At 48.3% G+C, this 72,089-nt stretch overlaps 1 protein-coding gene across 1 annotated transcript; it reads left to right on the top strand.

The window, feature by feature from the left end:
* The first annotated feature begins 40,165 nt into the window (after window positions 1-40,165).
* Window positions 40,166-56,575, top strand: RDH10 (retinol dehydrogenase 10). The gene is made up of 6 exons (XM_073583832.1): window positions 40,166-40,729; window positions 41,621-41,859; window positions 53,272-53,370; window positions 53,818-53,963; window positions 54,112-54,243; window positions 55,579-56,575. The coding sequence occupies exons 1-6, from the start codon at window positions 40,447-40,449 to the stop codon at window positions 55,700-55,702; spliced, it is 1,023 nt and encodes a 340-aa protein (XP_073439933.1). The 5' UTR covers window positions 40,166-40,446; the 3' UTR covers window positions 55,703-56,575.
* Window positions 56,576-72,089: the final 15,514 nt, after the last annotated feature.

The following is a 72,089-nucleotide window of genomic DNA, read 5'->3' as shown; positions in this document are numbered from 1 at the left end:
CTAGCTTCATCACATGACGCATGCCCCTGAGAGAGAATGTGCGCCAAAGTGGATTTAGAAGCCCAGTGAGCCAAACTGGCTCTTAAAGGGCCGACGCACCAAAATGAGTCTTAAAGGGCCGGCACGCCAAATCGAAAGCTGAGTGACCCCAGGCTCCAAATCGGAGGTTGATTGACCCCGGCCTACAAATCGGACCTAGAGTAGCCCCGCCCGCCAAATTGGACCCAGAGGGGCTCCGCCCACAAAATCGGACCCTGAGGGATCCCGTCCACCAATTCAAGCCCTGAGGAGCCCAGGCCACCGAATCGGATCCTGAGGGGCCCCACCCACCAAATCAGACCCTGAGGGGCCCCACAGGCCAAAGTGGCCCCTGAGAGGCAACCACAGTTAAAACGGATTCTGAGTTGAATGTCTTGCAGGGGCAGCAGGCAAGTCTCTCTTAAAGGGGCAGCCCGGGCTCCATTTCACAGCACTAACTGTACTTCCTTCAGGAAATACACATCTAATTATTATTATTCAGTTGATTTTACGCAATTAATGCGGCCCGAACCGCTACACGCACAGACTCCGTTGAGGTGTCGTTTCGAAGCCAGCGTCCACGAGTGGTGTGCTAAGTAATTTTCGTGTTGATCGGATTTGTAGTTTTTGTGCAATTTGCGTTTGAAAAACATTTTCCTCAATGCATTTCAATGGGAAAATGTTGCCACAGAGAAAACATGCCGTGAGGCGATTCAAATGGCAGTTAAGCTCATTGATATGCGCAGGCACACCCAGTTACTATGCCAACGCCTACGAACTATACATGACCCCTCCAGGACAGAGTTTCTGGCAGATAATAGCTCTTAAAGCGAAACCCACAGCACAAATGCAAATCTAGCTTCATCACATGACGCATGCCCCTGAGAGAGAATGTGTGCCAAAGTGCATTTAGAAGCCCAGTGAGCCAAACTGGCTCTTAAAGGGCCAACGCGTCAAAGTGATTCTTAAAGGGCCGGCGCACCGAAATGAGTCTTAAGGGGCCAGCACGCCAAATCGAAAGCTGAGTGACCCCAGGCTCCAAATCGGAGGCTGAGCCACCCCGGCCTCCAAATCGGAGGCTGATCGACCCTGGCCTACAAATCGGAGGCTGAGCCACCCTGGCCTCTAAATCGGACCCAGAGTGGGCCCGCTCACCAAATCGGACCCATAGTGGCCCCACCCACCAAATCGGACCCAGAGTGGCCCTGCCCACCAAATCAGACCCAGAGTGGCCCCGCCCACCAAATCGGACCCTGAGGGGCCCCGCCCACCAAATCAGACCCTGAGAGACCACGCCCACCAAATCTGACCCTGAGGGGCCCCGCCCACCAAATTTGACCCTGAGGGGCCCCACCCACCAAATCGGACCCTGAGGGGCCCAGCCCACTAAATCGGACCCAGAGTGTCCCCACCCACCAAATCGGACCCTGAGGGGCCCCGCCCACTAAATCTGACCCTGAGGGGCCCCACCCACCAAATCGGACCCTGAGGGGCCCCACCCACCAAATCGGACCCTGAGGGGCCCCGCCCACTAAATTGGACCCTGAGGGGCCCAGCCCACTAAATCGGACCCAGAGTGGCCCCACCCACTAAATCGGACCCAGAGTGGCCCCACCCACCAAATCGGACCCTGAGGGGCCCCGCCCACTAAATCTGACCCTAAGGGGCCCCACCCACCAAGTCGGACCCTGAGGGGCCCCGCCCACCAAATCTGACCCTGAGGGGCCCCGCCCACTAAATCGGACCCTGAGAGGCCCAGCCCACCAAATCGGACCCTGAGGGGCCCAGCCCACCAAATCAGACCCTGAGAGACCCTGCCCACCAAATCTGACCCTGAGGGGCCCCGCCCACTAAATTGGACCCTGAGGGGCCCAGCCCACTAAATCGGACCCAGAGTGGCCCCACCCACTAAATCGGACCCAGAGTGGCCCCACCCACCAAATCGGACCCTGAGGGGCCCCGCCCACTAAATCTGACCCTAAGGGGCCCCACCCACCAAATCGGACCCTGAGGGGCCCCACCCACCAAATCTGACCCTGAGGGGCCCCGCCCACTAAATCGGACCCTGAGGGGCCCAGCCCACCAAATCGGACCCTGAGGGGCCCAGCCCACCAAATCAGACCCTGAGAGACCCTGCCCACCAAATCTGACCCAGAGGGGCTCCGCCCACCAAATCTGACCCTGAGGGGCCCCGCCCACTAAATCGGACCCTGAGGGGCCCCGCCCACCAAATCAGACCCTGAGAGACCCCGCCCACCAAATCTGACCCTGAGGGGCCCCGCCCACCAAATCAGACCCTGAGGGGCCCTGCCCACTAAATCGGACCCTGAGGGGGCCAGCCCACTAAATCGGACCCAGAGTTGCCCCACCCACCAAATCGGACCCTGAGTGGCCCCGCCCACTAAATCTGACCCTGAGGGGCCCCACCCACCAAATCGGACCCTGAGGGGCCCCGCCCACTAAATCGGACCCTGAGGGGCCCAGCCCACTAAATCGGACCCAGAGTGGCCCCACCCACCAAATTGGACCCTGAGGGGCCCCGCCCACTAAATCTGACCCTGAGGGGCCCCACCCACCAAATCGGACCCTGAGGGGCCCCGCCCACCAAATCTGACCCTGAGGGGCCCCGCCCACTAAATCGGACCCTGAGGGGCCCCTCCCCCAAAATCGGACCCAGCGTGGCCCCACCCACCAAATCGGACCCTGAGGGGCCCCGCCCACCAAATCGGACCCTGAGGGGCCCCGCCAAAAAAATCGGTACCAGAGGGGCTTCGCCCACCAAATCGGACCTAGAGTGGCCCCGCTCACCAAATCGGAGCCTGAGGGGCCCCGCTCACCAAATCGGACCCTGAGGAGCCTCGCCCACCAAATCGGATCCTAAGGGGCCCCGCTCACCAAATCGGACCCTGAGGGGCCCCAGCCACAAAATCACCCACAAAATCGGACTCTGAAGGGCCCCACCCACAAAATCGGATCCTGAGGGGCCCCTGCCACAAAATCTGACCCTGAGGGGACCCGCCCACCAAATTGGACCCAGAGGGGCTCCGCCCACCAATTCGGACCCTGAGGGGCCCCGCCCACCAATTCGGACCCTGAGGGGCCCCACCCACCAAATCGGAGCCTGAGAGGCCCAACCCACCAACTCGGACCCTGAGGGGCCCCGCCCACCAAATCGGACCCTGAGGGGCCCCGCCAAAAAAATCTGTACCAGAGGGGCTTCGCCCACTAAATCTGACCTAGAGTGGCCCCGCTCACCAAATCGGACCCTGAGGAGCCTCGCCCACCAAATCTGACCCTGAGGGGCCCCGCTCACCAAATCGGACCCTGAGGGGCCCCGGCCACCAATTCAAGCCCCGAAGAGCCCAGGCCACCAAATTGGATCCTGAGGGGACCCAAAAGCCAAAGTGGCCCCTGAAGGGCCCCGCTCACCAAATCAGACCCTGAGGAGCCCCGCTCACCAAATCGGACCCTGAAAGGCCCTGCCCACCAAATCGGACCCTGAGAGGCCCCGCCCACCAAATCGGACCCTGAGGGGCCCCATCCACCAAATCAGACCGAGAGTGGCCCCGCCCACCAAATCGGACCCTGAGGGGCCCCGCCCACCAAGTCGGACCCTGAGGGGCCCCGCCCACCAAGTCGGACCCTGAGGGGCCCCGCCCACCAAGTCGGACCCTGAGGGGCCCTGGCCACAAAATCGGACTCTGAGGGGCCCCGGCCACAAAATCGGACCGAGGGGCCCCGGCCACAAAATCACCCACAAAATCGGACTCTGAAGGGCCCCACCCACAAAATCGGACCCTGAGGGGCCCCGCCCACCAAATCGGACCCTGAGGGGACCCGCCCACCAAATTGGACCCAGAGGGGCTCCGCCCACCAATTCGGACCCTGAGTGGGCACCCACCAATTCGGACCCTGAGGGGCCCCGCCCACCAAATCGGACCCTGAGGGGCCCCGCCAAAAAAATCGGTACCAGAGGGGCTTCGCCCACCAAATCGGACCTAAAGTGGCCCCGCTCACCAAATCGGAGCCTGAGGGGCCCCGCTCACCAAATCGGACCCTGAGGAGCCTCGCCCACCAAATCGGATCCTAAGGGGCCCCGCTCACCAAATCGGACCCTGAGGGGCCCCGGCCACCAATTCAAGCCCCGAAGAGCCCAGGCCACCAAATTGGATCCTGAGGGGCCCCACAGGCCAAAGTGGCCCCTGAAGGGCCCCGCTCACCAAATCAGACCCTGAGGGGCCCCGCTCACCAAATCGGACCCTGAGGGGCCCCGCCCACCAAATCGGACATTGAGGGGCCCCATCCACCAAATTGGACCCTGAGGGGTCCCGGCCACCAATTCGGACCCTGAGGGGCCCCGCCCACCAAATCAGACCCAGAGTGGCCCCGCCCACCAAATCGGACCCTGAGGGGCCCCGCCCACCAAGTCAGACCCTGAAAGGCCCTGCTCACCAAAGCGGACCCTGAGGGGCCCCAGCCACAAAATCGGACCCTGAGGGGCCCAAGCCACAAAATCGGACCCTGTGGGGCTCCACCCACCAAATTGGACCGAGAGTGGCCCCGCCCACCAAATCGAACCCTGAGGGGCTCCACCCACAAAATCGGACCCTGAGGGGCCCCGGCCACAAAATCGGACCCTGAGTGGCCCCACCCACAAAAACGGACCCTGAGGTCAAAGTGGTCCCTAAGAGGCACCCACAGTTAAAACGGATCCTGAGTTGAAAGTCTTGCAGGGGCAGCAGGCAAGTCTTTCTTAAAGGGGCAGCCCTGGCACCATTTCAAACCACTATCTGTACTTCCTTCAGGAAATACACATCTAGTTATTCAGTTGATTTCCGCAATTAATGCGGCCCGAACCGCTACACGCACAGACTCCGTTGAGGTGTCGTTTCGAAGCCAGCGTCCACGAGAGGTGTGCTAAGTATTTTTCGTGTCGCTCGGATTTGAAGTTTTTGCGCAATTTGCATTTGAAAAAACATTTTCCCGTCATTGGAATGCATTGTCTCAATGCTTTTCAATGGGGAAATGTTGCCACAGAGAAAACATGCCCTGAGGCGATTCAAATGGCAGTTAAGCTCATTGATATGCGCAGGCAGACCCAGTTACTATGCCAACGCCTACGACCTTCACATGACCCCCCCAGGACAGAGTTTCTGCCAGATAATTTCAGCTCTTAAAGCGAAACCCAAAGCACAAATGCAAATCTAGCTTCATCACATGACGCATGCCCCTGAGAGAGAATGTGCGCCAAAGTGGATTTAGAAGCCCAGTGAGCCAAACTGGCTCTTAAAGGGCCGACGCACCAAAATGAGTCTTAAAGGGCCGGCACGCCAAATCGAAAGCTGAGTGACCCCAGGCTCCAAATCGGAGGTTGATTGACCCTGGCCTACAAATCGGACCTAGAGTAGCTCCGCCCGCCAAATTGGACCCAGAGGGGCTCCGCCCACAAAATCGGACCCTGAGGGATCCCGTCCACCAATTCAAGCCCTGAGGAGCCCAGGCCACCGAATCGGATCCTGAGGGGCCCCACCCACCAAATCAGACCCTGAGGGGCCTCACAGGCCAAAGTGGCCCCTGAGAGGCAACCACAGTTAAAACGGATTCTGAGTTGAATGTCTTGCAGGGGCAGCAGGCAAGTCTCTCTTAAAGGGGCAGCCCGGGCTCCATTTCACAGCACTAACTGTACTTCCTTCAGGAAATACACATCTAATTATTATTATTCAGTTGATTTTACGCAATTAATGCGGCCCGAACCGCTACACGCACAGACTCCGTTGAGGTGTCGTTTCGAAGCCAGCGTCCACGAGTGGTGTGCTAAGTAATTTTCGTGTTGATCGGATTTGTAGTTTTTGTGCAATTTGCGTTTGAAAAACATTTTCCTCAATGCATTTCAATGGGAAAATGTTGCCACAGAGAAAACATGCCGTGAGGCGATTCAAATGGCAGTTAAGCTCATTGATATGCGCAGGCACACCCAGTTACTATGCCAACGCCTACGAACTATACATGACCCCTCCAGGACAGAGTTTCTGGCAGATAATAGCTCTTAAAGCGAAACCCACAGCACAAATGCAAATCTAGCTTCATCACATGACGCATGCCCCTGAGAGAGAATGTGTGCCAAAGTGCATTTAGAAGCCCAGTGAGCCAAACTGGCTCTTAAAGGGCCAACGCGTCAAAGTGATTCTTAAAGGGCCGGCGCACCGAAATGAGTCTTAAGGGGCCAGCACGCCAAATCGAAAGCTGAGTGACCCCAGGCTCCAAATCGGAGGCTGAGCCACCCCGGCCTCCAAATCGGAGGCTGATCGACCCTGGCCTACAAATCGGAGGCTGAGCCACCCTGGCCTCTAAATCGGACCCAGAGTGGGCCCGCTCACCAAATCGGACCCATAGTGGCCCCGCCCACCAAATCGGACCCAGAGTGGCCCTGCCCACCAAATCAGACCCAGAGTGGCCCCGCCCACCAAATCGGACCCTGAGGGGCCCCGCCCACCAAATCAGACCCTGAGAGACCACGCCCACCAAATCTGACCCTGAGGGGCCCCGCCCACCAAATTTGACCCTGAGGGGCCCCACCCACCAAATCGGACCCTGAGGGGCCCAGCCCACTAAATCGGACCCAGAGTGTCCCCACCCACCAAATCGGACCCTGAGGGGCCCCGCCCACTAAATCTGACCCTGAGGGGCCCCACCCACCAAATCGGACCCTGAGGGGCCCCACCCACCAAATCGGACCCTGAGGGGCCCCGCCCACTAAATTGGACCCTGAGGGGCCCAGCCCACTAAATCGGACCCAGAGTGGCCCCACCCACTAAATCGGACCCAGAGTGGCCCCACCCACCAAATCGGACCCTGAGGGGCCCCGCCCACTAAATCTGACCCTAAGGGGCCCCACCCACCAAATTGGACCCTGAGGGGCCCCGCCCACCAAATCTGACCCTGAGGGGCCCCGCCCACTAAATCGGACCCTGAGGGGCCCAGCCCACCAAATCGGACCCTGAGGGGCCCAGCCCACCAAATCAGACCCTGAGAGACCCCGCCCACCAAATCTGACCCAGAGGGGCTCCGCCCACCAAATCTGACCCTGAGGGGCCCCGCCCACTAAATCGGACCCTGAGGGGCCCCGCCCACCAAATCAGACCCTGAGAGACCCCGCCCACCAAATCTGACCCTGAGGGGCCCCGCCCACCAAATCAGACCCTGAGGGGCCCCGCCCACTAAATCGGACCCTGAGGGGCCCAGCCCACTAAATCGGACCCAGAGTTGCCCCACCCACCAAATCGGACCCTGAGTGGCCCCGCCCACTAAATCTGACCCTGAGGGGCCCCACCCACCAAATCGGACCCTGAGGGGCCCCGCCCACTAAATCGGACCCTGAGGGGCCCAGCCCACTAAATCGGACCCAGAGTGGCCCCACCCACCAAATTGGACCCTGAGGGGCCCCGCCCACTAAATCTCACCCTGAGGGGCCCCACCCACCAAATCGGACCCTGAGGGGCCCCGCCCACCAAATCTGACCCTGAGGGGCCCCGCCCACTAAATCGGACCCTGAGGGGCCCCTCCCCCAAAATCGGACCCAGCGTGGCCCCACCCACCAAATCGGACCCTGAGGGGCCCCGCCCACCAAATCGGACCTGAGGAGCCCCGCCCACCAAATCGGACCCAGAGTGGCCCCGCCCACCAAATCGGACCCTGAGGAGCCCCACCCACCAAATCGGACCCTGAGGGGCCCCGCCCACCAAATCGGACCCTGAGGGATTCCGGCCACCAATTCGATCCCTGAGGAGCCCAGGCCACCGAATTGGATCCTGAGGGGCCCCACCCACCAAATCAGACCCTGAGGCCAAAGTGACCCCTGAGAGTCACCCACAGTTAAAACGGATCCTGAGTTGAAAGTCTTGCAGGGGCAGCAGTCAGGTCTCTCTTAAAGGGGCAGCCCGGGCACCATTTCAAAGCACTATCTGTACTTCCTTCAGGAAATACGCATCTAGTTACAATTGAAGATTTTCTATCTGAAAGAGCGCTTCAAAACACAACCTGCAACCGAAGACGTCTGCCGATCAGCTTCACCTTTGCCGTTCGGTAGTCGTTTAATAGCAGTTTAGAGAGGCTGAACACACTTCTAATGCAAACAGAATGACCAGTAATAGATGGTGTTGGGTGCATTGTCTGTCATCGTCCTCGGCAGCACATATTTTGTGCACATGTGCTGCTGGGTAAAATGTTTTATGTTTTCAGCAAGCTTAAAAATGATCTGTCCTGACAAACCAACGGTTTGGTCATTGGTTGTGTAACTGTTCACCTGTTCATACTGGCCGATATCAGGAAACAGGCGTCCCCAAGAACGCTCATTCACAGCGATCAGATAGTGTCAACGCACCTATGGTTGAGAGGGTAGCACAGTAGATTTTTGTAGATTGAGGGGGTGAATCCTTGGTCTTATGTAATGGGTTCCTCAGAATCATATTTTTGAAAATATGTTGTATAGTGGCACTGTAAATGAAAATAAGAGCTAAACCTAATTGCTACGTATGCTGAGCTTCACCTAGAAAGGTTTGGAATTTTATCAACCAAACTTTACCAGAATTACTTGCAGAAAACACCAAAATGTCATATGTAGAAAGCTGCAATAGACAAATCCAGAGGGATGAATGTTATCTTAGAAGTCAGGAGTGGTATTTTCTCGCACGCTAGACTTAAGGCCCCGTCACGCATAAAGATGCACCAGTGATCCCAACAATGATACGACCTTGTCAGGATCGCTGGTGCATCACTACATGATCGCTGGTGAGCTGCCAAACAGGCAGCTTCACCAGCGATCTGCACCAGCGAGGACGCTGGTCTCTAAGGTAAATATCTGGTTACTAAGCGGCGCGTGTCACTTAGTTACCCGATGTGTACCTTAGAAACCTGCGTGCTCGCGCCGGGAGCTGCCAGCACGCAGGTTTCTAAGGTACACATCGGATAACTAAGTGACGCGCGCCGGTTAGTAACCCGATATTTACCTTAGAGACCAGGTCCCAGCGCCTGCTTAGAGCGCTGGGAGCCTCGCTGATCGTTGGCTCCCGCTGCCACACACAGCGATGCGTGCTGTCCAGCGGGAGAGCGACGATGAAAAAACGGCCAAGAACGATAGTGCACGATCAGCGATACCCGGCGGGGGGGGGGGGGGGGGGCGGTCGCTGATCCCCGTCACACACAGCGATCTCGCTGTGGCATCATAAAATCAGCGATCTTGTTAGCGAGATCGCTGTGTGTGACGGAGCCTTTACAGTTGGTAGGAGATCCTAGCAGTATGCCCACCAAAGTAGAAAATAACCTCGGCATTTCCTATGACTCACCTTAGATGTGCTTCTCAAACCATCATTTGTTCTACTTGGCGATAAGGAGATGCCAGAAATGTCTCACTCTGACCATTGTAATCAGTATGTATGCTCAGCCAAACTGAGCATCCATTATAGGTCGATTCAGGAAATACCTGACAGTATATATAAATATATGGCCAGCATTTAAAGGTGTTGTAACAAGAATACAAGCTATTATCAGTCCACTGGATAGGTGTTAACTTCACTTTTTCCGACCATCCTTTACACAATAAATGTTGTGTTGGTGCACATACGAGACCACCTCTCAATTCAAATTGACACCCTAAAGCCCCATTTATAGGATCAGTGAGGATCCCAGCAATCAGCAAGCTATCACCCTTGGTGTAGATGATTAACACTTTGAATCCTTATTGTATGCAGCCCTAAACTCTTCCGAAAAGTGCTAAAAAAGTAAAAGGAACACAGAAAAGAAGGATTAATAATGGAAGTGAAAAGAAAAATATATTATTTTATGGATAGCTTTCAGTTCAGAGCTACTATTAGAGTGTTGTACGGTGTTACACGGCTAATAACCATAGAATGCCTTTGCTGAAACCTCCTAGACGCCACTGCTTCCAAGAGGTTCCTTGTGTTGGACGCACATTTGGAGGTGGGAAATGGCTGTAAAGTGGTGGGATAGCTATGGGTAAAAGTTCTAAATGTAAGAAAATCGCAGCACTCGGCAGGTTGATAAAATGAGTCTACTAATTTATTAATCATCAGACAGGTAAGAGATATTACAAGTATTTAATCCAAAAGTGCACATTCTGTAAGATCCAATACTGATAGCCACATATTGAAGTAACCAGTATTTAAGATGTATCTTTCTTAAGTCGTACCTGAAATGAGGTCTTCCAAAATGTCCTCATTCCAGATATGAATAAAGTATGGGTCGCCCTCCCAGGGCTGTGGGGTACTCGGTACCGGTCCGGTCCTTCAGAGGGGAATGTCATAGCAGCGGTGACCCGGTCCGTGGCCCTGGGCGCCCATGTAAAAGGGGTTGAGTTGGGATGATGGAATAAAGTTTATAAAGGATTCGTGACGCCACCTGTGGTGTTCGGCAAGGGAGATGTTAAGCCGACGCTGCATGCAGATCCTCTGGGACTGATGGTATGGCGCAGCAAAGATGTTATAGCTCCCCACAGGTGAATCTGTAATCCCAGGGCAGTGTAGATAAGCGTTGCAGGAATGGTACAGTGTAGGCACAGGGATGTAGCGGTGCCAGGTGTGTGGCGCAGGAATGAGTGGAGGACACCAGGGCATGTAGTTCCAAAGCTTTACTCACAGTCTGTTGCACAAACAGGTGCCTGCCTCCATGCCGTGTCCTCCGGGTCAGGGACTCAGTCAACCTCCAGGCAAGATGGAATACTCCTTTCCAACACTCCGCCAAAATGTGCCTTTCTGAACGTCTCCTCTTATAGTGCCTTTATATGAAGTACTCCTAGTACTGAGTTACACTGGAGTGCCTACTGTCTGATGTTCTTATGAACTCTACTTGTACGGCAGACAGCTGTAGCCTGCTTCGGGGACTCCTTGCTACTAAGTCCCGGCTCACTATCCAGTTGCTGTTGTGCCCCCAAGTCTTGTGTGGGAATAAAGCGGTCACTACTTCTATTCCTACCGTGTCTGCTGCAGGACCATTAGTATAAATACAATATCGGGGACCGGGCCCCAGGCTTGCGCTTAGAACTTCTAGGAAGGGTTCTCTTCTAACCCACATCCTCTGTTCTCTTTTACTCCTCACGTTCCTTACTAATCTTTCTTTCTATGGAGAATCAGGCTTTCAGTCTATGTCGCTCTCTCTCTCTTCCTTTCCTGTGACAGCAGACCCAGGTCACTGGGATCTGCTGCAGCACTTCCATCCATCTATCCCTCTCTCTGAGGAACTTCTTCTCTCACTGCTTACTGACCAACAACTCAACTCAACCCAACTAGAAATCCTAAACTCTTCCCGCTGTCTTGAATGTAAACTAAACTCCACCCACCACCCAGCACGTTTCGTGTTCCAAGCAGGGAGCCACCAATAGGTGCTTTGCTACACTACTTTGTGGTGTGGAGTGCAGGTGTTGGAGTGTGGTCAGGTGTCTCCACCTTACCTGGATGGTGGGGTACCACAACTCAGGAGGAGGTGCAGTACCTCTGTGGCGACTGAGCCTCAGGGGCGCCACAAGTACATGTGTACAAATTAATTGTTATGAGGCTCTACCTACTCTCTCGCCACATCACCTACATTTCAGCACCTGATTCTGTTCTCCTGGGCTGCTACTAAGGGGGTCTTGGCAGGGTCTTACACCTTACTCCTAATGGAAATATATTATGCTCTGCCCAGCCCAGCGACATGGACTGCATATAGGGGATCCCCAACAGTTATCTAAAAATAAAAATCTGTAAAGCACCTGTTAAGGCTGTGCGCACACGCAATTCTTTCTGCGGATTTGAAACCGCAGCAAAATCCGTGCGGAAAATTCCGCAGCGTCTACACAGCGGTTTTTAATTCCCATAGGGAATAATGGTACTGTACACCGCAGCAGAAACTGCTGCGGATCCGCAGGGCCAAATCCGATGCGGATCCGGAACAGAATCTGCAGCGTGTGCACACAGCCTCAGAAGGAGAGGCCATTGTGTCTATGGAATAAGATCCTGACCTGCAGTACAGAATGTGGGTATGTCGGGTAGATAGACATGCTAATTTCTAGGTTATACACAATAGATGGTGTTTGTTCAGCCTTCAGTCAGTCCTCCTGGCCCCCATACACATGCTAAGTAAGGGCTCCGAGTCCTACCCATATGTAAGAAAAAAAACGTTCCAATATCAGGACTGAAAAACCGGATGAGTGTCATGCGAGTACAATGCGAGTGGCATGCGATTTTTTAAACAGAACCTGCGTATGCAATCCGTATGCAGTGCGATTTTTTTTCTCTGGAACTATTATTGTACAATCATTTTCAGGACCATTTACCGTGTTCTATGCCACAGAATGGTAAGGTATCTGTAAAAAACGGATGGCATACGCATGGTGCGAGTGCTGTGCGATTTTTTTCTCGCATCCATTGACTTGCATTAGCGAGTCTCGTCTGAGCTACACAGCAATACGCAGTATGCTGCGATTTTTTTTCTCAGTCCGATGTCAGCTGAGAAAAAAATTGCAGATGAGCTGTAACACATTGAATAACATTGGTCCGAGTGCAATCCGATTTTTTATCAGATTGCACTCGTCCGTTTTTCTCGCAAATGAGTATGAGCCCTTAGAATAATTGTACTCTCAATGGGAGGACTGATATAAATCACATCAGACAGCTTAGCAGAGGTTCATCTTCCCTGTGAAAAAGAGGACTGGACATGTTGAATTCCAAGTACCTGATCCTCCGACTCTGCCCCCCTCGATGTCTTCAATTAGGGTGGAGTCTGAAGGCCTCCTCACACACTGTCGGATGGGCAGTAGTAACTTACTTACCCATTAAAAAACACACATATTTGGTGAGCAAGCATATATAAAGTGGAGTTAGGTGCATTTGTCTGACAACTATCACAAATTACAGCCAGCTTAAAGGGAATCTGTCACCCCTTTTTTGAGATATCATATAATGATATCATTCAATTGTGTGTCACATAAGGATTCTCTTAGTACTTTTGCTTCCCCCTGACCCCGCACCTTTCATGCATGTGTAGGGAAGGTGACCTGACGGACAGATGGACTTGTCAGAATAGAGAAAGGGAGGTTTGCACAGTTTAGACAGGTGTCAGTTACTACAGTGGGGAAACAGCTGAGAAAGTGTAGTGGACGTGCAGTACCTTGGGTTGACCATTAGAGGGCAGGGAGGAGTGTGAGCAAAGGACTTGACATCAGCTTAGGGCTTAGGAAACCGTTGTCATGGGGGCGGAGTTACAGAGAATCGGGAATGATATAAATTTGACAGGAGGGTTCCAGAACGTTCCAGTCCCCAGAGGGAGCTCCAGTGACAGGAGGACTACGACAGTTTGTGCACTGTGAGGAAAACCAAACCAGGGGGACTGAGGAGAGAGAAAGTCAGGGGGGTGGTCCTGATACAAAAGTACTGCAGCATAGACGAGGCACCGAGGTAAAGCATACCGTATTGAGAGACGACTGATCAGTAAAAGTACTGTTGGTTTACGGGTCTAAGGCGGCCACAGTGACGGATCTGACAGGAGCGTCAAAGAGTGAACGGTGCGTAAATGTACGTCCCCGATGTAAAGTACGGTCTGCGGGAAGCGGCCCTGGAAACGGGGGGTCGATAAGTGAAGTGAAGCAAAGTGAATTGAAGTGCGGTGTACTCCGGAGGCCGTCAGGTGGATGGCAAGAGAATAAACTTGGCCCTGTTGTACCCGAAACTTGCCTCATCGTGTGTCTGTACGTCACTGCGCAGTATATCGAGGGACCACCCCCCAGCTCGGCCCACCAACCCTACACATAAATACCTTTTTTATATCGGTTCAGATGTATGTAAACTGCCGCTGTCCGGTCCGGGGCTTATTCACCTACTCCCCCCTCCCTGTCTTGCTCTAGGCAAGAAGAAATGCGTAGAGCAAGACAGGGAGGAGGCGGAGCAGGTGAATAAGCCCCGGACCGGACAGCGGCAGTTTACATACATCTGAACCGATATAAAAAAGGTATTTATGCATGAAAGGTGCGGGGTCAGGGGGAAGCAAAAGTACTAAGAGAATCCTTATGTGACACACAATTGAATGATATCATTACATGATATCTCTAAAAAGGGGTGACAGATTCCCTTTAAGGGTTTGTTCACATAATCCATTTTAGCTGGATTTTTTCCATGAGTTTTTCAAGGGTAAAAAAAACTCTGCACTTTACTGCTCCAGGAAAGTAAATCCGATTTCTGAAATGTCGTGCACACATTGCTTATTTTCTCCATGCAAATTTGAACCATCAAATCTGCAGCGTGTCAATTCTTTCTGTGTTTTTGAAACATTTTTCACCAATTCCAATAAATGGGGGTAAAGACAGGTAAAACCGTGTGTAAAAAAAAAAAAAAAAAAGCATTCAAAATGAGTTAAAAATGTGCCTATTATGTGTGGTATTTCCTGTGGGTCACTTACTATCTCTCTCTTATACAATAGGACTCAATGTATTAAAGAATTTTTCTCAGTGCAAAAATGTTACATTTTTCTCAAGAATATATTTTTTTTTTTCCTACAGAGGAAAGGATCCATCACACATAAATATAGTAGGTATGAATAATCTCCAAAAATGTCAAAAACAAACAATATCATATGGAAATAAATGGTAAATATCTACGCCATAAAGATGTCTTTCCACATCAGGAATTGATATGCTGCAGATGAAAAAAAAGCAACAACTACCAATTTCTTATTTTCTTTTTTTTTAAAAAATGCAGCATGAGAATAAAATGATGTTAAAACTCATCCACTTTGCTGGTTCTGTAAAATGCTGCAGGTTTTACGAGCAGAAAATATGGAAGTAAAATCTGCACCAAGGTGTGAACGTGGCCTTAGTGGTGTCTTTGTGAGATAGAGATCTTTATTTCACCTAATCTCTGGCCACCCAGCGGATTTAACCCCTTGCTTCACCGGTAATGACATCATTATATCCACAGCCAGTTCTGTCTGGTTTTGCCTTGTGGATTTGGGACAGGTGCAGTTTGTGACCGACTATGAGGACATTTAGCAGGTGGAGAAATTGCCTGAGAGGGAGGATGTGTCAGGTATCCTAACGTGATCCTAAATCTGTGGATCCTCCCAGAAAGCTGAAAGCTTTGAGCGTAAGCAGGGCAGGGACAGCTGTGTCAGGACTCGCTGTTACGCCAGCATCCATAATGTCAGTGGTAGGCAGCGACGAGGCTCATACACGCACAGATGTGTGAGATTTATGTATTTGCGGTGTGGCTATTATCTGGGTCAGTGTGTCACATACATACACGTGTGTGCAAAATACTATTTTGTTCACAAAGGCATGTAGTGACGCTAAGGCCTCTTTCACACTTCCGTTTTTTACAATCAGTCACAATCCGCCAGGTTTTGAAAAAAAAACGGATCCTCAAATTTTTTTTGAGGATCCGTTTTTTTCCCATTGACTTGCATTAATGGCGGATTGTGACGGATTGCTGTCCGTTGCATCCGTTTTTTACTGCCGGACAAAACAAAAAAAAAATTCTCTCTCTCTCTCTCTCTCTCTCTCTCCTCTTCACATCAGTTGAGAACGGATCCGCTTGTCCGCCTTTTTGGCGGATTATAACTGATGCAAAATAACTGAAGTGTGAAAGAGGCCTAAGGTGACGTTCACACCAGGAGTTTTTACTGCTGCATATTTTTGCTGCATCAATAACACAAAGTGGATGGGATTTGTAGAAATCTTGTGGCCGCTATGCTTCCATTTAAAGCAGCGTAAATTCACCTGCGGTGGTAGTTTCAAATATGCAACATGTCAATTTCTCTCGCTTGTACGCTGCGTTTTCTGTGAGGAGTTTCCTCATAAATTTGCATTAGATGTGGAAATTCTGCAAGTAAAAAATGCACATGCGTTTTAAGTGCGTCTAATGACGGAATCACATCAAAAACACATGTAATACACATAAGTATATCAATAAAGTTTTGTCAAAGCCAAATACCAGGAAGTATCAAAAGCAAAGCAGCTTTATTTAAAGCATGACACACCAACAAGAGACAAAAAACGCAGTGTCAAAAACACAATAAAAACACATGTTGAAAAATACAAGTAGCCTAATTTATATAATAGGTGCAGAAATTCTGCAACATCAAAAACGCAACAAAAGCTCTTCATGGCAACATAACCACGTTCACAGGGTCAGTATTTTTACCTCAGTGTTTGTAAAACCAGGAGTGGAACAATCAGAGGAAAAGTAGGCCATGTGCACATGGTGCGGATTCTGCTGCAGATTCGCAGCATTTCAGGCTCTGCGGGTCCGCAGCAGATTTAGCTGTGTTGTACAGTACCATTGTTTTCAATGGTAAATTGAAAAACACTGTGCTCACGCTGGGGAATTTTCAGCGCGGATTTCGTGCGGGTTCAAATCCGCAGCATGTCAATTCTTTGTGCGGAATCCGCAGCGGTTTCACACCTTCTCCATTGTAGAGGTGTGAAACCGCAGGGCTAAACCGCAGGCTAATCCGCAGGTAAACCGCAGGTCTTTTGACCTGAGAGTTTACCTGCGGATTTTTCCAAATCCACGCGGAGAAATCCACAGGACCTAAATCTACGTGTGCACATAGCCGTATAATAGAGACACATCATCACTTCTGTATTTGTCACCCTATCCTGGTATTGGCTTACAAATACTGAGGTAAAACACTGAATGTGTGAACGTGGCCTACGACGTCCAAAAGTATACGTCATATGTCCCAAAGGTTTACAGCGCTCCTAACATATTCGGGGGGAAAATCCTGCTGTCAGTTTCCCCTTAGGCTGAGTTCCCGCCATGAGATTTTGGTACGTTTTTTCCACTGCGGATGTTCATGAGCAAAAAACGCAGCGTCTTAGGCCTCATACAGAGATACGGTTTTTTTCACATATGAGGAAAATGGACTGATTATTTTGATCAGAGTGTGGTCTGAGTGTCTTCAGTTTTTCTCCTGTGGAAAAAACAATTCTATACCTTCTCCTTTTTGACAGCGTGTGAAAATTGGACTACATTTGGTTGTCATCCGAGTGCAGTCCTATTTTTTCACAGACCCATAAGACTTGCAATGTCAATTTTGAGCCAACCCTCAAGTCTAAATTGGACACGTCTACATTTTTTAAAGTGGACCACCCGTCCTGAGGAAAAAAATCGGCCTTGTGCACAGCCCCAAAGACCATCAGAGTTACGAGTGTTATCCTTAGAAAACACTGATGATACTCGTACGAGAAAAACTGATGTTTGAGTGAGCCCTCAGGCTGTGTGCACACGCTGCGGATTAGGTGCGGATTCATCCGCGCGGATTTTGTAAAATCCGCAGGTGAAACCGCAGGTCAAAATACCTGCGGTTTTACCTGCGGATTGCTCTGCGGTTTTTCAAACCACAGCAGAATCCGCACAAAGAATTGACATGTCAATTCTTTCTGCGGATTGAAAACCGCAGATAATCCGCGCGGAAAATTCTGCACCATCTGCATTGCGGTTTTTAATTCCCATAGGGAATAATGGTACTGTACACCGCAGCAGAAACTGCTCCGGGTCCGCAGCGGCCAAAACCGCTGCGGAACCGCAGCAAAATCCGCAGCGTGTGCACACAGCCTTACAGTTCCAGCAATGTGAATGGGATTGATACAAAGCTCTTGTCCACGGTGCTTTTTTTTAATGCTGCAGAAACTGTCCTGAAGCGTGCATCCGACATCCACAACATGTTCACTTCTCTTCAGGTAAATATGCGTTTTATTTGACGATTTTCCACATTAACTTGGAACCTGTAACATGAAAAAATTCTATTAACCTGAAATTGTGGGGAGATATGGGGCTAATCTACAGGTTAATAGCATTCTGAACCTGCCCGGCCCCCGCACTGAGAGCCCCGCTGCCAGGAGGAAATTAACTTTATTTCTCCCACTAACGATTGGGAGCAGCGGCTATAACCGCGCCCCCGGCACTGACTGACAGCCAGCTCGTCATTAGGTCCGGTCTTCTGTCATTGCTGGGGGCGTAGTTACAGCCACTGCTCTATGTGCACAAAAAGTGATTGAACTTACGCCGGCGCCACTCCGGTGGCCGAACGACAAATGCTGCCGAAAACATTAAAGTTAATTTTCTCTCAGCATTGGGGCTCTAAGTGCCGGCATCGGGCAGGTTCAGAATGCTATTAATCTGAAGAGTAACCCCATATCTACAGGTTATAGTAGGGGGGCGGTCCGGTCTGATGCGTGTCGCGGGTCCGGCGCCTCCCATCTTCATGTCATGGCATCATCTTCCTTGCTTCTTGTCATGGCTCCTGTGCAAGTGTACTGATCTACCCTGTTGAGACAAAGCCTGTTTTCACCTTAATGACCAGGCCAATTTTTACAATTCTGACCACTGTCACTTTATCAGGTCATAACTCTGAAACGCTGCCATGGATCCTGGTTATACTGAGAATGTTTTCTCGTGACATATTGTACTTTATGATAGTGGTAAAATTTCTACGTTATGACTTGCGTTTATTTGTGAAAAAAGGAAATTTGGCAAATATTTTGAAAATTTTGCCATTTTCAAACTTTTAGTTTTTATGCCCCTAAAATAGAGAGTCATAGCACACAAAATAGTTAATAAATAACATTTCCCACATGTCTGCTTTACATCAGCACAATTTTGGAAACATAAGTTTTTTTTGTTAGGAAGTTATGAGGGTTAAAAGTTGACCAGCAATTTCTCATTTCTAAAACAAAATTTGCAAAACCATTTTTTTAGGGACCACCCCACACTTGAAGTGACTTTGAGGAGCCTATATGATAGAAATGCCCAAAAATGACACCATTATAAAAACTGCACCCCTCAAGATATGCAAAACAACATTCAAGAAGTTTATTAACCCTTCATGTGCTTCACAGGAATTTTTGGAATGTTTAAAATAAATGAACATTTAACTTTTTTTCACAAAAAATTTACTTCATATCCAATTTGTTTTATTTTACTAAGGGTAACAGGAGAAATTGGACCCTAAAATTTTGTCAGGAACACCGCACTGCACTTGCTCACTGAGCCAGTGCGCCTGTCCTGAGTAAGACAAACTGTGCTCAGAGATACCTGTGGCGTGGGCAGCAGCAGAGAAGGTGCGTGCTTCAGACCAACAGGACCTGAAGCTCGTGACTGCTGGGGTCGTGGCCTAGACCTCAGAGAGCTAAGAGCTGCAGGAAAACTCCTAGCAGGGTAACGACGGGACAAAGTTACCAAGGGGCATAGACAGGGACGTAAACAGATCAGGCCAGGGTCAAAGCACGAGACTGCACGACAAAACCAGGGGTTTAGACAGAACGGATAGTCAGGACGTAGCCAATGAGTCATACATGGATATAGCTGCAAAGTACAAAAGGGGCGAGCAAAGAATAGTCGAGTCACAGGCACTGAGTCATACACAGAAAGGTTAGCGCAGTACAGAATCAACAGGCAAACTCAGAACGGAAGACAGAACTGGGTCAGAACCTATAGCAAGCTAGAAGACAAGGCACAGGCACACAGGGGTCGACACACTCGGCCAAAGGCAAAAGTATAACTGACGGGGATTGGAGTTTCTCAGGTCTATAAGAAGCTCTCACAGAACCAAAGAGAGGCCACAATAATTAATCCCAGGCGTGCAGGTCAAAGCCTGCACTGAGCTCAAGACATTAACCCCTGACGTGCAGGTCAAAACCTGCACTGGGATCATGACAAATTTGTTGTGCAATTTGTCCTGAGTACGCTGATACCCCATATGTGGGGGTAAACCACTGTGTGTGCGCATGGCAGAGCCCGGAAGGGAAAGTGCATCGTTTGACTTTTCAATGCAAAATTGGCTGGAATTCTGATTGGATGCCATGTCGTGTTTGGAGAGCCCCTGATGTGCCTAAACAGTGGAAACTCCTCACAAGTGACACCATTTTGGAAATTAGACCCCTTAAGGAACTTATCTAGATGTGTGGTGAGCACATTAAACCCCCAGGTGCTTCACAGAAGTATATAATGTAGAGCCGTAAAAATAAAAAATCATATTTTTTTCACAAAAATGATCTTTTCACCCCCAATTTTATATTTTTCCAAGGGTAACAGGACAAATTGGAACCCAAAAAGTTGTTGTGCAATTTGTCCTGATTATGCTGATACCCCATATGTGGGGGTAAATCACTATTTTTGGTGCATGGCAGAGTTCGGAAGGGAAGTAGCGCCATTTGACTTTTCAATGCTAAATTGGCTGGAATTGAGATCAAACGCCATGTCGCGTTTGGAGAGCACCTGATGTGCCTAAACAGTGGGAACCCCCAAATCTAACTCAAACCCTAACCCTAATCCCAACCCTAATCTTAACTCCAACCCTAACCCTAATTCCAACCCTAACCCTAATTCCAACCCTAATCCTAATCCCAACCGTAACCCTAACTTGTGTTATTCCGGTGGGAGAGCGCAGGGAACCACCTCCCTGCGCAATTCTTCTCTATGCTGCTATCAGTACTGACAGCGGCATGAGGGGTTAAATGCCCACGATTGCTGCAAGCACCGATCGTGGGCATTGCTGCAGGGTGTCAGCTGTCACATACAGCTGACACCTGCACGCGATTGCCGCGGCGCTCAGCCTGAGGCCGCGTGATTGTGCTGCCGTACTAGCACAGCGGTGTGTGGGAATGCAGTTCCCGCAGAGCAGTACTAGTATGGTGCATGTCGGGAAGGGGTTAAAAAAACACAACCCAAAAATATGCAAAAAACTTAATTTATTTAATTGGCTCAGAAATGCTGCAGAAAATCTGCAACATCAAAAACATAGAAAAATATTTGCGATGGGAACTTAGATTTTTTTATACTGTCATCCATTTGGCGTCCGTTTCTATGCATCAGCAGTTATTAAAATTTACACTACAAAACACAGTTCCCTAAACTAAAGAATCGCTCTGCATCCGTAAAAACTGGACACTATACGGTTGAATCATATGTGATCCGTGGGTTTTTTTTGTGCACCAATACATTTAAACGATGAATAACATACAAGGGCTGTTATTGTTTTTTTTTACAGAAAGGACTAAAAAATGTGGTAGTGTGTGAACGAAGCCTGACAGTAACAACAACAGTTATTAAAAAACGATTAAATACTATGGGAGAAAAACACCACAAAGTAGCCAAAAAGGGCCGTACCAGCTTTATGAAAGGCACTACAAAAACAATAAATGTAAGGAAATTGAAAAGCCAGTCATAACAGACGCAGTGGATGTCTTCTGTTTAATATTTCCATACTGACAAAAGAAAAATGCAAGAAAAAAACCATAAAAAACTCATTGAAATATTTTTTTTTTTCTTGAGGGGGTATTACACCGCCCTCATTAGGGCGGCATGGTGGCTCAGTGGTTAGCACTGCAGCCTTGCAGCGCTGGGGTCCTGGGTTCGAATCCCACCAAGGACAACATCTGCAAGGAGTTTGTATGTTCTCCCCGTGTTTGCGTGGGTTTCCTCCGGGCACTCTGGTTTCCTCCCACATCCTAAAGACATACTAATAGGGAATTTAGATTGTGAGCCCCATCGGGGACAGTGATGATGATGTGTGCAAACTGTAAAGCGCTGCGGAATATGTTAGCGCTATATAAAAATAAAGATTTATTTATTTATTTTTATAATAATAATAATAATAATAATAATAATAATAATAATAAACTGGGTAGTTTGGTTAATGAATGAGATGCTGCTTTTTCTATACAGAGTGAATCAAGTGAATTATGCTAAGTACTGCCCATACAGTGGGGTTGGGGGCCCAGATTTGCACAGGGACCCACCGGGGGGTTCCCCTGTTCCCCTATGGGCCAGTCCGAGCCTGCCGCACATGCATGGAGAGCTCAAGACACAGGCTCCCCATGCATGTGCTGTGACAGTGACACAGCCCGCTGCGGCAGCGATCAGCTGTTCAGCACGATCCAGGATCCGGGTTCCCCCTGTAGCTTATTCGACAAGCGCTATAGCTCGCCGAATAAGCGGAGAACCGAAGATATTCCCTCAACTCTAATCATAGACCCGCACCGCGGAGAGTTTATGCAGCAGTAACTAGAAGAACAGTGGGCACGAGATGTCTATAAATCCCATCCACTGTGCTGGTAATGTAGAACGCAGCGCAGGTGAGCTGTATCCAAAACGCTGCTGTTCCTGATCGTGGGCATTCATTAGTTCGGCGGTGTTCACATTTGCATTCTTCCAGATGCTGGTTCACCAATTCTCGGAATGTGCACATGGCGTTATGGCTGTCAGTATTATGGGGGCACTGTGACTGGCAGTATTATGGGGGCACTGTGTCTGGCAGTATTATGGGGGCACTGTGTCTGGCAGTATTATGGGGGCGCTGTGTTTGGCAGTAGTATGGGGGCACTGTGGTTGGCAGTAGTATGGGGGCACTGTGGTAGTAGTATGAGGGCACTATGGTAGCAGTATGGGGGCACTGAGGTAATAGTATGGGGGCACTGTGGCTGGCAGTATTATGGGGGCACTGTGTCTGGCAGTAGTATGGGGGCACTGTGGTAGTAGTATGGGGGCACTGTGGTAGCAGTATGGGGGCACTGTGGTAGTAGTATGGGGGTACTGTGGTAGTAGTATGGGGGCACTGTAGCTGACAGTATTATGGGGGGCACTGTGGCTGGCAGTAGTATGGGGGCACTATGGTAGTAGTATGGGGTACTGTGGTAGTGGAATGGGGGCACTGTAGCTGGCAGTATTATGGGGGCACTGTGGCTGGCAGTAGTATGGTGGCACTATGGTAGTAGTATGGGGGTACTGTGGTAGTAGTATGAGGGCACTGTGGTAGTAGTATGGGGGCACTGTGGTAGTAGTATGGGGGCACTGTGGTAGCAGTATTATGGGGGGCACTGTGGCTGGCAGTAGTATGGGGGCACTGTGGTAGCAGTATTATGGGGGGCACTGTGGCTGGCAGTAGTATGGGGGCACTGTGGTAGCAGTATTATGGGGGGCACTGTGGCTGGCAGTAGTATGGGGGCACTGTGGTAGCAGTATTATGGGGGGCACTGTGGCTGGCAGTAGTATGGGGGCACTGTGGTAGCAGTATGGGGGCACTGTGGTAGCAGTATGGGGGCACTGTGGTAGCAGTATGGGGGTACTGTGGTAGCAGTATGGGGGTACTGTGGTAAGCAGTATGGGGGCACTATGGTAGTAGTATGTATGGGGGCACTGTGGCATTATTATGGGGGCACAGTGGCTGGCAGTATTATGGGGGCACAGTGACTGGCTGGCAGTATTATGGGGGCACAGTGACTGGCAGTATTATGGGGGCGCTGTGTTTGGCAGTAGTATGGGGGCACTGTGGTAGTAGTATGGGGGCACTGTGGTAGTAGTATGGGGGCACTATGGTAGCAGTATGGGGGCACTGAGGTAGTAGTATGAGGGCACTGTGGCTGGCAGTATTATGGGGGCACTGTGGTAGCAGTATTATGGGGGCACTGTGGCTGGCAGTTGTATGGGGCACTGTGGTAGCAGTATGGGGGTACTGTGGTAGCAGTATGGGGGTACTGTGGTAGTAGTATGGGAGCACTGTGGTAAGCAGTATGGGGCACTATGGTAGTATGTATGGGGGCACAGTGGCTGGCAGTATTATGGGGGCACAGTGACTGGCTGGCAGTATTATGGGGGCACAGTGACTGGCAGTATTATGGGGGCGCTGTGTTTGGCAGTAGTATGGGGGCACTGTGGTAGTAGTATGGGGGCACTATGGTAGCAGTATGGGGGCACTGAGGTAGTAGTATGAGGGCACTGTGGCTGGCAGTATTATGGGGGGCACTGTGGCTGGCAGTAGTATGGGGGCACTGTGGTAGTAGTATGCGGGCACTGTAGCTGGCAGTATTATGGGGGCACTGTGGCTGGCAGTAGTATGGGGGCACTATGGTAGTAGTATGGGGGTACTGTGGTAGTATGAGGGCACTGTGGTAGTAGTATGGGGGCACTGTGGCTGGCAGTAGTATGGGGGCACTATGGTAGTAGTATGGGGGTACTGTGGTAGTATGAGGGCACTGTGGTAGTAGTATGGGGGCACTGTGGTAGTAGTATGGGGGCACTGTAGCTGGCAGTATTATGGGGGGCACTGTGGCTGGCAGTAGTATGGGAGCACTATGGTAGTAGTATGGGGTACTGTGGTAGTATGAGGGCACTGTGGTAGTAGTATGGGGGCACTGTGGCTGGCAGTAGTATGGGGGCACTATGGTAGTAGTATGGGGGTACTGTGGTAGTATGAGGGCACTGTGGTAGTAGTATGGGGGCACTGTGGCTGGCAGTAGTATGGGGGCACTATGGTAGTAGTATGGGGGTACTGTGGTAGTATGAGGGCACTGTGGTAGTAGTATGGGGGCACTGTGGTAGTAGTATGGGGGCACTGTAGCTGGCAGTATTATGGGGGGCACTGTGGCTGGCAGTAGTATGGGAGCACTATGGTAGTAGTATGGGGTACTGTGGTAGTATGAGGGCACTGTGGTAGTAGTATGGGGGCACTGTGGCTGGCAGTAGTATGGGGGCACTATGGTAGTAGTATGGGGGTACTGTGGTAGTATGAGGGCACTGTGGTAGTAGTATGGGGGCACTGTGGCTGGCAGTAGTATGGGAGCACTATGGTAGTAGTGTGGGGGCACTGTGGCAGTAGGGTGGGGGCACTGTGTCTGGCAGCATTATGGGGCACTGTGGTGGTAGTATTATGGGGGCACTGTGGCAGTAGTGTGGGGGCACTGTGTCTGGCAGTACTATGGGTGCACTGTGGCAGCATTATGGGGCACTGTGGTGGTAGCATTATGGGGGCACTGTGGTGGTGGTAGTATTATGGGGGCACTGTGGTGGTAGTAGTGTGGGGGCACTGTGGTAGTAGTGTGGGGGCACTGTAGCTGGCAGTATTATGGGGGGCACTGTGGCTGGCAGTAGTATGGGAGCACTATGGTAGTAGTGTGGGGGCACTGTGGCAGTAGGGTGGGGGCACTGTGTCTGGCAGCATTATGGGGCACTGTGGTGGTAGTATTATGGGGGCATTGTGGCAGTAGTGTGGGGGCACTGTGTCTGGCAGCATTATGGGTGCACTGTGGCAGTACTATGGGTGCACTGTGGCAGCATTATGGGGCACTGTGGTGGTAGCATTATGGGGGCACTGTGGTGGTAGCATTATGGGGGCACTGTGGTGGTAGTATTATGGGGACACTGTGGTGGTAGTATTATGGGGGCACTGTGGTAGTAGTGTGGGGGCACTGTGTCTGGCAGCATTATGGGGCACTGTGGTGGCAGTAGTATGGGGGCACTGTGGTAGTAGTGTGGGGGCACTGTGTCTGGCAGCATTATGGGGGCACTGTGGTGGCAGTAGTATGGGGGCACTGTGGTAGTAGTATGGGGGCACTGTGGTGGTAGTATTATGGGGGCACTGTGGTGGTAGTAGTGTGGGGGCACTGTGTCTGGCAGCATTATGGGGGCACTGTGGTGGCAGTAGTATGGGGGCACTGTGGTAGTAGTATGGGGGCACTGTGGTGGTAGTATTATGGGGGCACTGTGGTGGCAGCATTATGGGGGCACTGTGGTGGCAGTAGTATAGGGGCACTGTGGTAGTAGTGTGGGGGCACTGTGGTGGTAGTATTATGGGGGCACTGTGGCAGTAGTGTGGGGGCACTGTGTCTGGCAGCATTATGGGTGCACTGTGGCAGTACTATGGGTGCACTGTGGCAGCATTATGGGGCACTGTGGTGGTAGCATTATGGGGGCACTGTGGTGGTAGCATTATGGGGGCACTGTGGTGGTAGTATTATGGGGGCACTGTGGTAGTAGTGTGGGGGCACTGTGTCTGGCAGCATTATGGGTGCACTGTGGCAGTACTATGGGTGCACTGTGGCAGCATTATGGGGCACTGTGGTGGTAGCATTATGGGGGCACTGTGGTGGTAGTATTATGGGGGCACTGTGGTAGTAGTGTGGGAGCACTGTGTCTGGCAGCATTATGGGTGCACTGTGGCAGTACTATGGGTGCACTGTGGCAGCATTATGGGGCACTGTGGTGGTAGCATTATGGGGCACTGTGGTGGTAGTATTATGGGGGCACTGTGGTGGTAGTATTATGGGGGCACTGTGGTAGTAGTGTGGGAGCACTGTGTCTGGCAGCATTATGGGTGCACTGTGGCAGTACTATGGGTGCACTGTGGCAGCATTATGGGGCACTGTGGTGGTAGCATTAGGCCTCTTTCACACATCAGGTTTTCGCCGTCAGGCGCGATCCGGCGCTTTTGACAGAAACCGGATCCGGCGAAATGCAATGCCGGATCCGGTTTCCCCCCAATTGACTTGCATTTGCGCCGGATCGCGCCGGATGGCCATGCGTTTCATCCGGTTTTCGCCGGATCCGGCAATGTGTCGCGATCCGGCGTCTGGAAAAAACGGCTACTGTAACGTTTTTTGTCTCCGGCGAAAAAGCCGGACACGCCGGATCCGGCGCGTCCGGCTTTTTCACACAATGAAAGCCTATGAGCGCCGCAATGCGCCGGATCCGGTTTTTTGGTCTGAGCATGCTCAGTAGCTCTGCCCACAGGAGATATATAAAAGCAAGACAATGGGACCCTCAGCCACACCCAACATGCCACCCAAGCCAAGAACCAGGAGCAGGAGAAGGCAGCAGACATCTGCAGCAGCAGCACCATCAGCACCACCACAAATGGAGCAGCAAATGGAACATGCTGAGGAGGGGAGTCCAGCAGCAGATGAGAGACGGTAATTATCAAATCCCCCATTCCTCCAAACTAGGGCCATGGAATATCAAGATATTCATTGGCCCTTTGTTTCTCTTTATTCAACAGCCGCCAAAGAGATGCAGCTGCAGCAGCAGCAGCAGCAGAAATGGCATCACTGGCAGCAGCAACAGCAGCAGCAATACCCACAGCCATGGAGTCTGGCCATCAACAGGACAGCACATCATCTTCTGGGAGCCCTCCCTCGCATCGTCAGCATTTGACGGTAAGTTTTTATTTCCAAAATCCATCATCTCTGTAATATATGTGTATTCATTGCCTTTTATTTCAAAACAGGATTCACAAGATGAAGAGGAGCTCCCAGAAGAAGAAGGAAGGGGTGGACAGACACCTGGAGTGGGCTCACAATTGGTAAGTTTTTTTGCATCAAACGCAGAAACACAACATCACACTACACACAACACATAGAAAACAACGTTCTGCAGACCACACACAGCAAACAAATGCCTACATCCAAAGACATAACATTTTTTGTTTTTTTCTCTAGTCTTCCCAATCTGGTGCTCGGCCAAGAGGTCCTCGCAGTGCCTCCCAGGGTCGTCAGCGACAGCAACGCGGCGTTCACCAGCGTGTAAGTATAAATATTTTTGCTTTGTTTTTTTTGCACTTTTTAGTTCATTTCTTTTGTGGAGGCTAATTATGTTATTTTTGTCTTTTTCTTTAACAGCCTTCACAGCGTGCTCCCGACTCTGACGGTGAGGATGGAGGGATTGATGTGGACCACCTCATCGATCTCGTCAGAGAAAGGGAGCCGCTATGGAATATGGCTGACTGCCGCCACGCTGACCTGATCGTTACCCGACGACTCTGGGAGGAAATCTGTTCGCTCCTTGTGGGCCGCTGGGAGGACCTCGATGTTCGGGCCCAGATTAAAGAGCGTAAGTATATACAGTACCGGTTGCTTGATGTAAACCAGTGTTTCCCGAACTCCAGTCCTCGTAGTCCCCACGGATCATGTGTTCAGGATTTCTATTTACTATGGAAATCCTGAAAACATGACCCCTGGGGACCATGAGGACTGGAGTTTGTGAAACACTGATGTTGTATACTAACCACTCCTTTCTCGTTTCAGGGAACAGAATTGTGAATCGGTGGCGGTCTGTGAGGGATCGTTTCAAGAAGGAGTTCAATAAAGAGATGCGGGCCCCGAGTGGATCTGGAGGACGCAGGAGCAAGTACAAGTACGCACAAGCCCTGTCGTTCCTCCGGGAAACAATGCTCACCAGAAGGTAAATATTACACACCACATGTGAAAAAAAATGTTAGATGTAACTTTTTTTTTTCAGCCAGGGCCATACCATGTCAGTATTTTAATTGTTTTTTTTTCTCTTTATTCCACAGCACGGTGAGCAGCACTCGGGAGCCTGCACGATTGGACCCTTCTGAGGCGATCCCTGAGGAGACCGGCACCGAGGGACACTTCGACCGCCCCGGTACATCTGCACCTTCCCAGCCTTCCCACACATTCGACCCATCTGTCCCATCCACCAGCACAGGAGCATCGTGGCCGCCTACATTACATGAAGCTGCTGGTGAGGAGATCGCTTTCCCTTTACCCCACCCTTCTGCCCCTGCCACCTCTAGTACACCTGCGGGTACTGGGCGGCTGCGGCAGAGGGGTCAGGAAAAGAGTTATGCGCAAGAGTTATTGCATCTGAATGCATCTTTCCAGAACTGTCTAAAAGTCTTGTCAGAGCAAATCTCCGCAGGCTTTCAGCAGATCAACTCCAGCATTCTGGAGGTGAAGACACTTCTGCAAACCATGCATTCAGAAGCAAGATCTTCGCCAAACCACACCTTTTTCAGGTCTGTTGTGGAGCGCATGGCAACACTATCTCCTACCCAGCAGATGCATGTAATGCATTCGTGCCACGGTGCTCTACAGCAGGTTACCTCCCAACCTCCACCTCCCACCACTGTAGTTCCTCCACCTGCACCCCCTCCAGCCACTTTCCATCCTCCCCCTCCTATTACATCTGCACCCCCTCCAGCCACTTTCCATCCTCCCCCTCCTATTACATACCAGCAACCTCACCAGTACCAGCAACCTCCCCAGTACCAGACATCTCCCCACTTCCAGCAACCTGCCCTGTACCAAACTCCTTCCCCGTACCAAACTCCTTCCCCGTACCAAACTCCTTCCCCATACAACTTTCCATCAACATCATCTGCTCCTACAGTCCCTGCCCAACCCTCCACTCCACCGCCCACCACCTCTTCTGCCTCCAACATGTCCACCCATTCTGTAGCTTTTTCCACACCTTCACTTCTAACTGTTCCTTCCCCACCACGATCCCAGTCCTCTCTCCACACACCCAGTGTCGAAGTGTCCCGCAGCCCCTCCAGCAGTATTTCCACCCCACACTACACAGATTTGTAATTTTTTTTTTTTAATAAAAATGCCCATTGGGTTTAAAACCTTTATTAAAAAAGTTTTTTGCACTTTAAAAACATTTTACAAAAAAAAAAAATTTTAAATAAAAGTTAAATTATCGTTTCACAATGGTTGTCTGTCTTTTCTTTCTGCGGCGAACTATGTTTAAAAAAAAGGTTAAATACAGGGTATTTCAAAGGTAAAAAGGTATTCAAAACCAGGTATATAACTGTGGGTAAATTTTACCTTTTTGCCACAGTTGTGTTCCTGGTTGTGTTTGAAGCAAAGTATTTCACCTAAAAAGTTGTGTTTATTGTTGGTGATTTCCTAACAATGTACACAACTTTTGTTACAAGGTGAAATACTTTGCATAAAACACAACCAGGTACACACCTGTGGCCTAAAGGTAAAAATAGTAAGACCATGACAAGATAGATAGATAGATAGATAGATAGATAGATAGATAGATAGATAGATAGATAGATAGATAGATAGATTTGGTTGGCAAAGGTATATACTGTTGGTCCAGAAGGTACACAAGTTTGGTTAGGGCACAAATCTTTCACACTCTGTCATCCTGCCAGTGTACTCTGCCTTGAGGGTCAATTTTAAAAACCGGATCCGGCGTAATCCGTCGAAAAACGGATAGAAAAACGGATGAACCGGATGAGACGGATCCGGTTTTGTCTGTCAAGAACAAGACGGATCCGGCAGAAAACCGGATCCGGCACATCAGGTTTTACAAAACATTTGCCGGATCCGGCATTCCGGCACGACGCCGGATCGCGCCTGACGCCGAAAACCTGATGTGTGAAAGTAGCATTATGGGGGCACTGTGGTGGTAGTATTATGGGGGGACTGTGGTGGTAGTATTATGGGGGGACTGTGGTGGTAGTATTATGGGGGCACTGTGGTGGTAGTATTATGGGGGGACTGTGGTGGTAGTATTATGGGGGCACTGTGGTGGTAGTATTATGGGGGCACTGTGGTAGTAGTGTGGGGGCACTGTGTCTGGCAGCATTATGGGGCACTGTGGTGGCAGTAGTATGGGGGCACTGTGGTGGTAGTATTATGGGGGCACTGTGGTAGTAGTGTGGGGGCACTGTGTCTGGCAGCATTATGGGGCACTGTGGTGGCAGTAGTATGGGGGCACTGTGGTGGTAGTATTATGGGGGCACTGTGGTAGTAGTGTGGGGGCACTGTGTCTGGCAGCATTATGGGGCACTGTGGTGGCAGTAGTATGGGGGCACTGTGGTGGTAGTATTATGGGGGCACTGTGGTAGTAGTGTGGGGGCACTGTGTCTGGCAGCATTATGGGGCACTGTGGTGGCAGTAGTATGGGGGCACTGTGGTGGTAGTATTATGGGGGCACTGTGGTAGTAGTGTGGGGGCACTGTGTCTGGCAGCATTATGGGGCACTGTGGTGGCAGTAGTATGGGGGCACTGTGGTGGTAGTATTATGGGGGCACTGTGGTAGTAGTGTGGGGGCACTGTGTCTGGCAGCATTATGGGGCACTGTGGTGGCAGTAGTATGGGGGCACTGTGGTGGTAGTATTATGGGGGCACTGTGGTAGTAGTGTGGGGGCACTGTGTCTGGCAGTATTATGGGGGCGCTGTGTTTGGCAGTAGTATGGGGGCACTGTGGTTGGCAGTAGTATGGGGGCACTGTGGTAGTAGTATGAGGGCACTATGGTAGCAGTATGGGGGCACTGAGGTAATAGTATGGGGGCACTGTGGCTGGCAGTATTATGGGGGCACTGTGTCTGGCAGTAGTATGGGGGCACTGTGGTAGTAGTATGGGGGCACTGTGGTAGCAGTATGGGGGCACTGTGGTAGTAGTATGGGGGTACTGTGGTAGTAGTATGGGGGCACTGTAGCTGACAGTATTATGGGGGGCACTGTGGCTGGCAGTAGTATGGGGGCACTATGGTAGTAGTATGGGGTACTGTGGTAGTGGAATGGGGGCACTGTAGCTGGCAGTATTATGGGGGCACTGTGGCTGGCAGTAGTATGGTGGCACTATGGTAGTAGTATGGGGGTACTGTGGTAGTAGTATGAGGGCACTGTGGTAGTAGTATGGGGGCACTGTGGTAGTAGTATGGGGGCACTGTGGTAGCAGTATTATGGGGGGCACTGTGGCTGGCAGTAGTATGGGGGCACTGTGGTAGCAGTATTATGGGGGGCACTGTGGCTGGCAGTAGTATGGGGGCACTGTGGTAGCAGTATTATGGGGGGCACTGTGGCTGGCAGTAGTATGGGGGCACTGTGGTAGCAGTATTATGGGGGGCACTGTGGCTGGCAGTAGTATGGGGGCACTGTGGTAGCAGTATGGGGGCACTGTGGTAGCAGTATGGGGGCACTGTGGTAGCAGTATGGGGGTACTGTGGTAGCAGTATGGGGGTACTGTGGTAAGCAGTATGGGGGCACTATGGTAGTAGTATGTATGGGGGCACTGTGGCATTATTATGGGGGCACAGTGGCTGGCAGTATTATGGGGGCACAGTGACTGGCTGGCAGTATTATGGGGGCACAGTGACTGGCAGTATTATGGGGGCGCTGTGTTTGGCAGTAGTATGGGGGCACTGTGGTAGTAGTATGGGGGCACTGTGGTAGTAGTATGGGGGCACTATGGTAGCAGTATGGGGGCACTGAGGTAGTAGTATGAGGGCACTGTGGCTGGCAGTATTATGGGGGCACTGTGGTAGCAGTATTATGGGGGCACTGTGGCTGGCAGTTGTATGGGGCACTGTGGTAGCAGTATGGGGGTACTGTGGTAGCAGTATGGGGGTACTGTGGTAGTAGTATGGGAGCACTGTGGTAAGCAGTATGGGGCACTATGGTAGTATGTATGGGGGCACAGTGGCTGGCAGTATTATGGGGGCACAGTGACTGGCTGGCAGTATTATGGGGGCACAGTGACTGGCAGTATTATGGGGGCGCTGTGTTTGGCAGTAGTATGGGGGCACTGTGGTAGTAGTATGGGGGCACTATGGTAGCAGTATGGGGGCACTGAGGTAGTAGTATGAGGGCACTGTGGCTGGCAGTATTATGGGGGGCACTGTGGCTGGCAGTAGTATGGGGGCACTGTGGTAGTAGTATGCGGGCACTGTAGCTGGCAGTATTATGGGGGCACTGTGGCTGGCAGTAGTATGGGGGCACTATGGTAGTAGTATGGGGGTACTGTGGTAGTATGAGGGCACTGTGGTAGTAGTATGGGGGCACTGTGGCTGGCAGTAGTATGGGGGCACTATGGTAGTAGTATGGGGGTACTGTGGTAGTATGAGGGCACTGTGGTAGTAGTATGGGGGCACTGTGGTAGTAGTATGGGGGCACTGTAGCTGGCAGTATTATGGGGGGCACTGTGGCTGGCAGTAGTATGGGAGCACTATGGTAGTAGTATGGGGTACTGTGGTAGTATGAGGGCACTGTGGTAGTAGTATGGGGGCACTGTGGCTGGCAGTAGTATGGGGGCACTATGGTAGTAGTATGGGGGTACTGTGGTAGTATGAGGGCACTGTGGTAGTAGTATGGGGGCACTGTGGCTGGCAGTAGTATGGGGGCACTATGGTAGTAGTATGGGGGTACTGTGGTAGTATGAGGGCACTGTGGTAGTAGTATGGGGGCACTGTGGTAGTAGTATGGGGGCACTGTAGCTGGCAGTATTATGGGGGGCACTGTGGCTGGCAGTAGTATGGGAGCACTATGGTAGTAGTATGGGGTACTGTGGTAGTATGAGGGCACTGTGGTAGTAGTATGGGGGCACTGTGGCTGGCAGTAGTATGGGGGCACTATGGTAGTAGTATGGGGGTACTGTGGTAGTATGAGGGCACTGTGGTAGTAGTATGGGGGCACTGTGGCTGGCAGTAGTATGGGAGCACTATGGTAGTAGTGTGGGGGCACTGTGGCAGTAGGGTGGGGGCACTGTGTCTGGCAGCATTATGGGGCACTGTGGTGGTAGTATTATGGGGGCACTGTGGCAGTAGTGTGGGGGCACTGTGTCTGGCAGTACTATGGGTGCACTGTGGCAGCATTATGGGGCACTGTGGTGGTAGCATTATGGGGGCACTGTGGTGGTGGTAGTATTATGGGGGCACTGTGGTGGTAGTAGTGTGGGGGCACTGTGGTAGTAGTGTGGGGGCACTGTAGCTGGCAGTATTATGGGGGGCACTGTGGCTGGCAGTAGTATGGGAGCACTATGGTAGTAGTGTGGGGGCACTGTGGCAGTAGGGTGGGGGCACTGTGTCTGGCAGCATTATGGGGCACTGTGGTGGTAGTATTATGGGGGCATTGTGGCAGTAGTGTGGGGGCACTGTGTCTGGCAGCATTATGGGTGCACTGTGGCAGTACTATGGGTGCACTGTGGCAGCATTATGGGGCACTGTGGTGGTAGCATTATGGGGGCACTGTGGTGGTAGCATTATGGGGGCACTGTGGTGGTAGTATTATGGGGACACTGTGGTGGTAGTATTATGGGGGCACTGTGGTAGTAGTGTGGGGGCACTGTGTCTGGCAGCATTATGGGGCACTGTGGTGGCAGTAGTATGGGGGCACTGTGGTAGTAGTGTGGGGGCACTGTGTCTGGCAGCATTATGGGGGCACTGTGGTGGCAGTAGTATGGGGGCACTGTGGTAGTAGTATGGGGGCACTGTGGTGGTAGTATTATGGGGGCACTGTGGTGGTAGTAGTGTGGGGGCACTGTGTCTGGCAGCATTATGGGGGCACTGTGGTGGCAGTAGTATGGGGGCACTGTGGTAGTAGTATGGGGGCACTGTGGTGGTAGTATTATGGGGGCACTGTGGTGGCAGCATTATGGGGGCACTGTGGTGGCAGTAGTATAGGGGCACTGTGGTAGTAGTGTGGGGGCACTGTGGTGGTAGTATTATGGGGGCACTGTGGCAGTAGTGTGGGGGCACTGTGTCTGGCAGCATTATGGGTGCACTGTGGCAGTACTATGGGTGCACTGTGGCAGCATTATGGGGCACTGTGGTGGTAGCATTATGGGGGCACTGTGGTGGTAGCATTATGGGGGCACTGTGGTGGTAGTATTATGGGGGCACTGTGGTAGTAGTGTGGGGGCACTGTGTCTGGCAGCATTATGGGTGCACTGTGGCAGTACTATGGGTGCACTGTGGCAGCATTATGGGGCACTGTGGTGGTAGCATTATGGGGGCACTGTGGTGGTAGTATTATGGGGGCACTGTGGTAGTAGTGTGGGAGCACTGTGTCTGGCAGCATTATGGGTGCACTGTGGCAGTACTATGGGTGCACTGTGGCAGCATTATGGGGCACTGTGGTGGTAGCATTATGGGGCACTGTGGTGGTAGTATTATGGGGGCACTGTGGTGGTAGTATTATGGGGGCACTGTGGTAGTAGTGTGGGAGCACTGTGTCTGGCAGCATTATGGGTGCACTGTGGCAGTACTATGGGTGCACTGTGGCAGCATTATGGGGCACTGTGGTGGTAGCATTAGGCCTCTTTCACACATCAGGTTTTCGCCGTCAGGCGCGATCCGGCGCTTTTGACAGAAACCGGATCCGGCGAAATGCAATGCCGGATCCGGTTTCCCCCCAATTGACTTGCATTTGCGCCGGATCGCGCCGGATGGCCATGCGTTTCATCCGGTTTTCGCCGGATCCGGCAATGTGTCGCGATCCGGCGTTTGGAAAAAACGGCTACTGTAACGTTTTTTGTCTCCGGCGAAAAAGCCGGACACGCCGGATCCGGCGCGTCCGGCTTTTTCACACAATGAAAGCCTATGAGCGCCGCAATGCGCCGGATCCGGTTTTTTGGTCTGAGCATGCTCAGTAGCTCTGCCCACAGGAGATATATAAAAGCAAGACAATGGGACCCTCAGCCACACCCAACATGCCACCCAAGCCAAGAACCAGGAGCAGGAGAAGGCAGCAGACATCTGCAGCAGCAGCACCATCAGCACCACCACAAATGGAGCAGCAAATGGAACATGCTGAGGAGGGGAGTCCAGCAGCAGATGAGAGACGGTAATTATCAAATCCCCCATTCCTCCAAACTAGGGCCATGGAATATCAAGATATTCATTGGCCCTTTGTTTCTCTTTATTCAACAGCCGCCAAAGAGATGCAGCTGCAGCAGCAGCAGCAGCAGAAATGGCATCACTGGCAGCAGCAACAGCAGCAGCAATACCCACAGCCATGGAGTCTGGCCATCAACAGGACAGCACATCATCTTCTGGGAGCCCTCCCTCGCATCGTCAGCATTTGACGGTAAGTTTTTATTTCCAAAATCCATCATCTCTGTAATATATGTGTATTCATTGCCTTTTATTTCAAAACAGGATTCACAAGATGAAGAGGAGCTCCCAGAAGAAGAAGGAAGGGGTGGACAGACACCTGGAGTGGGCTCACAATTGGTAAGTTTTTTTGCATCAAACGCAGAAACACAACATCACACTACACACAACACATAGAAAACAACGTTCTGCAGACCACACACAGCAAACAAATGCCTACATCCAAAGACATAACATTTTTTGTTTTTTTCTCTAGTCTTCCCAATCTGGTGCTCGGCCAAGAGGTCCTCGCAGTGCCTCCCAGGGTCGTCAGCGACAGCAACGCGGCGTTCACCAGCGTGTAAGTATAAATATTTTTGCTTTGTTTTTTTTGCACTTTTTAGTTCATTTCTTTTGTGGAGGCTAATTATGTTATTTTTGTCTTTTTCTTTAACAGCCTTCACAGCGTGCTCCCGACTCTGACGGTGAGGATGGAGGGATTGATGTGGACCACCTCATCGATCTCGTCAGAGAAAGGGAGCCGCTATGGAATATGGCTGACTGCCGCCACGCTGACCTGATCGTTACCCGACGACTCTGGGAGGAAATCTGTTCGCTCCTTGTGGGCCGCTGGGAGGACCTCGATGTTCGGGCCCAGATTAAAGAGCGTAAGTATATACAGTACCGGTTGCTTGATGTAAACCAGTGTTTCCCGAACTCCAGTCCTCGTAGTCCCCACGGATCATGTGTTCAGGATTTCTATTTACTATGGAAATCCTGAAAACATGACCCCTGGGGACCATGAGGACTGGAGTTTGTGAAACACTGATGTTGTATACTAACCACTCCTTTCTCGTTTCAGGGAACAGAATTGTGAATCGGTGGCGGTCTGTGAGGGATCGTTTCAAGAAGGAGTTCAATAAAGAGATGCGGGCCCCGAGTGGATCTGGAGGACGCAGGAGCAAGTACAAGTACGCACAAGCCCTGTCGTTCCTCCGGGAAACAATGCTCACCAGAAGGTAAATATTACACACCACATGTGAAAAAAAATGTTAGATGTAACTTTTTTTTTTCAGCCAGGGCCATACCATGTCAGTATTTTAATTGTTTTTTTTTCTCTTTATTCCACAGCACGGTGAGCAGCACTCGGGAGCCTGCACGATTGGACCCTTCTGAGGCGATCCCTGAGGAGACCGGCACCGAGGGACACTTCGACCGCCCCGGTACATCTGCACCTTCCCAGCCTTCCCACACATTCGACCCATCTGTCCCATCCACCAGCACAGGAGCATCGTGGCCGCCTACATTACATGAAGCTGCTGGTGAGGAGATCGCTTTCCCTTTACCCCACCCTTCTGCCCCTGCCACCTCTAGTACACCTGCGGGTACTGGGCGGCTGCGGCAGAGGGGTCAGGAAAAGAGTTATGCGCAAGAGTTATTGCATCTGAATGCATCTTTCCAGAACTGTCTAAAAGTCTTGTCAGAGCAAATCTCCGCAGGCTTTCAGCAGATCAACTCCAGCATTCTGGAGGTGAAGACACTTCTGCAAACCATGCATTCAGAAGCAAGATCTTCGCCAAACCACACCTTTTTCAGGTCTGTTGTGGAGCGCATGGCAACACTATCTCCTACCCAGCAGATGCATGTAATGCATTCGTGCCACGGTGCTCTACAGCAGGTTACCTCCCAACCTCCACCTCCCACCACTGTAGTTCCTCCACCTGCACCCCCTCCAGCCACTTTCCATCCTCCCCCTCCTATTACATCTGCACCCCCTCCAGCCACTTTCCATCCTCCCCCTCCTATTACATACCAGCAACCTCACCAGTACCAGCAACCTCCCCAGTACCAGACATCTCCCCACTTCCAGCAACCTGCCCTGTACCAAACTCCTTCCCCGTACCAAACTCCTTCCCCGTACCAAACTCCTTCCCCATACAACTTTCCATCAACATCATCTGCTCCTACAGTCCCTGCCCAACCCTCCACTCCACCGCCCACCACCTCTTCTGCCTCCAACATGTCCACCCATTCTGTAGCTTTTTCCACACCTTCACTTCTAACTGTTCCTTCCCCACCACGATCCCAGTCCTCTCTCCACACACCCAGTGTCGAAGTGTCCCGCAGCCCCTCCAGCAGTATTTCCACCCCACACTACACAGATTTGTAATTTTTTTTTTTTAATAAAAATGCCCATTGGGTTTAAAACCTTTATTAAAAAAGTTTTTTGCACTTTAAAAACATTTTACAAAAAAAAAAAATTTTAAATAAAAGTTAAATTATCGTTTCACAATGGTTGTCTGTCTTTTCTTTCTGCGGCGAACTATGTTTAAAAAAAAGGTTAAATACAGGGTATTTCAAAGGTAAAAAGGTATTCAAAACCAGGTATATAACTGTGGGTACATTTTACCTTTTTGCCACAGTTGTGTTCCTGGTTGTGTTTGAAGCAAAGTATTTCACCTAAAAAGTTGTGTTTATTGTTGGTGATTTCCTAACAATGTACACAACTTTTGTTACAAGGTGAAATACTTTGCATAAAACACAACCAGGTACACACCTGTGGCCTAAAGGTAAAAATAGTAAGACCATGACAAGATAGATAGATAGATAGATAGATAGATAGATAGATAGATAGATAGATAGATAGATAGATAGATAGATAGATAGATAGATTTGGTTGGCAAAGGTATATACTGTTGGTCCAGAAGGTACACAAGTTTGGTTAGGGCACAAATCTTTCACACTCTGTCATCCTGCCAGTGTACTCTGCCTTGAGGGTCAATTTTAAAAACCGGATCCGGCGTAATCCGTCGAAAAACGGATAGAAAAACGGATGAACCGGATGAGACGGATCCGGTTTTGTCTGTCAAGAACAAGACGGATCCGGCAGAAAACCGGATCCGGCACATCAGGTTTTACAAAACATTTGCCGGATCCGGCATTCCGGCACGACGCCGGATCGCGCCTGACGCCGAAAACCTGATGTGTGAAAGTAGCATTATGGGGGCACTGTGGTGGTAGTATTATGGGGGGACTGTGGTGGTAGTATTATGGGGGGACTGTGGTGGTAGTATTATGGGGGCACTGTGGTGGTAGTATTATGGGGGGACTGTGGTGGTAGTATTATGGGGGCACTGTGGTGGTAGTATTATGGGGGCACTGTGGTAGTAGTGTGGGGGCACTGTGTCTGGCAGCATTATGGGGCACTGTGGTGGCAGTAGTATGGGGGCACTGTGGTGGTAGTATTATGGGGGCACTGTGGTAGTAGTGTGGGGGCACTGTGTCTGGCAGCATTATGGGGCACTGTGGTGGCAGTAGTATGGGGGCACTGTGGTGGTAGTATTATGGGGGCACTGTGGTAGTAGTGTGGGGGCACTGTGTCTGGCAGCATTATGGGGCACTGTGGTGGCAGTAGTATGGGGGCACTGTGGTGGTAGTATTATGGGGGCACTGTGGTAGTAGTGTGGGGGCACTGTGTCTGGCAGCATTATGGGGCACTGTGGTGGCAGTAGTATGGGGGCACTGTGGTGGTAGTATTATGGGGGCACTGTGGTAGTAGTGTGGGGGCACTGTGTCTGGCAGCATTATGGGGCACTGTGGTGGCAGTAGTATGGGGGCACTGTGGTGGTAGTATTATGGGGGCACTGTGGTAGTAGTGTGGGGGCACTGTGTCTGGCAGCATTATGGGGCACTGTGGTGGCAGTAGTATGGGGGCACTGTGGTGGTAGTATTATGGGGGCACTGTGGTAGTAGTGTGGGGGCACTGTGTCTGGCAGCATTATGGGGCACTGTGGTGGCAGTAGTATGGGGGCACTGTGGTGGTAGTATTATGGGGGCACTGTGGTAGTAGTGTGGGGGCACTGTGTCTGGCAGCATTATGGGGCACTGTGGTGGCAGTAGTATGGGGGCACTGTGGTGGTAGTATTATGGGGGCACTGTGGTAGTAGTGTGGGGGCACTGTGTCTGGCAGCATTATGGGGCACTGTGGTGGCAGTAGTATGGGGGCACTGTGGTGGTAGTATTATGGGGGCACTGTGGTAGTAGTGTGGGGGCACTGTGTCTGGCAGCATTATGGGGCACTGTGGTGGCAGTAGTATGGGGGCACTGTGGTGGTAGTATTATGGGGGCACTGTGGTAGTAGTGTGGGGGCACTGTGTCTGGCAGCATTATGGGGCACTGTGGTGGCAGTAGTATGGGGGCACTGTGGTGGTAGTATTATGGGGGCACTGTGGTAGTAGTGTGGGGGCACTGTGTCTGGCAGCATTATAGGGCACTGTGGTGGCAGTAGTATGGGGGCACTGTGGTGGTAGTATTATGGGGGCACTGTGGTAGTAGTGTGGGGGCACTGTGTCTGGCAGCATTATGGGGCACTGTGGTGGCAGTAGTATGGGGGCACTGTGGTGGTAGTATTATGGGGGCACTGTGGTAGTAGTGTGGGGGCACTGTGTCTGGCAGCATTATGGGGCACTGTGGCTGGCAGTAGTATGGGGGCACTGTGGTGGTAGTATTATGGGGGCACTGTGGTAGTAGTGTGGGGGCACTGTGTCTGGCAGCATTATAGGGCACTGTGGTGGCAGTAGTATGGGGGCACTGTGGTAGTACTTCCTCCTCTCGCTGGCAGCGCAGACAGGCGGACTCCAGCAGTGGCAGCAGGTGGGTAACAGTCCGGGCAGGGAACAGTTACTGTGCGCCCCGCCCCTCCCGCCATGTGACGCGCCCCGCCCCTCCCGTGCTGGCTCAGTGTGCGGGGTGCACCGGGCGGGGCGGGGTTACCTCCTGGCCGGTGCCCGGGTATATATCGCGCTGCCGGGGCACAACATGCAGTGTGCGGGCCGCGGCTGTGCAGGCAGGACTCCGGGGTGGCGCAGTGTGAGCGGCTCCAGGACGGGACGCGCTTGTTGCAAGTTTCCAAGTGAGCGGCGGCGGGACATGGGCAGCAGGACAGCGCCGCGCAGCCGCCAGTAACTGCAGCCGTCCCGGGCATTCTCGCTGACCGCGCCGCCGTCCCCAGAGCTGGAGCGCGGACTCGTCTCTCCCCGCAACATGAACATCGTGCTGGAGCTGTTCGTGGTCACTTTTAAGGTCCTCTGGGCCTTCGTGCTGGCGGCGGCCAAGTGGCTAGTGCGCCCCAAGGAGAAGAGCGTGGCGGGGCAGGTGTGCCTGATCACCGGGGCCGGCAGCGGCATGGGCCGCCTCTTCGCCCTGGAGTTCGCCCGGCGCCGCGCGCAGCTGGTGCTCTGGGACATCAACACTCAAAGCAACGAGGAGACGGCGGGCCTGGTGCGGGCGGTGTACCGGGAGCTGCAGGCGGCGGACGCGCTGCGGGGTGAGTGTGGCTCTACACGGCTGATACTGGGGGGCGATGTGATCGGGCGATCTCTGCACCACAACTGCTGTGTAAGCAGGGGCTGAGACCTTCTACCCTGCATCTGCCCAGTATGCTGACAGCTCTAACTATTGGGGGCTCATCAGTGCCCCCCGATAATGGGTTGTGCTCCAGCTTTGGAAATGGTGTAAAGTTTGGTCCAGTAGGTCACAACAGTGACATGGGTGTGACTGGTGTCAGTAGTGCCCCGGGGTGATGTTATCGGGGCGTCCATAGATCCCATCACACAGTGACTATTGATCCCAGCTACAGCATGGTGATTGGTGGCAGTGCCAGGCGGGGGAGCATCTGGGAATCCGACCACTCATCACTTTATAAGACCTGGACTTCATGATCTGCTTTTAAAGGCCTCCGTATATTTCCCCCTCTCCTTATTATACCGTTGGCCGGCTGCTTAGTGCTAGCCTCGTGATGCCTGTGGACACCGCTGTCCAGTGATTGCTGCTCCTCCATGTGCAGCCCCCTGTCGGAGCATGTTGGGAGTTGTAGCTGCGATGGCTGGAGTATTCATCCCTGCCTGTCGCCCGCGGCCTCCGTGCCACAATCCGTCCGCTGCATCCGTTCTTCAATCCCTAGGACAGATTTGCCCTGAAGCTGTCTGGCGAGTGTTGTCCCGGTCTGCGTTGGCTGTGCTCCTGCTGCCTCTTGCATAAGTGCTCTCCATCTGCTGCATGCCCGGCTCCGGCTGACGTAAGACGCAGAGCAATGAAGTAAACACTGCAGCCATGATGGATGACCCCTGAGTGTGGCCAGGACGTAATCCGTCTTGTAGAACCTTTCATCGTCTAATTCATTGTCCCTGTTGCTCTTTTCTTGTCTTGCTCTGAACAGCTGGGAGCCTGGTGGAGGAAGAAGTGCTGCCGAGCTCCAATCTCCAGGTGTACACCTACACGTGTGACGTAGGCAAGCGAGACAGCGTGTACAGCACCGCTGAGAAGGTCCGCCGCGAGGTCGGAGACGTCTCCCTGCTGCTCAATAATGCCGGTGTCGTGTCCGGACACCATCTCCTCGAGTGCCCAGACGAGCTGATTGAAAGGACTATGATGGTGAATTGCCATGCACACTTCTGGGTAAGGCGCGCACCCCACCCTTATGTGAATGTGCCCCCTCTTATTCCTTACAGTGACATCTGTCCTATGTAGTAAGCAGTGTCTCTTCCATTCTGGTGTTGTATGTTGGCACTTTCTTTCCACTGCTGACCCTCCGGCACATGATTCCTGCAGCCAAGAAGGGGGGCAGGGTGGTCAGGACAATTTTTGTATCCAAGTAATCGCAGGTCCTTTTAGGGAACTTTTATAGTGAAGAGAAGCCAAATGTACAGTGTGTACGATCCTCTGCGTAGGTCTGGAGGAATTCTATCCACATGGAAATGAGGAGCGCAACGAGAGCCTTCCTGCCACAGCTGAGCACGGTCAGTGCAATGGTGGAGGTCGGGCTGATGGAGAAGGGAGCTCCGGCCCCGTCCAAGGTACTGAGCGCCTCATCTGCATGTGGACATAAGGGGTTTGCTCCAGAACCTCTTCAGTGGATCCTTTCTCTATAGTAACAGCTGCACTCGGTGCACAGTCCCCTACAAGGAGCAGTGGTGACTTGGATGCCTTCTCAGTGCCAGGTACAGGGGAAAGCTGCTGTCTCCAGATCCTTGTCCGTCAGACCAATCAAGTCTTGTGTTGTTGTTGTAAAGGAAGGGACCTGTCAGTCGCCCCACGAGGGGAGCTGCTCACAGATGACGGTCGCTTCCTTAAACCTAGTCTTCTCAGAACTGCTGTTGCTTTTTAGAATCAAACATGATTCACAGCAATTGTCTATTGCGGTTCTGTGGTTAGGGCAGCATGAAACCTGACTGGGTCCCCATTACTACTCGTTAGTTTTAGTCTATCCATTAATTACCTAACTGTGAATGAGTATCTAGATACTCAATCTGACTGGTAACTCCCTCGGGACGCAGTACCTGGACTGGCCGGCGGCTCTACTGTCCGGAGTGTGGCGTCTGCATAAAATGCATGCAGCTATTACTTTGGTCTGGAGAGCTGCCAGTTCGTGACTACGTTCTGATCTTATATGGCCGTTACATTTGGGCTGCCTAATGTGATACACTCTGTAGCTGCATATTAAATGTAGATAATTGCAAGCCTCTTCCAAAGGTATCCAGGTTCTACTATCTTGTTTTGGTGACAAATATTGATCATGTATACTTGGCTTTTATTAGAGGTCCAGGATTCTGATGATGTGCTGGAAACTCTCCAGATGAATAAGCAAAAGTTGTGCATAGGGCTCTTGGGACAAAGTGTCTGTATGGCCAGTATACACTAGTGATGAGCGAGTATACGCGTTACGAGATTTCCTGAGCATGCTCGGGTGATCTCCGAGTATTTGGATGTGCCCGGAGTTCTTGTTTGCCGCCATAGATGCATGATGGGAATTGCCTGTTTGTTAGGAAATCCCTACATGTATTCAGGCTGTCTAGCAGCCGCAAATCATGCAGCAACAAACTAAATCCCCGAGCACTTCCAAATACTGGGACATCACCCGAGCACGCTCAGGAAGTCTCGAGTAACGGATATACTCGTTCATCACTAGTATACTCTACTATCCTGCACAAAAAGGAAACCTGTCAGGTGTTTGTCTCGGTGTACACATTTAAAGGGAACCTGTTACCAGAAATGCTATGACCTGCAGATTTGGAGATAATCTTCAGGCTAATGGCCTTATTAACCTGCACTTGCCCAAAAACTGCCGGAGAAAATGAACCTTATTTCCCCCCCCCCCCCCCCCCCTCTTCCCTGGCAGTACTATCTCAGCCATGGGGGCAGCACTGGCCCATGTCCAGTGTCCTGAGTATACAGAGCAGTGGCTGTAGCCAAGCCCCCGGCCCTGACTGACAGTGGACCCCGATGCAGAGCCGGTATCAGTCAGGGCCGGGGGTATGGTTACAGCCGCAGCTCTGCAATGACCAAACTGGCGCTGCCCCTGTGACTGATGGATAGTAAAGATGCCCACTCAAAAAAAAGGGTAGCGGTGCTGGCTAGACAGGAGTCAGACCCAGGTACTAAAGCATATAGTATACAGCTGCACTCGTGATTGTAACATGGTGTGACCTGCGCCTTACCAATCTCTCTAGAACACCTGCAGGATCCATCACTGGTCTTCATCTTCTGGCCAGGACAGGTTGCATCCACCACACTCAGTGTCTGTACACCCAGAGCCGGTCTCTATATATTTCTGGGGTCTGTACAGATTGGGGAGCACAGTAATGTCCCTCGCTGTAGCCTGCTTGTGGCTTCAAGGACAGCGATGAGCCCAGAGTATGTCTAGAGGCTGGCTTGTGTGCCTAGAGGAGCAGCTTCATCCTACCGGGTCACTTGTGTGCAGCACATCTAAATATTCTAACAGCACGGGACACGGATAACTATGTGTGGAAACCTATTCCCTCTACAGTGTCGTTCCATTGTGGGGCAAGAGAGCTATATAATTATGATGAGTCTGTGACATGTCATTAATGATGCCGGTGTGAGACCCAACATTAGGGCGACAGCGTCTCCTAGAGGCCAATATTCTAGCACGGTTTCCACAATGGCATTGATCAGGTTTCTTCTGAATATGCTGCCCCTTGTGGCCATCTAAAGTTCTGCATAGACTGCAGTAATCTAGGTCTCCTGTACTTAGAATTTGCAGCGTCTAACACCTTTCCTCCCTCTTCCAAAACATAACTGGGAACGAAGGACAAGCACAAGGCTGGGGCATTTAAAGGACCTGCAGGCTCATGTCTTCATGCAATTTAATTTATTGCACTCTTGAAAGTGAATTATACACTTCTGGCAAAACTATTGATGAGAAATGCCGTCTGCTTTATATCTGTATGGTGAGTTTCCTACTAGCTCAGTAGGTCTGATGTGAATTGATCTTCTGCTCAGGGTAAACTTGATGCCGATCATGAACTCATTGCAGACGGTCTTCATGATTTCTTGGTTGCTGATCTCGTTAGTAGTCACGTTGCAGTAGAGCTGCTCGCCCAATACGGCATTTGCTCAGGAGCTTCTGAATTTGGCAGTAGCCCTAATGTGCAGGTTGTCACATTGGATGTTGTAAACTGCCGCGATCTGACTAGTAGCAGTCCGAGATGAGCGAGCGTGCGTGGATAAGCTATCTGAGCATGCTCGGGTGTTATCCAATTTATTGGGCGTGCGCCAAAAAAAAAATGTTTGCATGTCTCGCAGCTGTCCGACAGGCACAACACATGCAGGGGTTTCCTATTGAACATCAATGAGACATGCAGGCCTGGGAACATGCACATATAAATCCCCCCCCGAGCATGAAGTCACTCGGTTAGCACCCGAGCATGCTCAGATAACACCTTATCCCAGCACTGTTGCTCACCACTAGTAGCGGTCCATCCACTCAGGTTGCATCAGAAAGGATGGGGCTGCAGCTCACTTTCAGATAACTCTCACTGTCCACACGTGAGACAAGGGACTGGCAAACTACTGAGGGGCTCAGAATGCAGACGGTGTATCTGGTGGGACTCTTTAAGGTGACTTTATTTTTGGGGTTCGTTGCCTTACCCACTCCCTGTAAGAAAATGCCTTTGATCAGGGTTGAAGACTTCAGGCCCCCACACACATTGGCATGCCCTCACAATTTCGGTAGGGGGTGCCTCCTGACTTGTATGGATGCTAGCAATTTCCAGATCTGTAAGGACTACTGTGTGCGGTGTATATACCTGACAACTACCCAGCCCCAGGGGTGTAACTATCATGGGTGTAGTCACGCGTGACAGGGGGCTGAGATGAGAGTACCAGTACTATTAGGCCGGGATCAAAGATGCGAGGAACACGGCCGAGTCTCATGTTAATACCTGGCACTGGGGAGCGTCCGGCCGCATAGCAATACATGGAGCCGCACACTCTGCTCCTGAGTGCCTGTGGCAGTGCCGGGTATTAACATAAGAGACTTGGCCGTATTCCTCGCATGTGTGATCCCGGCCTTAGACCAGTGATATTTGGGGGGACTGAGCCTGTTGGAGACTATGCTTTGGAATTGGTTATGTTACTTCCCAGCCCCCACCCTTTGCCAATCCTGCAATTGTTGGAAGTGTCCTTACCGGAGCGCGACATGAAAATGTGAAATTACCTTCTCCTGAAGGAGCCTCCTTGGGTCCACACTGCTGAGTGCTTAATATGCCGGTAAGGCTCTTGTGTACCAGCCTGTTTCTTTAGTCCTGGAGCCTAATGCTTATCATAGCTGAGCAGGTTTTGTTTTTTTACCACATTTTTCTTAATTGAAAGTTGCTATGCCATTAGTGATCACTTCCCGGGTCTAGTCCTGTGTCTGCAGGATTGTGCTCCGTAACCTGCAGTGTCAGGTTGGCGCTGTTATATTGATACCTGGTGGTGAATCCATCTTGTGATTGTTTAATCTGTTTTTTTTTTTTTTTTCCTTCACTTGAGATTCTTGTGCTCCGGGGGGTTGTCGTGTGGTGGCTTATGACACGTCACTGATCCCTGTCACCTATCTTAAGTACTGCAGTTAATATTGTGGGATTTGAATAAAACAATGACCGCCAGCAACACTTCTCTGGAGCCAAATTATTATATATAACTTTCTCTTGTAAAGACCACAATATAAACTGCAAAGGCGCACTGTATGAATCAGGGGGCAGGTCAGTGACCTGTCACTTAAGTCCACAAGGATTAAGATGAGGCCAGGGCATGAGAATCTCAAACTGCAAATACAGATTAAACAACCACAAGATGGATTCCATAACCAGGTATCCTTGTAATCAGTATAATGGCGCCAACCTGACACTGTCTGTAGGTTACTGTGCACACTCCTGCTGACAGGTTCCCTTTAAGCACTGCCCTTTTGGGGGTTGCATTCACCCATATGAAAGGAAATTGACGTTAATCTGTGAAATAATGAACGTGATTCCCTGGGTGATGAGCAGATGTCTACAAGCTTCTCTTGATGTCATCTTGCACCTCCAGTGACAGGAGCCATCTCTAGAATGGGTGCAGCTATCTCAGCAGTAACTACTTGATATCACTAGTTGTCTTCACCCCCAGCAGCTGTGATCGGAGTGGCAGAAACTAGCTTGTCTCATGAGAAACATGGAGCCTGCTCGCGTCACACAGCCATTGAAGACACTGATAGTTTAAAGGGGCACATCATACCCTAGCTCTCTCCCAATTTGAGAAATGGCTGACTGGCCCCAATGAATGGCCGATGCATTGTTGGAGGCACATGATAAGGAAATGGCCTCCTTTTGTAGTAATTGCATGGGTCGCAGTGTAGAAATCCCCTGTAAACGCTCATTGTTGTGTGCACACATCCTCACTGGCTCATAGATGAGATCCCCTCCAGCCGGTCCGCTCTGATTATTTCCATATTTCCTGTATTTTGTCAGACTTCGGCTTGCTTGTAACATCTTGGCCGAGGAGCCATCTTAGTCACTACTTGGCATTGCAACAACACTTGTAGTTAGAAACTTTCCCTTGGACTGTGACTGATACATTTTTTTTTTTTTTTTTTTTTTTCCCCCCTCTCTTCCAGTCTTATCAGCTTTAGTCACTGGCATCAAATAAAAAAAATAAACTGGTGGTCCACACTCAGGTGGGCTTAGCCATCTATTGCCACATCATACATCTGGGTATTTTCATCTGTTAAACTGCAAAATGGGCAGTGGATCAAAGTGATCTGTGCAGTACAGTGGTCACCACTTGTAATTGTTGGGTCTAGGCCTCTGCCTAAATGCAGCCTCCTAACCTCCATGAATAGGGTCAATGGTGGGTTAAAGACTAGTGATGAGCGAGCACACTCGAGTGCTAATAGGGTCTTCAGTGTGCCTGACTGAAATGTCCAAGTACCCATGGCTGCATGTCTCACCGCTGTTTGACAGCCACAACAAGCTGGTGTTGCCCGTTTGTTAGGCAATCCCTGCCGCGGGGACTCGCACGTTAGTCGAGCACGTCAGAGTCACTTGGCGCACATGCGCCTATCACGATTAAAGGGGACCTGTCATCACCACTTTTGGCAGATATAGAAGTTATGGCCATCACCTTTCAAGGCTGATAAACTGAATTCTATAATGCTGTAGATCTGCCCCAACCCTCCCTGTAAGAGGAAAAATAACTTATTATACTTGCCTGCGGGGCGGTCCAGTACGAGGGGTGTCGCAGGTCCTGGTCTGGCGCCTCCCATCTTCATGCGATGCCGCCCTTCTGCTTGCTTGCTTCGTGTGGATGACGCGACCCTGCATCATCACACACTCTTCAGCATCGCACGCCTGCCCAGGAGCGCAATGCCGAACAGACTGTATGGATGTTGCAGGGACGCGTCATCCACACGAAGCAAGCAGGAGGATGGCGACTAGAAGATGGGAGGCACCGGACCAAGAAGAGCAACACCCCTCGGCCCGGACCACCCTGCAGGTGAGTATAATTTATTTTTTCTTTTCTTACAGGTCGGATTGGAGCAGATATACTACATTATAGAATTCTGAGACACAGAAAAAAAAACGCACAGTATGACAAATGTGCATAAATACTCTGATGTAAAATATATGTAACCGTAAGCAGCAAGTGCTAGTAAAAGATGTTAACAAAACCAGGGTATTTAGTTGATAACTTAGTGTACTTTTTTTGCAAAAAAAAAAGCCACTCCACCATGTCACGGTATACCCTTCTAGGAGCAGTCCTATCTAATATATTTAAAACCTGATCATGTGAACAATACTTTCATGAGCAGGATTCAGAAAGGTGCTGCCCAGTATGGGCTCGCTGGGCAAAATGGCTTTTTATGTGCATGTCCCAAAACCGAGAGGCGGGGATCTCCCAAAGCTTGCATAAGCAAGAAATCAATAGATTCAGAACACATGACACATGCACAAAAAATGAACAGGTCAGTAAGAATTCTGTATCAGCCCTGAAAGGTGGTGGCTGTAACTTGCATTGGCAAAAACTGGTGAAAAGGACCCTTAAAGACCCTTTAAAGTGACTGTCATTGAGATTAACCTCCTCCAAACCACACCTGTACATTCAGGGCTTTGAAATAAAAATCCATCTACACCTATTTAGATCATCTGTTTGTGTTCTCACGTGTTAGTTCTTATGCCAACGAGGTGTTGGGTGCTCTGCCACAGCAGAGCCTTAACTGGCCTCTGCCTCCTGAGCTCGTCTCCTGTTTGATAGTGTAATGCCATGCAAGGAAGTGGTTTCCTCCGGCAGGCTGGTTAGGTGCACTGTCACACCCAGATCGCTTAATCGATCTTCAAATCTATATTCAAATTGGGCATAAAAAATGATAATTACTTGAGATTGCAATAACTGATAAAAAGGGTCACTAGATTTTTTTGCATCTGTTATGCTTGCTTATGTAGCACCATTATTCCACAGTACTTTACAGATGCTGTCCTTGCTGTCAGCATTGAGGCTCTCTATCAGGATGTCTTTTGCATGTGGGAGGAACCCAGTGGAAACGTGCACAAACACGGGGAGAACATGCAAGCTCCTTGTAGATTTTGTCTTTTGTGGGATTTGAACCCAAGACCCCCAGCGCTGCTCTAATCTACACTAATCCTAATGTTTTGGTCATTTTTATTCCTGGAAGCCAATTGGCAATGTACGACATCAGTCATCCCTGTCATGAACAACGGTTTTACATGAATGCTTATTCTCAGTTGCTTTCATAGTCCGAATATCATGGACACTCTGGCTCAGTGGGGTGGGGGATCACCGCCCTGGGACCTGTCCTACAATGTGTGAATACAACCTTAAAGTTGCATTCCTGACAGGCAGAAGACTCTCCCATCTATACAGATAATAATTCCTGTCCATAGCATTGCTTTTAACTGTCAAAGGGTTAAGTTGGGGGGGGGGGGGGGGGGGGGGACAATACCTCAGTTAATCTCCCTGTAAAAGTCATTACCCTAAAACTAATTATGAATCTGCCGCTTGGTTCTCAATGTTATTTTCTTGTTTCCCCTCTCTGCTTTACCCTTTGCCTAATCTGTCCTGACACCACAGCTGTGGCGGCCTTTTGTGCAGCTAAACCTTTCCTCTGTTGTGCTTCATTGAAAAGCCCTGAAGAATCCTGGGGATGGGATGGGAAGAAGCGCTGGACTGTTAGAAGTTAATTTGCCAGAAACAAGAACGTTGGGAACCAATTACTAAAGCTATGAAGTGACATGTAAACACTTGTCCAGTTTCACACATTTGTGTCTAATAAGTAATTACTGATCTGTGTGCGCCCATAAGAAGCGTAATAAGAGTCTGGACACAATGCGGGAACCAGGAGCCTTGAAGAGGTGGGAAATTGTGAGTCTCCTGGACAAGCTTCCCCTGTTATGTTAGTTTCCTAGAACCTCAATGTGCAAATATATTAATCTAATATAGGAAATTCCAGAATTCCTACCTGCAAGGACAGAGCACTTGTCCCCAAACTTGTGACTCTTGTGCAGGAGCCACATAGGTGGTGTAAAATCTGGGCACTTAATGTGCAGCTTCAGGCGGCAAATGCTTTATGAAGTATTAAAGGGGTTGTCTAGAATTCCACACAAATGGTGGCTTTCTGTTTGGAGGGGCAGGGGAGCCACTGTCTGGAGACCTCCTACTAATCCTGCCTCGTCAGCAGTTTTGTCTTCATAACTACCTTTTCTCCTTATACATGGGATTAGGCATTTAAAGGGGGTTTTCACACAAAGTTCATTTTTAATCAATAGACCTTGTAATCTTTATCCTCATCAGCCACAATTGGATGTATTTTAAATAAAATGTTCCTGTGCTGAGATAATCTTATAAATGTGCTCCTGCTGTGTAATGGCCGTGTCTGACCATACAGGAACATGGTGTGATCATACCACAGCTCCTGGGCAGGGGAGGGAGTATACAGACATTTCTGCATGGGATCACAGCTGATTTCTTTTTGTGAGATGAAGCATTTCCCTATGTTCTTAATGAGCAGTGATCCCCTGCTGTAATAGTTCTTTATCTGTAAACTCTTTGGCTTCTTCCCCTGCCCAGGAGCTGTGGTATGATCAGACTTTGTTCCTGTACAGTCAAGACACGGCCATTACACAGCAGGGGCACATGTATAAATAAAATGCTCCTGTGCTGAGAAAATCTTAAACACATCCAATAGTGGCTGATATTATTATATTTATTACTACAAGATCTATTAACTTATTTTGTGGGGGGGGGGGGGGAAACCCCTTAAGCACATGCATGCGTACCTGTCACAGAACGTGCTGAGATGTCTAGAGGAGGGGTGGGGGGTGAGGTAAGCTTGTTTTGGTCTATGTAATGGGCCCAAATCTAATGTTTAATATCAGGGATAATGGTAATAAAATATTAGTACTTTTCTATAAGTTTTTTTTTTTTTTTTTTTTTTTTTTTTTTTTTATATCCCCCCTTTCTATAGTACTCCCCCCCCCCCCCCCCCCCCCACTCGATCTTTTGTTTTTTAAATTGGCAAGTGTCGTAACAAAGTGGTGTTGGAAGGAAGGACATGGTCCATCACAGAACTTTGTTAGATCTTAAACAAACACAAGATGGTTCTCAGGAGTTTGTTGATTAAGTTACAATGATTACTCTGTGCTCAGCACTTGGCACCAGTAGAGTTGGAAATTGCAGCAGATTTGATTTCAGGGGACACAGTGATAATCTTGTTAGTCAGAAATTAAGTATGCTTCAAAGAATTACTTGGAAATCCTTAAAAGTGCAAGGAGATCTGAAAACTACCTGTTTTTCTTGGCCTAAACAGGTTTTATTGAATGTTCGGATGACCAGGCCAAGTCTTTAAAGGGTCTGGAATAAGAAAATAAAGTGGAGGATTATCTGTTGTATACACACTGTAGTGAGCACTACAGATTCCTGGCCTGTCTGTAAAATTAGAAAGGGTTGAATTTGCTTTAATTGGCATAGCTTATTATACATTTCTTTACTATTAATCTCTTTCTGGAGAGGGGAAAATAATGCTTTTGAGATAGATGGCATTTTTGTTGCATTGCTATGGTTCATGACTTCTCACCGATGCGTCTTGACTTTCGTACGCACGCCATGGTCCACCCGAGCTGACGGTCTGATTCCTATCTTGCTGTTAGAATTCCTAGTTTTGTTCAATTTTTGCAATGTACCGAGTGGTAACATATTAATACACGTTTTGGGCCACTACCGCATGCCTCCTGACTTCACAGGGATGATATTCTATTGAATATTATCAATCGTTATCTCCTGAAGGTGGTGTGTGTGGAGTGGGTGTGTTTTTTTTTTTTTTTTTTTTTTTTTTTTTTCCCCCTTATTCATTCTGAAGTATTTTTCAATAAAGTTATATAACCCAATGTGCATCAGATTGCAGTGGTATCCTGAAAGGACATTTGACAAACATCGGATTACACCTGAAACATATTAATATGTAACTATAAATTTAGAATACTACACTCATCTGATTGTTGGGACCATAAACAGCTTATCGAAATGAAAGCCTCAGTGATTTGTGAGGTTAGAAATGGCCTTCCACTCATTGGTTCACTTGTATGAGGAATCTCGTGTGTTTGGAGACCTGGGACCCATCAGGGTTCATAACGTAAAATGAGGAAGTCGAAGCATTGGGAGATAAGTGCGTCAGAGGGGATTCGCACCACTTCTCCCAAATTCTACTATGTTTTTGGGACCTCATCCATTCCTATATGGTATTATACTATTGTCTTTTTCCATTGACCGTAGATGTCCTTCCTTCCCTGTCCACCTTTTTAATGCTATTGCTTTTCTGGTAAGGAACAGTCTCACAGAAGACCTCTATCATGTGACCAAATCTCTTCACACACAATTTGTACCCCAATTATCGGTAATGTAAAGACCACTTTGCCCCCTTTACTGCCTCACTACTGCACAGTTCCAAATAAGATCCTGAAGATGTATTTGATTACTCGGGGGTTGTATGGCATGGTTGGTCTACATGCTTGTCTCATCCTTGCATGTGAAAACCCAACTGGTGACGTTTAAACTCAGTCTCCCTGTACGCTATAATATTTGTGTAAATTTAGCCCTTAACTGTTCTATATAGCAGGTGGCATAAAATATATATTACCGTATATGTTTTGTTCGGTCTTCTTAATCCATTTTAATTCCTGAAGGTCTTTATCCACGACCCTTCTGAATGTGAATCTGTTGTTAAGCTGTCCACATCTGACCAGTAGAGGTTTCTCCAGCTCCGTACTATAGATAAGGGAAGAATCTGCCTGTACAGGCCACACATTTTCCTCTTTTCATTGTGATGTACTGTGACATGCTTGAGCTTGTTCCCTGCCAGGAAATTGGTTTAACTGGAGCATTGGCGAATGCTGTCTGGCATTGTCACTTTACATGCTATTGTTACTTAGATGGCAGATGGTAAAAGCATTGATGGCTGTTGTGTAGCTAATCTGCATTTGGCTGCCTGCAGTGTCTAAGATAACAAATGCAGCTAACTGTGGCTCTCTCCTCTTATAGACCACAAAGGCATTCCTTCCCAAAATGATGGAGATGAATCATGGACACATTGTTACAGTCGCCAGCTCTCTAGGTCTGTTCAGCACCGCAGGGGTAGAGGTACGTTCTATTTTATTACTGTCCTCTCGGGGATTATCTTGTCAAACTATTAAATAATGGCTGACCCAGCAATCACCAGGGGTTTCAGAAGGACACCCCTGTCTTGCCCATACTCCTGCGTGAAGCTGGGTTAGACATGTTTAGCATACGGGAACTAACTATTACAGTACATGGCCAGTTAGCCCACCATAGTAGTAACTAATAAACTATGTTCTGAAGCACTTCACAATTAAAGACATTACCATGTAACATAGTTCTACAGTTACAGGAGAAGTGAGGGTCCTGCTTACAATATAAGGCTATGGAGGTACACAGAGTGGCAGCAAGGGGCCCCCACAATCCCTCCTAGAGACAACTCTAGCTTACATTTAGGCTTTAAAACCTGTAAGTGGTCATACAACTGGTGGCTGAAATCATGGTTCTCTAAATTTATTTATTTTTTTACAGGATTATTGTGCAAGTAAGTTTGGCGCTGTGGGTTTCCATGAGTCTCTCAGCCACGAACTAAAGGCTGCAGACAAAGATGGGATTAAAGCGACTCTGGTCTGTCCCTATCTTGTGGACACGGGCATGTTCCGGGGTTGCAGAATCAGGTTAGTCCTCATTAGTCTGCCTTCTCTGAGCCAGAACCTACCGGGCAGACAACGGCTCTGGCCAGGTGCTCCTCATTATTTGCTGGTGGTTAGGCAGACGCGGGGCTGGAATGTGTAAATAAAACTCACTGGAACATTAATCTTTCAGAAAAGAAATTGAGCCCTTCCTCCCGCCCTTGAAACCAGATTACTGTGTGAAGCAGGCCATGAGAGCCATTCTTACAGACCAGCCGATGATCTGTACACCTCGACTAATGTACATCGTGACCTGCATGAAAAGGTAACTGTCCTGAATACCCCCCCACCAACAAGTAACAGAAAGCAATGTGTTCATTAAAGGGAACCTGTCAGCTGTTCTGGCCACTCTAAGATACGGCCACTGCCTTTCAGGGCTTTATGTACAGCATTCTATAATACTCGAGATAAGCCCTCAATCCGACCTGCAAGAGAAGAAAAATAAGTTTTATTATACTCACCCAGGGGGCGGTCCGGTCCGATGGGTGTCGCAGGCCTGGCACCTCACATCTTCTTGCAACGCTTCCCTCCTGTTTGCTTCATACCTCCCCGGCATCGTGCTCCTGCGCTGGCGTACTTCTCTGCCCTCTTGAGGGCAGAGCAGGTTTGTGTAGTGTGCTGGGCCTCTGACCTTTCCCGGTGCCTGCGCCATGCAGTACTTTTGCTCTGCCCTTAACAGGGCAGAGAGGGAAGGATGCCTGTGTAGGAGAGTGATACCGGGGAGCTTGTAAAAACAAGCAGGAGGGTGGTGTTGCAAGAAGATGGGAGGACCTGGACCTGTGACACCCTTCAGCCCAGAAAGAATGCTGTAGATAAGCCCTGAAAGGCAGTGGCCGCATCTTATATAGATGAGCATCCTCACTCAAGAAGTAGCCCTGATCTATGCTGCACCACTTCCCCTAATGTTGAGTGTGGGGGTTTTTTGTTTTTTTGTTTTTTTTTTTTAAACTATATTGTAATGATCATGTAGACTGGGTCTTCCAAGACCCAAACTTGGATCAGACTGATCAAGACTTGTGCCAGATTGTCTCTAGTTATGTTTTCACAACAACCAGTACTGGGCCAAAGTGTGTATTCCACCCCCACCCCTTTCCCCAGAACAGTTCATAAATTAACAGAATATAAATAACTACAGTCAAAAGCATAAGACCATCTTTTTAGGGGCTTTAATTGTTCTAGCTGCAGAATGAGACTCTGCCAGTTGAGATGACGTTTGTGGGCTATAAACCAACCAAGAAGAGCACCATAAGAGTTACTGTCAGAACCAAGAACCAGCCCACTGACTTGTTCACAATAACCCATTCAGCAATGTGAAGTAAAGCTAAAGTTTCACTAGAGCAATTTTTAATTTATAAGCCCCACTGGATAAAAAGAAAAAGGGGCCTATAAAAAAAAAAATGTGCATATGCTTCAGATTCCCCAGTAACAGTAGGCTCGTAGGGCTGATCATAACAAGGATGTTCCTGGCTCATCTTCTGATCAGAGCATTGGGTAATAAACATGCTACTTATGGATGAGCCTCTTTCCATGGACACCCATTATACTGTTCCATTCACTCAGCCATGCTTGTGCATTAATTCCTGCTATCTTCTCTTTGCAGCATTCTGCCGTTTGAAGCCGTGGTCTGTATGTACCGGTTCTTGGGCGCAGACAAGTGCATGTACCCCTTTATTGCTCAAAGGAAACAAGCCACGAATAACAATGAAGCTAAAAATGGGATTTAGTTTTTCCCACTGGTGATTTGACTGAACCTATTGTTGAGCAGCCAGCACGTTTGAAGACTGAATTGGAAACGGCACTTGTGCATCTCTATTGTAGTTTTTCTCTTTTTATTGGGGGGGTGTTCCACCATACTCGGCAGCATGTGGTGAACGCTTTTTAAAAACAGATTGGTAGGTGACTTACTGTAAATGTGACCAACTGAACACGGATGGAAGGCTTAGATGTAGCAATAAAGTTCTGTAGCATTCTCTACAACAGTAGACCAAGGCAAAGCAGTTTTGATAAATGCACTGTTACCCTGTCGTATGTACGAGAAGGAGACAATAATTAAAGGCCAAGGAATCGTTAATCTACCGATTAGAAGCTATTCACATGCGAACTCTCAACTTGCCAGAGAAGCAAAGATGTGTGCAAATTAGACCTGGTGTCAGTGGTATTCTGATCCTCCGTACTCAGCCGCGGCATCTCTAGATGAGCTAATAATGGAGTATGCAGCCATTTAAACCCCTTGAGTCTTATCACGTTATTGTTCACACTTTATGTAAGGGCCATGGATTTCATTCCAATGTAGGATCTTAGCACATATTTCATTATCTGTATGAATGTGTTTGGTTTCCACCCACCCATCCGAGAAAAAGGGGTATGTGTGTTTAAGTATTCATCAGTCTGGTTCTAACTTGTTCCCCTTCAATGGGTAAAATGGCAAGGTGCTTATTACACTGCACATACATGTGAAAGCCATGTTTCTGCTTGCATTGGCTACCACCATTGTTGGAATGCTGCCAATTCTAGATTTCCCCATTTTATATTTTTGGAAGAAGTGCCAATACTACTTATATGATGTCCCATAAAGTGTGTGATTCTCCTCCCAGCCTGGATCTTCATCAAAGGCCTTTTGCTGTGCCAGTAGGCCACGTGTGTATACCGCTTATAAAGACCTTGTGTAAACTCTGCTCTTATACATGTATAAGACTGCAGGATCAGTGTACACAAGACAATATTTTTAACAGGCTCTGGTTGAATCACTTTTCTCTTTTATATGAATCTGAAAGATTGCAAAAGTGTACATACCCTTAATGGCCTATTTCAGTAAAGGCAACGGTTCAGATACTTGATCCAGTATTCTTGGACTTCCTGCCAATTTCCAAGGAAAATTGTATCTGCTGAAAATAAATGTCTTATATGAGCACATGTAATGGCAACTACATTCTTCTGCCCGTTGCTTCAGTGCTTACCATGGCTGCCTGCCCTACATGCTGAATTTTGCAGCCTTTCTATAAGGCAGTGTTCCCCAACTCTGGTCCTCAAGAGCCACCAACAGGTCATGTATTCAGGATTTCCTCAATATTGCACAGGTGTTTGAATTCTTGCCTGTCCAGGTGATACAATTATCACCTGTGCAATACTAAGGAATCCTGAAAACATGACCTGTTGGTGGCTCTTGAGGACCGGAGTTGGGAACACTGCTATAAGGGTTGATACAGAAGTCTGAGCATGGGCTGGCCGCGGAGTCCTGACCTGAGCGTGACTTGCTTTTGTGAGGCTGTCGCGCTTGGGTCAGGAGACCCCCCCCCCCCCCCCCCCCCGCAGCCAGTCTGTGCATTGCAATCCATGGTTGGGCATCTGCATGAGCCTTAAGGATGGTGGATGGTAACCTGCTTCTGGACCACATCGGTTAAAAGTACAGATGGCGATTCTGCTCGTTACTTGTACATGTGAAATGCATAGAGGTGTAAAGATTTTCTTTTTTCTTGTGGTCTACAAAATAAAACCACTTTTTTTTTTTATGTTTGTATAGAGATCCTTTTACAGTTGTGCCTTGAAGGACGTAAAATCTAGTTAGAGCATTGTATAGCGAATTTCTACCTCTGTATCTAAATATATTCAATTGTCTTGTAAATTACTATCAAACATCTGTGATTTACATTTTTTATTATCATTGACGTCTTAAATATTGACCAGTGTCTGGTTTTATTAAAGCAAATTATCTTACTGGAGGAACTGGTGTGTCAAGAACAAGTTAAAAGTGGCTGTCTATTGGAAGAAGTGGCTTTATCTCAGAAAGACCTTTTATGTCCCATCAATGGGGACCTTCCATCAGTATGGCTTCTGAGCGAAAACCTGGTGCTGCGTCTAGGAATTGGGAGCACCAGCACTTGGACCTTTTGGGCTCTCCTGAACTTGACCCTCTGGAATGTATGTGTACACAGTGTCCTTAATACGTCGGCAAAAGTGCCTTCATTTATCAATTTAAAACTGCTTCAGAAAAAAGCCATTTTGGTGGTGGCTCTGCTGTATGCTTTCAAGCATATAGAGAGGGTGGCTTCCAAAATAAGCCACCCAAAAAATGAACATGACTTTTTTTTAACATCTTCAGGGTTTTTGAAACCGGAAACTGTTAAAAGAAGTGACTAAGACCGAACGCATGTTCATTTTTTGCAGCCCTTTTTTGAGCGCAATCTGCCTGAAAAGACTATTGTGTGCACATACCCTAAAGGGGGTTAAAAGGGTATTCTCATTGCTGGCATTTATAGCCATAAGGGCATGCTCACACTGTCATATATGCTCTCTGGCTAGGGAAGGGGGCTGACTATGCTATTGACTCTGTGCCAGAATTTAATCTGATAGAATCACATCTCGGGTGTGGAGAAGACCGAGAACCTAATTTCTCCATGGTCTCTGTGCGCTTACATTACTGTACTCCGATGATGTCAGAGTGCAGTGTGATATTTCACTCTCACCAATAAGCTAAGGGTACCGTCACATTTAGCGATGCACCTGCGATCCCGACAACGATACGACCCGGTCAGGATTGCTAAATGGTCGCTAGTGAGCAGACAAATAGGCAGATCTCACCAGCGATGCATCAGCGGTCGTTACATACCTGTCAGACGAGGCGATGAAGACGTCCTCCCCGCCCGTGTCCACGCGTCGCTCGTCGGCGCCAGCAGAAAGCCGAGCAGGAAGCGGCCGACGAGAAACGGCCCAGGACGTTCTCGCGCGATCAACGCTAGCCAGCGGGGGAGCCAGTCGGAGGTAAGTATCACACACAGCGATATCGCTAGCAATATCGCTGCTGCGTCACAAAATCTGTGACGCTTAAGCGAGATCGCTAGCGATCTCGCTTAGTGTGACGGGGCCTTTATATGGGTGCATGTGAGCTGAGTCTCCCCATGCTGAAATTGTTTAATCTTGCTGAATCGGCATGAGAAAAGTAGCAGATCTGAGCCGCACCATAGAATAACACTGGTCCGATTGCACCAGAGAGAACTCAGCCATGTTACAAATTCATGTGTGCGAGCCCTAAATGTTGGCTGTATAGCCAAATTTCCCTTCCTAAATCTGTGAGATGCTTCCTTGTTACCAATAAAGTAGGGCCTACTGCTATCGGACATTTACGGCATACCCTTACAATGTGGGGGGGAGGTCGCATATGCAGACCTTCATGTATTAGCCACAGTCCATAGTGACTGCAAAATGTATCTCCTACTACATTATTCTGAAGGTTCTTGTTTTCCTTGGGGATTGTGCAGTGCTTTATTTTGCCTATGTTGGTGCTGAAGTGAAATAGATTATTGAGATTCAACCAAAACAAAGATATATTGTGCAGAACAAACAATCTTTTTATGTCTAGTTAGATTAGAAATAACAATTTATCTGCCACTTTTGGTCTGGCAGCCATTGATATTACAAATGGGATTGTTGGAGATGCCTGGTGATCGTTTCTGCTCCAATACTGCAAACGGGAATCTATTTCTCACCTACAACATCATGGAGAAGCCATAAGTTCATGGAAACCTATTGGTGTCTCATTTAGAGCCTGTTCTGAACTTCTCTGGTGGCTTTCTACAGATTTCACGTCTTTCCATAATCTTTTCCACCATGGATAGAGCACCTGAAAGAGAACATTTCACAGAAATCTAAAGTTTAGAAACTTTGTGCGATGCAAGTGGCTATTCTGCAGTTTCTTATTGGAATCTGTATCATATGTATCTGTTGCCCGCAGACTATCATTTTTACTGCTTCACTCAAAGGCTAGTTGCACACAGATAGGTGTCCGCCATCTCTTACGACCTCCCGTGGCCAAGTGCTTGTCTGCTCTCGGCTGGAGGAGTGGAGTAAGCTGTTGATGGACACTTCTCGTGGTGGCTTATCATCTCCCGTATAAAAGGATCGTTCAGTTGAAATCTAACCACCCGATACTTATTAATAGGGCTGTGGCGTCAGTAAGCCAAACCTTTGACTCCATGACTCTGACCCCACAGCACTGGTCACTACATGTAGATAAAGTGCAGCACAGATTCATCTCATCTATAACTCCACAGCACTGATCACTACTGAGCATGTAAAGAAAGTGCAGCACAGATTCCTCTCATCTATAACTCCACAGCCATGGTCACTACTGAGCATGTGCATAAAGTGCAGCACAGAGTCACCTCGGCTAAAAGTTCAGATCAGAAACAGGACAGACATTTATAGGACATTTCATAACTTTCCCAAATTCTTATGAAAACATTTACAACAGCACATCCGGCATTGTACTACTGTACCCAATGTATTATATATTTTCGGAGTCTGTCAATTTTATACCAGCTTCACTAAAATGGACACTGACTTCACAGCCCTGCTTATTAACCCAAACATTTCCTAGTCCTAGAATAGTTACCATCCGTACAATAGTCCTGGAATATTTACCATCCGTAGTGTAGTCCTGGAATATTTATCATGTATAAAAGCTAAAACTGCAACACATATGCCAAGCAAAACCTTAAACAGCTGGTCCTGGAACGGTGGATATTCCTCTAACCCTTTGGAAGGAGATACCCTAACCTAATCCAAGTCACCTAAACACAGAGTGACCCAAGGGCAAAAACCAAAACATGCGAAAGAGTCTGTATCGAGAAGCTTGTCATTTGACAGTTCAACCACCTTAATATGGTCGAACTCATGATATCTTGTATTTGTAAGTACTGAGGGGCCAAGGAAGGAGATTGGTTATTCCAGACTAAATGCCATGCGAAAAAGAGTTATACTTGTAGCATGCCATTAAGGCGCCAGTCCAGTCACTTTACAGAACTCACCAGGAGGAAACATAAGTCTGACTGTATCCCCATAGCAAAGTTTCCAGGGGTTGTTTGGTCATAACAAATTGATGACATATGCCTATGATGGCGGTTACTGCAGAACAGCTCCTGAGCGGCCATTGCACATTGAATGAAGCTGTGCTTAACGGGTGCATTCAAATTGTAGACCCAGTGGCCACTGGAACAATAACAGCTGATCGGTGGGGGTGTCTGGTGTCGACCCCTTCACAATGCTCTGGAATGGTCAATACATTTTGACTGGAGACCTGCCTTTGAAAATGAGCCCATTTAGTTGTGGTAACGCTACCAGTACCAATATTCCTTGATCTCCTTTCCATGATATTTGAAACAGATTTGTAAATCTTTGTAGGATCTGTGGTGAGCAAATCTATTCACATGTTCTCATCTCCCATTAAAATAAGAGACCGTGATCCTGATCCGAGAATCCTCTGTGTAGGAGAGTCATCACAGCTGCAAGATCTGACACATTGGTACTGAGATTCTTTCCCTACTAAATATGGGCTTGATCTGCAGGTAAGCAGGGTTCTTCTGATGCCGTGTGGCTGCCGCACTGAAAGCCTGGCAGCTGGGACGTCAATTAAACTTCATTCCTGGCAGCTTCGGGCATTATCATAGAGGAGCAGTCGCCACGACTTCAGTCACCGCTCAGTACCTAGTGAGCAGCGGCGGTAACCACTCCCCGGCACTGATGCACTGCTATTTATTGGAGCGTCTTATTCAAGGCCAGCGACAGAAGCCAAATAGGCCTCTCTTCGCCTTTGACTAAGACCTCTAACTTTATTATATTTTTGGTCGACGGCGTTGTATGAGAGATTTTATCGGTACCATTTTGGTCTCCATCCTCCTTTCTGATCTCTTTTTCTGTTTTTTTTCGGAAGTAAAGTGACCAAAAACAGCGATTCAGATATTTTAATTAGTTTTTGTTTCATTTTGCAATTCACCTTGAGAGAAATAATATATAATAGTCTGGGCAGTTACACAAACATAAGTACATATAAGATATTTTGTGTTTATTCCTTTAGATTTTATTACCGTTCAATGAAAAGTAGTAGCTGAACATTAAATTTATCTATTTTTTTTATTTATTTATTTATTTATTTTTTTATTAGTCCCCCATAGAGGAACCTGTGATCTCTTCTACAATACACTTCAATACTGTAATATTACAGTGAATTATATAATTACTATTCACTTACAGGCAGAGATTTATTGATGCACAACCATGGCAGACCTCAGGACCTTCGGTAGACCCTCGACAGCCATGGAAATAGCTTTGGCCATGGCCATCATTTTAAATACACTGTCACGAATGAAAACCGCACATAAGATTTTTTGATTCTGCAGTTTCAGCAACAGGTTAAAACCCGAAATTCATAAATTTTATCTTTTTTCGACATTAGTTGTCCAATCTGGTATCAAAAGAAATAATAATACCCACCCCTCTCCCCATTAATAAAAAAAACTGCAATAAATGTAATTGCAAACCTGGGCTATCCTCGGAGAAGTGGTGGATAGTTTGGTTTCCGCCTCACACATATATGAAGGTAAAATCATTATTCCACCTGCCCAACCAGGAAAACAAACAAAGGTCGTTTGTTGTTGTATGTTACTTAGTGGCGGTAAGAACATTGTACTTCGTGCAGAGGGGAAATTTTAGATTACTGTTTAGATGGTTTGTTTTTCCCCTCTGATGTGACAAATGAAGTATTGGCTCAGTTTGAAAGGAATCCCTGATCTGTTTTCACAGCAGTATAACTAAACTTTTTTTTTGCAGTTTAAGCAATCTGGGAAACATGTGCTAAAGCTTTAATAAACATAAGATGAAAAAATATACTTTTGTATATTTTATCACCGGCTTTAGCAAGCCATTACAACAAAGCCAAGACGTATTCCTTTGGAGATCCAACAATGTCCCTATGGGAAGGGAAATGGAGCTCCCGTGTCTATCAAAACCAGTAGAGATTCATCTCTGAGAACAGTATCTCCGGCTCTTTATGTCTACAAATTGTGCCCCTGATTTGGATATATCCCATTACACTAAGCTCCAGAGACCTTTGTTTCTGAGGAGCATCATTTGCGCATTTTTTCATCGGAGAGGATAAAAAGGCCTGGGGATTGCTTGAGAAATCCCCTCCTGTAATTGGAAAGATCAAAAGGAGCTAAGAGAGAATATCAGAAAGTCTGTCTGTGTGCATCCCTTCTTCATCTTTCAGGAGAAGACAAAAGCTGGTGTGTGTGATGATGGGATTGCAGACGTTTTCTACTGTGCCGAGTATTGGTAACAATTGATGGCTTCTTCTAAAGCAGCCGCCCATGATACAGCCTATGTGCCAACGCTGAGCGTCGCCTTACAGACAGGTCTATGTGATTCATCCTGCCTCTACATGCCGTTCGGAAACTGCACCGTGCCAAGATAACATTGTAAAGTTGAGTTTCCCCAATCCATAATTCACTGTCTCAATTGCCATGCGTTGAAGGTTGAGTTTTTTTATTTTACTATATTTTTTAGAATGGATTTTTTTTTTTTGGATTGGTGAGACATAATAGTAACTTTCGTCTTATACCTAATAGATGTGCTACACATAAAAAGAAAAAAATAGGGCCTGCACAACTTTAGTATTAAATTAATGTACAGGTGCACAAATAAGCTATGTGGTCATTATACAAATATATACGGTACATACACGGTGTATATACATATAAGCACACTGCGACTTATGAATACACGAACTCCAATATTGCTGCAAACATTAAAAATGTCAGGTACTTAGCACTTTTTGATCAAAAAGCACAAAAGCCATCCAACCATGTCAAGGTGACCCTTCAATATGGATGGTACCTAACTAAAGGTGTGCGGGCCCTATATTTTGTTCTTTGTGTGTAGTACATATTGGGGGTGTAGGACCATCCAGGGCTCAGCACCCTTACCCACCCATCTTTCCCATACAAGGTTTTAATTGCGAGCTACGTCTGCTTTCCTTTTCACTCCCCATTCACATAAGGCTGGTTTGGCACATGGAAAGGTAGGACATACTGTATAATGGTTATGTATCATCCATATTAAAACGTACACCTTGACGACGTTGGATGGCTTTTGCGCACTTTGATAAAACAAAAAAGCTACGTAAGGCTGGTTTCACATTCGCGCTTTTTAAGCGCACGCAAGGCCGGGGGTAGCTCCGCCCCCGAGCCGGCTCTCTGCCCGGCGTGCCCGCCCCTTCCTTGTAGCGCCGCCTCCTAGCGCACAGCGGCGCCTGCGATCGGCGCACCCTATCTTTAGCATAGGGTGCGCAGATCGTGCGCAGGCCGTGCGCTAGTTGCGCTTTGACCTGCGCTGCGCACTTTTGACGGTGCGCCGTGCGTGCCAAAATCCGAAAAGTTTGATTTTGGCGCGCACGGCGCACCGTCAAAAGTGCGCAGCGCATGCGCATGCTAAAGATAGGGTGCGCCGATCGCAGGCGCCGCTGTGCGCTAGGAGGCGGCACTACAAGGAAGGGGCGGGCACGCCGGGCAGAGAGCCGGCTCGGGGGCGGAGCTACCCCCGGCCGTGCGTGCGCTTAAAAAGCGCGAATGTGAAACCAGCCTAATAGTGATGAGCGAGTATACTCATTGCTCGGGTTTTCCCCAGCATGCTCGGGTGATCTCCGAGTATTTGGCGTGTTCGGAGATTTAGTGTTTGTCGACACAGCTGCATGATTTGCGGCTGCTAGCCTGAATACATGTGTGGAATTCCTAACAAACAGGCAATCCCCACATGTATTCAGGCTGTCTAGCAGCCACAAATCATGCAGCTGCGTCGACAAACACTAAATCTCCGAGCACGCCAAATTCTCGGAGGACACCTGAGCATGGTCATGAAAACCCGAGCAACGAGTATACTCGCTCATCACTACTAAGTACCTTACATTTTTAACGTTTACAGCAATATTGAAGTTCATGTATTCATTAGTCTCCGTGTGCTGATTATCGTGTATGTATATTTGTTTATTTATTTTACTAATTTATATAGCACCATTAATTCTACAGCGCTTTACCGACATTATGAATGATACTCGATAGATGTACACAGTGCAGCCTACAAAGTTACTACCATTTTATAAAAATGGAAAATATATACTACCGTATTATAAAAATGCTAAATATATATTTTAATCAATGAATACAATAACATAATAGTACACAAAAAATTGCAGTGAGGTCTGAAATACAAAGGCTACAAAATTAGACTAGCACATAAAGATAGGCACTGCGCCTTAAAAGACCACATGAAATAAGTATCACAATCTAAAAATGCCCATACAAGATAATAGCACTTACGATATACTATTTATATACTTAATTTCAAATATAAGAGATGTGAAAATAGTCTGAACCCAACAATCAAGGGCCAAATTACCCCCATTACTAATGTAATGTTGAAAACAACCTAATTTCTCAGCATCTGTATCCAAAGTTTCCAAAAGATCGCTTACCCATAGTTTAGGTGAGGTGCCATACCTAGGTGTCCTCATCTACACATGTTTTGCATCAAGCTTCCTCAGAGGGTTTATTTGAATTTTCCTTAATTCCTCTTAAATATTGCATTCATGTTTAGTAGACTAGAGGCACTATGTAAGGCTAATTTCACATTTGCGGTTGAATCCGCAGCGTATCTTCCACAACCTCAAATGCAAGAAAAAACGCATGCAAACGCTGCGGTTTTTAGACGCATTAGCTTACGCATGCGGACAAAAAATCCAGTTTTGCATGCTTTTGCATGCGTTTTGCATGCGTTTTGCATGCGTTTGCATTTTTTGTGCGCATGGTGGAAAATTTTACAGGAGTAAAATCTAGATAAACAGACACCACGAATGGGACACCAATGGGCATGTCTTATTGGATATCTTTATATAGACCCTTGAACAGCTGAAAACTTCAGATTTTGCTCCTGTATCCTGATGCGCGATGTTTCTTCGCATGGAGAGCTTTTATTTCAACCTGGATTTGAATATAAAGATGTTTCTTACCTTTGCTTTTGCTTGTGAGCAACAAAGAAACAGAGAAAGACGGAGGTGACTGCGTCAGCGTTTTTGGAGACACCCCATTATTGAAGTCCGGGAGAGCCGTGGCGCCTACCACATCCTATACAGCAAGCTCAATGCCAACCCGGAGAAATTTGCAGAGTATTCCAGGATGTCTCAAGAGACCTTCTGGGATTTGCTTGGTCGTGTCCAAGAAGCCACCTGGAGACAGGACACCCAGCTCCGTAGAGCGATTCCTGCTGAGGAACGTCTCCTGGTCACATTAAGGTACGTAATATTAAAAAAAAATGCCTGTCATAATTATTATTGTTCTGCCTTGTCTTATTTCTTTTTCCTTTATCTGCTTAGCTAAACCCTGTCATATTATAGTTCTTAATTTTTTTCTTTCTCTGTTTGACAGATTCCTGGCTACCGGAGAGCGCTTATCATCGCTCCATTTTCAGTACCGGATAGGAATTTCCACCCTGTCTGGAATAGTTGCGGACTCCTGTCGGGCTTTGTGGAACATTCTTTGGGCTGAATTTATCCCCCTACCTACCGTGGAAATGTGGCTTGAAATTGCTGAAAATTTCTGGTGTGTAATTTACCCAACTGTTTAGGAGCATTCAGATTACCAAACCCACCAGAACTGGATCTGAGTACTTCAACTACAAGAAATATTTTTCTGTAGTGCTCATGGCAATAGCAGATGCGGACTGTCGCTTTATCGCCGTGGACATTGGAGCTTTGGGCCGTGGCAATGACTTCCAGACTTTTAAAAACTCTGATATGGGCCAACTCTTGTATGGAAAAAAATTTGATTTCCCCCTGCCACGACCTCTTCCCAACACTCAAGGCCCGCCCATGCCATTTGTTATGGTCGGGGATGAGGCCTTTCAGATGTTTGAAAACCTACTGAATCCTTACTCCAGTCGGGACTTGAACCACACAAAGGATTTTTAACTACAGACTGACCAGGGCATGAAGAACTGTTGAGTGTACCTTTGGGATTCTTGTCTCCAAATGGCGCATTCTTGGAACCGCCATTAATCTAAAAATGGAGACAGTCGATGAGGTGGTCAAAGCCTGTGTAATTCTGCATAGCTACATAATGGCTAAAGAGCAACCCAACATTGAACTTGATAATAATAATAATCTTTATTTATATAGCGCCTACATAGTCCACAGTGCTTTACAGTTTAAAAATTTCAAAACACAAGTCATAAGTAACATCGTTAACAATACAATAATTAAAGCAAAATAAGACTACCCTGCTTGTGAGCGCTTACAATCTACAATGAGGTGGGGAGATACAAAGTACAGGTGTGTATTTACAATGGTGTATTTACAATGATGGTCCAGCCGTCTTGAGGAAGTGAGGGATGGATGGAGATAGTGAATGGGCTACTCATGCACAGTTACACATAGAATGACTTTGATTAGTGAACGTGATAAGCCGCTCTGAACAAATGTGTTTTGAGGGAACGCCTGAAACTATGCAAATTGTGGATAGTCCTAATTTCTTGGGGTAGAGCATTCCAAAGGATTGGCGCAGCGCGGGAGAAGACTTGGAGTCGGGAGAGGAAGGTAAGGATTAGTGTAGAGGTTAGTCAAAAGTCATTTGCAGAGCGCAGCAGTCGGTTAGGCCGATAGACAGAAATGAGGGAGGAGATGCAGGGGGGTGCTGTACTGTGGAGATCTTTATGGGTGAGAACAAGTACTTTGAATTGGATCCTATAATGAATGGGCAGCCAATGTAAGGACTGGTGAAGAGCGGACGTGTCCGAGTACCGATTAGCCAGATAGATGACTCTGGCTGCTGCACTAAGTATGGACTGGAGAGGGGATAGTCGTGTAACGGGGAGGCCAATTAATAGAGCGTTGCAGTAGTCCAGGCGGGGGTGGATCAATGCAACAGTGAGGGTTTTTGATGTTTCCATGGTGAGAAAGGGGCGGATTCTAGAGATGTTCTTTAGGTGTAAGCGGCAAGAGCGGGCAAGAGATTGTATATGGGATGTGAAGGAGAGATTGATGTCAAACATAACACCCAGACAGCGCGCCTGCTGGCAGGGTGTTATTATGGTGCCGCCCATGGAGAAGGAAATGTCAGATTTAGGGAGGTTAGTAGACAGCAAGAGCATAATTTCAGTTTTTGAGAGATTGAGTTTCAGATAGAGTGCGGACCTGATGTTGGAGACTGCGGACAGACAGTCACTGGCGTTCTGTAGTACAGCGGGGGTAAGGTCGGGGGATGATGTGTATAGTTGTGTGTCATCAGCATAAAGATGGTACTGAAAGCCAAATCTGCTGATGGTCTGTCCAATTGGGGCCTTGTAGAGAGAGAAGAGAAGGGGGCCAAGGACTGAGCCCTGAGGTACCCCGACAGCGAGAGGAAAAGGAGATGACGTGGAGCCAGAGAACAAAACACTGAAGGAGAGGTCAGAAAGATAGGAAGAGAACCAGGAGAGAGCAGTGTCCTTAATGCCCAGTGACTGGAGCCTAGAGAGTAGGAGATGGTCGTCAACCCGTTTCAAACCCATTGCCAGATTACCATCATCACCCTCTGCGGTCAAAAGTTGAAGTTGCCTAAATGAGGGACCAATTTGCTGCCTACTTTGTTTCTGATATAGGACGTGTGGCCTGACAAGATGAAATGGTTTAATAAAATGTTCTGTTGTGTTTGTGTCTGTACCTGTAATGTTAAAATGTTCCTAATGTTTGGTGTAAATAAAAAACCTGTATTGAGACATGTACCGAGTCTCCTATGTCTTTTCTCTCAAATCCACTTACAGCTGCACAAGCCGAAACGACGCATGCGTAATTAAATGCGGCAAAAAGCATACAATCGCATGAACCTGCGTCCACAATCTTAAAGATAGGAAAACACGACGCATGCAGAAGTATGCAGTATAAACTCTGCGGACACAACCGCAAATGTGAAATCAGCCTTATACGGTGCATATGCTCTGGATTCTGCACAGGGAGACCACCTCATTTCTGGCATGTAAGGATCCATATTGAAGAACATTTTTTCTAGATTAGAATCTGGTACAATATACAGAAACAGTTAAAGAATGCGGCAACTTTTTTTTATTGATACATAGTGTTATGTATGGCTGCAATTCATAAACCTATATTCAAGATCTTAGTCTTACAGACCCCATTTGGGGATTCGTACATGAGGCCTTAGAATGTTTTACACCATGTTAAATGTTATCTCCCCTTATCAATACCATGCAGGAGACATAAAATTGGTGCCAATGAGGGAACAATGTTTCCTACATATTCATAATGTTTTATTTTTTAATCCAATACTCTGAGGAGATTAAATAATCTTTTTTAGGAGTCACAGTTCCATTTTCTGTTTAGAATGAATTTCCTGCTTTACCATAGTCATAGAGTGATAATTACAAAATTCTGTCTGCCTGCAGCTGCCTTTAGGGGGAGCTAAGTAATTTATACACATATGATATTTCAGAGTTTTTATTGTAATTTTATAGAAAAGTAGACAAAAGTAAGACAAGGAAATAAACCCTCAATATGTAACAAACGGTACTAGAATAGAACAGAAAATGTAAGAAATAAAGGGAAAAAAAATCACAATATGTATGATATTATATCATTCGGTAGAGAACCATGCATGGATATTTCTGACATTTCTTGAGCTGTGGTTGTTACCTGTTGCTGAGAGATCACTGATATGGAACTGCAAGTGCAACTCTATTGATGCATATGACAGAGGATTATCTTTTACTTTATGCATCAACAGAGCTGCTTTTGCAGACATTTCAGCACTGCACTGTTGTTGAGAACTGCAAGGAGAGTAGAGCTTTACTAGAACCAGATAATGATGTAAAACCACACAAGCAGCTATACTTTCAAGGATGGAAGAAGGTATATTCAGTCAGAGACTGTACAGGAACAGAGGGTGCACAGAAGCATAAAATTCTACACTTAGATTAGCTTGATGATAACTCAGGCTAGAAATAGTCATGAGCACAAAAGAAAGGGGAAGGGGTCTGCAGAACTGAGGAGAAGCAAATTCTGCTAATATAGTGTTAGCAGATAAAAATTGGATGCTCATTCAGCTATGTGGAGTTGGATGCACAAAGAGGCAGATAGACATGAAAAAAAGACACAAAGGTGCAAGGAAGAAATGTTCTGTTGGGCTTAGTCTATATATCAACAAAAAGTATGCATGTACTCTGCTTTGTGAAATATAATGCAATTCTGGGAATAATCCTATAACATGTGCTTAGCCAGAAGATAAGAGGAAAAGATGGCAAATAAAAAAAAATATTTATAAGATTCACAAGCTAAAATGTAACACTGTGGGAGATCATAAAATGCATCCCTTTATGCATTTCACAGATTTTCTGCACATTTATGCCTCGTGAAAAGCTGTAATAAGTCAAAAGCGCAATGAAATTGTTTCGTAAAAAATCAGTTTTCCATTTTTAGCGTCCGTCCATAAACTTAATATGCAAATTGCCTCTTCAGAGGGGAGGAAGGCTTAAACTCTGTAGCGCCACCTGTTGGAAGCAACAATCCTACAAGTCACTGTTGACCCCTTTATCAAGCCTTGAAATGTGACTTAGGACAAAAAGCCAAATCAGAATCTCAATTTGTAAACACAGTGTTTCAGGGTATTGACCCTTTGTCAGTGCAAAGAATGTGAACTGATGAGGCTAGGTGGACTGGGTTCTAAGGGGTAAGGTTTCTCCTCGCGGATAGTGACATACCAGCTCTGGCATGCCAAGGAAACTTATTTGTTGTGCAATGCTCCTCAGGGAAATTTAATATGCAAATTTCCTCTTCAGAGAGGAGAGAACTTGAACTCTATAGCGCCACCTGTGAGAAGCAGCAATCCTACAAATCACTATTAACCCTTTAACAAGCCTTGCAATGTGACTTCGAACAATAGCCAAATCAGAATCTCAATTTGCAGACACGGTGTCCATAAACTTAGCTTTTAATGTAGAAAAATAGGTCTTTAACCCCTTCCCGTCATGCACCGTACTTATAATGTTCTGCGGTAGCTGTGTTCCAGCCAAGAGAAGTATATGCACCGCGCATTGATCACATGGCCTCGCGCTGAGCGACGTGTCAAAACGCACTATGTGAGAGCTGACGCCCTGCAGCAATGCCCGCAATCGGTGCTAGCACCAATCGCGGGCATTTAACCCCTTTGATGTCGCTGTCAATAGTGGCAGCGACATCAATGAGATCATACACAGGGAGGGGACTCCCTTTTTTTGCTTCCATCAGAACAACGCAAAGCGATCACACTATTTTGATGGTCTCCATGGATACCCCTGGCCGCAAGATAGCCGCGGGGTCCTTTAGGGAAGGTGCATTCTCAGGGCCTGCTAAGAGCAGCAGCACTGGGCACCCTAAGTGGTGTGCCGCACATCCGAACACCCCCTCATCCCAGCTTGTGGCCTGCAGCGATGCTTCACTCTTGCCTCCTCCAGCAGTGACCCTGCAGCCACCACCCATGGTAAGCGATAAGACACATGGATTATAAAAAGCACCACCATTTTATTAAAAAGATGGGGGTTTTTTCCTATTTTTCTCCTAAAAATTTGGGGTGCGTCTTATAATCCGGAGCGTCTTATAATCTGCAAATTACAGTAAATGTGGTATCACTGTAATCGTACTGACCCCAAGAGGAAAGTTGCCTTATCAATTTTACCACACACGGGACAGTATAAAAAAACATAAAACAATTCCTGAATTGCTGTATTTTGTTCATTCTACCTCCCAAAAATCAAAATAGAAAGCAATCAAAAAATGTCATGTGTCTGAAAATGGTACCAATAAAAACACCAACTTCTCCCACAAAAAAAGCCATCAGATATCACTGTCGGCCGAAGTATGGAAAAATTATAGCTCTCAAAATATGGGGATGCAAAAACTAGTTTTTGCAATAAAAAGCGTATTTTAGTGTGTGACAGCAGGCAAACATAAAAACCCGATATAAATCTGGTATCACTTTAATTGCACCGACCCAAAGAATAAAGTCTCCATATCACTTATACCGCACGAGGAATGGCGCAAAGAAATAAAGAAAACCAATTCTTCACATGCTGTTGTTTTTTTCATTCATCCTCCCTAAGATCACAGTAAGGCTCTGCTCACATTTATCCTGCGCTCTAAACGGAGAACTTATATCGGGGTTTCAGTGTAAATCTCTAATATATGTGATTCAGACTGACCCCAGCAGAAGATTCCCTATAAAGAGGCAGAAGGAGGCACTGTGGACATCTTCTGACCTGTGATCG

The sequence above is a fragment of the Dendrobates tinctorius genome, unplaced genomic scaffold, assembly GCF_039654945.1.
Source record: "Dendrobates tinctorius isolate UK_male_01 unplaced genomic scaffold, ASM3965494v1 ptg000082l, whole genome shotgun sequence".
NCBI classification, from domain to species: Eukaryota; Metazoa; Chordata; class Amphibia; order Anura; family Dendrobatidae; genus Dendrobates; species Dendrobates tinctorius.
The sequence above is the reverse complement of the archived record's forward strand: the minus strand, read 5'-3'. Positions and strand labels throughout refer to the sequence as shown.

What these genes read in the sequence shown, in the direction of transcription:
- RDH10 (XM_073583832.1), top strand. Translation starts at nt 40,447, where the DNA reads ATGAACATCGTGCTGGAGCTGTTCGTGGTCACTTTTAAGGTCCTCTGG. An exon ending in TCAGCACCGCAGGGGTAGAG is followed by an intron (nt 53,371 to 53,817) that starts GTACGTTCTATT and finishes ATTTTTTTACAG; the next exon opens with GATTATTGTGCAAGTAAGTT. An exon ending in ATCGTGACCTGCATGAAAAG is followed by an intron (nt 54,244 to 55,578) that starts GTAACTGTCCTG and finishes TTCTCTTTGCAG; the next exon opens with CATTCTGCCGTTTGAAGCCG.